Source organism: Convolutriloba macropyga, chromosome 2 (genome assembly GCF_964194025.1).
Source record: "Convolutriloba macropyga chromosome 2, txConMacr16.3, whole genome shotgun sequence".
In the NCBI taxonomy this organism is placed as follows: domain Eukaryota; kingdom Metazoa; phylum Xenacoelomorpha; order Acoela; family Convolutidae; genus Convolutriloba; species Convolutriloba macropyga.
Window position 1 is genome coordinate 76,787,831 of NC_134469.1, and position 72,089 is coordinate 76,859,919.

The 72,089-nt window shown below is 34.7% G+C and overlaps 3 protein-coding genes across 8 annotated transcripts in view; all 3 read left to right on the forward strand.

Moving 5' to 3' along the window:
• The window catches only part of LOC142334714 (uncharacterized), an 8,459-nt gene extending 7,917 nt beyond the window's left edge, over positions 1-542 (forward strand). Inside the window, exon 3 of the mRNA XM_075382958.1 lies at positions 1-542. This exon is cut by the window's left edge and continues 349 nt beyond it. Coding sequence (XP_075239073.1) covers positions 1-391 — 391 coding nt within the window. The 3' untranslated portion in view covers positions 392-542.
• LOC142334720 (uncharacterized) overlaps positions 1-4,258 on the forward strand; it is a 75,404-nt gene extending 71,146 nt beyond the window's left edge. The window contains exons 2-5 of the mRNA XM_075382970.1: positions 721-937; positions 1,294-1,489; positions 2,359-2,603; positions 3,220-4,258. Coding sequence (XP_075239085.1) covers positions 785-937; positions 1,294-1,489; positions 2,359-2,603; positions 3,220-4,215 — 1,590 coding nt within the window. The 5' untranslated portion in view covers positions 721-784 and the 3' untranslated portion in view covers positions 4,216-4,258. The remainder of the gene's footprint in view (positions 1-720; positions 938-1,293; positions 1,490-2,358; positions 2,604-3,219) is intronic.
• A 4,011-nt stretch (positions 4,259-8,269) lies between these two features.
• On the forward strand, positions 8,270-58,727 carry LOC142334715 (leishmanolysin-like peptidase). Of its 6 annotated transcripts, none has more exons than XM_075382963.1 (5): positions 17,378-18,483; positions 30,254-30,722; positions 47,403-48,169; positions 48,733-49,198; positions 57,567-58,727. In XM_075382963.1, the coding sequence occupies exons 3-5, from the start codon at positions 47,845-47,847 to the stop codon at positions 58,663-58,665; spliced, it is 1,890 nt and encodes a 629-aa protein (XP_075239078.1). In that variant the 5' UTR covers positions 17,378-18,483; positions 30,254-30,722; positions 47,403-47,844; the 3' UTR covers positions 58,666-58,727. The 6 variants fall into 6 exon arrangements, with proteins under 6 accessions (XP_075239077.1, XP_075239079.1, XP_075239078.1 ...); XM_075382961.1 differs by lacking the exons at positions 17,378-18,483; positions 30,254-30,722 and adding exons at positions 31,811-32,092; positions 32,507-32,647; XM_075382962.1 differs by lacking the exons at positions 17,378-18,483; positions 30,254-30,722 and adding an exon at positions 8,270-8,567.
• Positions 58,728-72,089: the final 13,362 nt, after the last annotated feature.

Consider the following 72,089-nt stretch of genomic DNA (forward strand, 5'->3'; position numbering starts at 1 on the left):
AGTCGGAGTTGCTTCTGGATTGCGTGACTGTGATATGATTGCCGAACTTGAATCTCAATTTGCGACTGTTCTCTCAAATCAGAATCTTCTCAGCGCTACTAACGTCAAATCAGAATTCAATTACAAAGACAAGCTTGCTGAGTTATCGGTAGTTTGTGCGAAAGGGGAAATGGATATAAATAACAGAATGAAGTTACTGGAGAGACGAAAAGACTCTGGTGTTAACGGTGATATCTTGAACCAGATTGAGCAGAGGTTGCTGGAAATGGAAGATGAGTGTGGCCAGTACCTGGTGCCCTGGGTTACAGTCGACGGGCTGTCTTTGAGGCAATATCGACAATTAGTTGAAGACAAGTTTAGTTACAACAACAATAGTAGTAGTACTCGTTAGAGGTGCTAAAATTGAACTGACGGTCAAACATTTGAAGCTGAAACCTTAGTTTGAAAAAAATTGCTTGTGGTTGTGAGAAAGCAGATGTGTATAAAATTTTATTGTGTGTTGTTCCTGATTGATCTTGTTTAAAGTTTTGATGTTTAATTTGTCCAGTTTTTTAGCTAGCCAGTAGGCAAAAGTTTGATTCTATTAGCAAGCGAAAGCTGGAACTAACGTCTTTCAATTGCACGATTTAATTCGGGAAAATTCGAAGCTTCCAAACAATAAGCTGATTTTTGATGTTTTCATTGACATAATGAACAACGATGTATAATTTATTGCCTTTCAGTTGAGTACTGAGCTGTAAGTGTCTTTGTGTTCAATTGCGTCCATTTTTGCCGTGTTATTGAGATGGGCCGTTTTGACATTTCCCTGCTGAAGTACATGACTTCTGAGCAGTTCCGAGTGTTGACTGCGGTGGAGTTGGGCATGCGAAACCACGATCTAGTTCCACACAGACTGGTGGCTGTCATTGCCAATCTCAGACACGGAGGAGCTCACAAGGTAAACCCCTCGAGTGTATTACGTCTATTATTCGGGTCTTTCCTATTTTAGCCCCCCCCCCCTCCATTACGGTATGTTTACCAAGATTTTTTTGGGTATACGTTTTATAACCACTAAGATGGGGGCAATAATTGGACAAACCCTAATATTATTCTTAAGACAGCGGTTGTGTTCACTGATCTATTTTTGTTAGATGTGTCCTTGCTTCAGGATGTTGAATGTTCAAATAGGTTTTATCTATTTTAGCTTTTTGTAGCGACTGGAAATTTTGGTCCTCGATTTTCAAAACCGTCCAATTTCAAGATTTGCATCTGCTATATTTGTTGATTAACTATACTATGTATAGTTGGTTTCAGGTGCTGAGAGAATTGGCCAAGAACAGATTGGTGGCTTATGAGACGTGGAGGAGTGTCCAGGGTTACAGACTCACTAATCTAGGCTACGACTTCCTGGCACTCAGATCCCTGGCGTCCAAAGGAAGCCTCACCTCTGTTGGAAACCAGATTGGAGTGGGAAAAGAATCCGATATCTACCTGGCCTTAGATGGCAATGGTAAGTTGGATGTATTATGGATGTATTCTTGTTCCTGGAGCTTGCGTTGGAAATCTTTTTGCTTCCCCGGTAGATTATTGTTACAACCCTATAAAGCTATATGTTTACACATGCATACATACACCTTGTAATGGCTAGTCATTACTCTTATGAGTATATAAACACCGTTTTCGTTGTTTAAACGGTCGCTATTTTGTTCATGCAGGCTTATGAAGACAAAAATTTTGTTCACGAAGGAGGAAACAGCCTTCTGTTTCGTTTCTGCTCATTGCAAACGTCGGATAGTTAGAGTGCCGAATAACTTTTGGATGAAGAATTTGTTCGAATCATCAAATTAGTGGCCAACTAACACTTAATGTCACACTTAATATTAGGCATCTTTATAATTTAGGCATCTATAATTAGCGGTTTCCGAATCAAATGTTAATGAACTTTCCAAATTTGTAATGGATAAAATCAATAAACAGCGCATGCAAGCGTTTTGTAATAATTCTTTGAACTGAAGACGTGTGACCGGAATACGAGAAAAAAATCTGTTATTTCGTTGCCTCAATCTGTATAGAACCTTGCCTCAAAACATTAATAGAAATGCGGGTAATCCGACTACGGTGTCAACATTCAGAGCTTGATAAGGCACCGAGAATCAAAATTACAGTGTTTTGTCATGAAATCTAATCTTGTATGTTTTTAAACGGGGAGCTTACGAAGTTTGCTTTCCAATTTTAAATAACTTCAATAATTCCTTTGAAATACATTTGAACAGATTCTGTGTTATTGTTGATGCTAAACTTGAGGCAATCAGGTCAATGTTTTTTCTAGTACAATAACCTGCGTAGTTAGAAATAGCTAAATAGCTTCTTTCCTTCAAGGTGAGGAGTGCGTTGTGAAGTTCCATCGGTTGGGTAGGACCTCATTCAGGAAGGTGAGGGAAAAACGGGACTACCAGAAACGCGGGCGAAAGGTCAACTGGATCTACCTCTCCAGACTGGCAGCTGTAAAAGAGTTCGCTTTCATGTCCGCTCTGTCCAAGAACGAGTTCCCTGTCCCCAAACCCATTGACACCTGTAGACATGTAGTGGTCATGGGGCTGTGCCCGGGATACGTCCTCAATCAGGTACTACTTTTAATCAAGAATCTTTCACTAGTTCAATGCGACTGCTGTCGATAAGCTCTTCCTACACATATCATTGGCACGGTGTTTGAAAACGTTTTTGAGCTTTCTAGAAATCGAACGGTTTAGAAGATCGCACACTTAGAAGATATCTGTAGATTTATGGAACTTTTTACTTTTTTCCTCTCAACTGTCTTGGCCATTTATAATTGATATTCATTTTTGCACCATGGTTATGTTTATAGAAATTGAAGTGACTAGTCCTCTAATGATGCTATGCAAGCCATTATCTGAGTAGAAAAACGCTTCAAATAACATTTTTAATGAAATTAAATAAATGCGATGGCCGTGTTCATTTATGTATACGTGCTCGAGCCAAACAAAAAAACTGAATGCTTTATATCTGCTATGATTGTGAACCCGTACTGTATTTGCTGGAAAATTTGCAATAGCCAATTTGCTGAGCGGAAAACTTTCATTGAGTAGTTCAATTCAAACTTCATTTTGAAATGGACCTGCCAACCAAGTAAACTAAATCCTGGCCTCAATTTCGGACTTCTGATACTTTCGACACAACGGCTTTTCAATCTTATGTGGTTGTAAATGTTTTATTTTTCAGGTGTATCAATTAGCTGATCCAGCCAGAGTGTTCACTGAATTGATGAACATCCTGATCAGACTGGCATCAGTCGGTCTTATTCACGGAGACTTCAACGAGTTCAATGTCATGCTCTCAGACGACTATCAAGTATCCGTGATTGACTTCCCTCAAATGATCTCCACTTCACATTTCAATGCAGACACCCTCTTTAACAGAGACAAAGATTGCGTGCTCACTTTTTTCAGCAGAAGATACGATTTCCAGCCAGATGACTCGTTGCCCAGTTTGAAAGACATTGAGAAGATGAACAGTTTGGACGAAGATGTGAAAGCGAGTGGATTCACGGCTGACGTTGAAGACGACTGTAACGAGTTTTTAATAGCCAATCAGAGGTCAGACAGTGAGTCGGATGAGGACCAATCGCACGATGAGGAGTCAGAAAAAGAGATTGATGAAAACGCAGAAAACAATCATGTTGAACCCTCGAACTCAGATGCACAGCAGGAGTTCCTGGACTGCAGGAGTTCACACACTGAAGTTAGCAATGTTTCCAAAGCTGTTGACACCGAAACTTCCAATAGAATTAGTGATAAATCGAGCACACGGAACACGGTTAAAACCTCAGAATTGAGCGCCATTCCTCAAACCAACGAGCAACAGGAGCTCGAAGCTGAATTGGAACAGAACTACGAGCGAATGTACCCAACAAGTACTGAAAAAGCGCGAGATCTGAACGAAGAAGTGGGAAGAGATCTGATGTCCAGATTGAGATTGGACAGTGACGTGGGCTCTGTTGGTCAACAGTCAAATCGGTCCAAAGCTAGCACCGCGTACGTATCAACCACAATACCTCCAAGTGTCATTAAACAGAGACTACAAAGGCAAAGTGCAAAACAAGCCAAAAGAGATCAGTGCAGAAAAGCAGTGAAGCATGGAGAGGCTAGTCTGAAAACTAAAAAGAGACAAGAGACTAGCGATGACATAAAAACCTCTATTTCTGCGGTTTGGTATTAATATTTATTTGGCTCTGCTCCGAATTCACGACGATGATGATAAAGATGATTTTTAAATTAAGTGCTGAGGAATGAAGTGAAATCTTTTGTTCTTTAGATTGTGTCTATAATGGTTGCAGGTTCTATGTGACTTGCATATTTTTGACGGTTTTCAATGTAAATTTCTCGCATAATCTGCAATCAAAGATTTGTCCTAAAATTGTCAAATTTTTGTGGCATTCTAAGCTCCTCGGTAATTTTTGCGTTGACTTTCTGAACTACGTTTGCTCTCTGGTTGGTTTCGTTTATTGCTGATATCCGTTCTTCTCTATCCATCTAGGCTATATTAAACGGATTCAACAAATTATTTTACAAAAAATTTGTAATAGTTTTACGGTAAAAAAGTGTTTTATTAATTGAAGGCCAATTATAAAAAATGCATTAAATACAACTTACGCCTTTTTGAGAGATCACAGGCAGATAACCTTTTAAGTCATGTAACCTTTATTGAGCAATTATATGAATTTTTGGAGTTTGTTGCTCAACGTATGCTAAATCGAAACTCAACAACAACGAATATATGGATTTTGCTAACGATTTTTCACGAGCAATCGCTCAGCCAGCAAAGAATACAGAAAAGTATATACAAGAAATTAACAACTGAGGGACATGGATTTTACTAACAAAACAAACAAAATGAAATTGAACGGCAATCCAAAACTCTAAACAAAACATATTTGAGCATTGCCGTCATAAATTATTTAACTCGATCAACCTATTACCTCGTGCAGCACATTTAACTTTCTTTTACAGGCAACCATTTTTTTGTACGTCCCAAGCTCATTCTATTTACAACCATCTTTTTTAAATAGCCGCACAGCGATAGCTGGGGCTATTATTGGCCTTCTCTTGGTTTTTTACGACTCGAAGAGGAATATTGAGATTCTACAGGTTTTTTTTAGCAGAAAGCAAGTTTTTTCATGACTTGAATTTTGACTTCTTTCTGTTCGAGCATTTACCTCCATTTTTGATTGCTGACTTCTGTTTTCGAATATTGCACTTTAACAGTAGCTTCGTTTGTAATGTATAGTAATTAGGAACTGCTGGTAATGTTCAAGGTGAAGAGGTCAATTTGAGATTTTTTGTTCCTATATAAGTCACCCCTAATTATCTACACCGCACAACCCCCCCCCCACCTATCTACCCCCTCAAACACCTACCTACCTACCCATGCCCCCAACACCTACCTACGTACCCCCCGCCCCCGCAACCCCCCTCCCCCCCAACTTACCCCCCACGTACTACCCCTACCCCCCGCAACTACCCCAGCCCTACCCACCTCCCCAACCTGTCTACCCACCTACCTACCCCCCCACGACCTACCTCCCTCCCCCGCCCCAACTTACCCTCCACCTACCCGTACCCCCCCCCCCCAAACTACCCCCTCGCTTCACCTAACTACCCCAGCACTACCGACCTCCCCAACCTATCTACCCACCCACCCCGCCTAGCTCCCCCCGCACCTAAAAAATTGTCGGCATTTTCAAAACACTTTAATGTGGTTTGTTGGGCTACTTTTGTTTTTTTCTCTTGTCTATTTTGATGTTCTGATTTGGGTACGGTTAGGTTGGAGATTATAATGCACGACGATTCGAGTCGTTTCCGGTATTCGACCGGCTATGTTTTTTTTATTGCGTCGTCACGATTTTTGTTACAACGATATGACGTCACAATCACTTCAAATCTGCTTTTTGTTCATTCGTTCATGCAATTCAACTGAAATGCGTGTGTGACGTCATTTTTCACTCTTATTGGAACGAGTTTTTTGTTGATTCGCGTGATTAAATTTTTGGTCACACTTGACTTACCTCACTCTCAAAAATGACTTCTTCACTTTGAAATTGATTTTTATTTACTTTAATTCAAAGAGATAAGGTCAAATAAGTGTGTGTCACTCTAAATGAAGGTTGTTTGAGAGCAGCTAATAGAGGCAGCAAAATCTTATACAGATTTTTAATCAAAATATAACATATCAGCCTTGAATGAAAAGAAGATTTTTTTGCTCTGTCTTTTTTACTGATTTTTTGAGACAGCAGATCTACGAAGCTTTTGCGGCTATTTTCTGGCAATCTTCCAGTTATGTTGTTAATTTTTTTCGTTTTCCCCACAGAAATTTACGGTAATGAGATTTCAATCAAGATTTCGATTTTGTACTTAAGCCCATTGTTGAGGTTCTTTGCACTGTTGTGAAGTTGAAAAGTCAGTTTGTACAGTTAAGGGTATATTTGATGCTGTTTTGCCTTTGTTCTGAAGTGCTTGTTTTCTTGAAATTATTTTAAAGTTTTGGTCGTAATTCAGGCTGGTTGTATTAATTTGCTTTATTAATAGCCGCACAGCGGTAGCTGGGGCTATTATTGGCCTTCTCTTGGTTTTTTTACTACTCGAAGAGGAGTATTGGTTTTCTTAAGGTTTTTTTTACCGGAAGTACTATTCATTCAGACGCTGTTTTGACATAAAAGCGAAAGTGTAAAATTGCCGTGTGAACCAATTTTTTTGATCGAAAGTTTTTTGATCATGCGCTGCGTTTCGTCTACGTGGCCCACTTCTTGCTTGTAATTTAGTGTATGTAGAAATAATTTTTATTCGATGCTATATTGAAATGTGAACATCGAAAATTTATACGACAGTGTGTTGAAAAGCCGGAAAATGCGTTTCAAGTTCAAATTTGGCACATATTTCGTGATTTTTTTTTATTTTTTGGCTTTTTTTACTTCATTTTTGGGATCTTTCAGCCGTCTCTTGTCAAAAATCAGTTACTATGGCAACTTCCCTTTGATAATTCATATACTCAACGCCTCTTTCTGCCTCGATGTAATTTTGTTTTATAAAATTGTACATATCCTAATCCGATTTTGTAATTTTCCAATTTTTGTCAGTTTTTTGTTTGTATTTTGGTTTTAATTACTAGAAAATCTTTTTGTGCAACATAAGAGACTTTTCGCTTCAATAAAAGTTCATTTTTTGGCGTTAAATTTTTGAAAAACAGTTAAATTTTTTTCTTTAATGCAATCTTAAAAATTTTTTGGCCATTTTTTGCAAGATGTTTCGTTTGTTTGAATTCTGCTTTTTCGTTTTTTTCTGTTCGGAAGGATGAATCTTTGTCTCCAATGACTCGTTGTCTTTTCTATCTACCGAGAATTTTCTTATTTTTTTAATTTGATTTTTGTTTGATTTTTTAATTTGATTTTTGTTTGATTTTTTAATTTGATTTTAATGTGGTGAAGTGATTCAGATTTGCAAATTGCTGTGTGGATATGTGAGCAATTCAATAATCTTCTGATTAAGACACTTAAAAAATTATCAAATTGAACCAATATTATTTTTTAATGACGGGAAAACTCGATCTTTTATGTAAGAAAAGAGCCGAAAAGCTTCAAAAACGATTCTTTGAACGGGGACGGACTTTCACCGTTTTACCTTAAGAGAAAAAGTTTCTTTCTAAGTGAAAAAATCTTTAACATGTGAACACTTCAAATCCATGTTTTCCAATTTTCATGCTCGGAAACATTCTTTTCTGTTTCTGCTTGAGTTTTTTCGTTTTTTAATCTTGTCAAACTTGTTAACAAAATTAAAATTTCGCAAAATACATTTTGCAATTATCTGATCGAGATCCTAGATTTTCTGTATTAGACACTGAATCTGTTAATTGGTGACCCATAATGACTCGGAATAAGTTGATGAAATTGACTACCCTGTGGATAACTTCTGAAGTGTGATTGTTTACAGAAGCTGTCAGGGTTCTGAAAGCTATCAGTTCTAAGGCTTAATTTGCTTAAGTATTAAGAAAAACAATTTTAATCCTGTGAAAGTCAATATCAAATTAAATCTTAAACCCGAAGAAATGTACTGGGAACAGAACGCCCATAGTATTTTGATTATGTAAGCTTCGATAAATAAGTGAAAATGACCCGAGGCCTCGTGACGTGAAAAGATTCATTGGTCTGTATCTATCAGAATGCTCACATTTACAAGTTCTTGCTGCTCTATCGGTTATATGTTCACACGCCAAAGTAACAATCGCTAAGCAAACAACTAATGCAGCTTGAAGTACAAGTTTGAAGCTGACCAGTTTAAACTTTCAAAGTTTACAATTCGCCAGTTCTCCTTTCATTTTATCTCAATCTGGTAATGTATACCTCAGTAGCATTTGAAGACTCGGTGGCACCCAAGTGTGAAATTGTTTGACAGACACTAAAATAACTTCAATCACAGTTCTGCCGGCTCGAGACCAGATCATGTACTCTAATCTTTTACTTCCGGGGAGAATCCCATCAGCGCTGGAGCTTATTTTTGACCGCTGAGGATATTTTCTGTGTAAGTACCTAATCGCATGTCGATGTGGAAATTGGTTGCAGTTTTAGCAATAATTCTGTAAGTTATAATTTTAATTTTTAGATCATGTAAAGATGGCTTAATGTCCCAAGATATCAAAATTGGATTTTGCAGAATTGATGAAAAAAAAACAGAAAAGCTTAAAGTTAATTGCAACAAAAAGTTAATAAATCTTTAAAAACTTTTGTTACCCGCGTATGTCTCAACTTTTAGGTTTTACTTTTATTTTACTTGGTTCTAAATGCTTCAATATTATCCAATTATATTCAACATGTTTGGAAGTAGTGCCATATAAACTATAAAACTCATCTGAGTTAAAAAAATATCGAAAAATTTTTGAAAAATAACTCAGCAGCAAGTTCTTTCCAAAGAATTGCAAATTTACATTTGGTACTAAAGTTACGTTGCATAAATTTTTAAATTCAGAAGACTACTTGAAAAATAATAGCAAAAGAGGTGCTAAATGCTTCAGGAAACACTGTGTGGTTGAACAGTTTCAACATTTTGAAAAACAAAACTTCCTAAAAATCAAAAGTTAGATTATAAAGCTGCCGCTTTCTTAAAAAATGGTAACCGATTGCAAAACAAAAAATGTCTGTTTTTGGGAAATAAGATATTCAAGTTGAAATGCTAAAGAGTTCAAAACTGGTCCACGTCATGAAAACATTCAAAAGCTTAAATTTTTTAAGCAGAATTTTTTGTTCCAATCCAATCCTTATATTCAAGACCGAAAAAATAAGGGTTTGAAAACTTCATAAATCAACAATTTGTGTCATTTTACTCTCAGATGTGACGCTACCACAAAAATTCAGTCGGCATAAACCAATCTTGCTAAGTTTACTTCAAACAGTTAACATTTTCCCTCCCTCGTTCTGTATACTCTGACATAAAAATTTCTCGCATCGTTTGCGCAAACACGGTACAACTGTAAAAACGAGTCGGTAAGAATCAAAACTAGGAAGCTAGCAAATGAGAATTTAAGAAACAGAACACTAGTGGTATCATCAATGAATATCAGAGGTGCGACAGCATAAGCCAACAGGCGTTCTTTCTAATTTCGTTCAGTCGGGTAATGTCAGGATGGAGTTTTATTTGAGCTAAACTGCAGTTTTCAATTGATTAAATAGTTAAAAATTGAGAATGGCTGGCCAATCGTATAAGGAAGGCTAAGTATGACAAGATTTTTGTCCAAATTTTTAATTGTTGGTGATAGCAACGTCTGTTATTGTTCAACATTCAATAATCCTCGGTGTTCGAAGAACTGTCATTTGATGGCGTTTTCAGTCTCAAGATTTAGGCGTTTTGCAGCTTCTGTTGAACAGTTTTCAATAGCAATAAGAATGTTTTTCAGGTGACTGACCGTAAAATTAGTTTTGCCAAACAATCTTTTTTGCAGAAAGCAACAAATTACGTACCGGGAGGTTTATTTTTGAAGACAAGGTTGATTTTGAGACAAGATGAAAATCATTTTCGAGACAATTATTTTTTGAGACAAGTCTGAAAACTCAATTGATTTTGAGCGCCATCCTATGCAATTATCTGCTGTATCAGTTGGAACCCTTTGCGTAGCAATATTTATTTTGAAAAAGAAAAATTAAAATATTTCAATTCTTCAAAGAGTTTTGTAGCTCAACTTTTAACCAATTTAAGGCACGCAATTAAAATAATATTTTGCGGAGATAAAATCTACAAGTTTGACAAGAAATTCAAAATGCTAGCAAAAAATTCTACAAACAAAATTACTTGGCGAAAGCAGCTTATATGGGATCAGTAGCTCAAATGTATGATCTAATTTTCTGAACTGAAAGAGAGGGCATTTTAAGGTGGTAACTCCTTAAAAACTATTTAAGATATAGGATATGCCCCGGAACTCGATTACTTCAATTTTGCTCTTGCTTAAAATTTATTAAATTCATTTTATTTGAATTTGTTTTAATGGCTTTGAAATAATGTGCAATTGAACATTTTAAATGCTCTTAGAATGCAAACTTTAATTCTACTTCTTAATTTTGCTGGTTTTTGTTTTTTTTGTTGCCGTTTGACGCACACTCGATAATTACAGGTCTCAATTGCTTCCTATGGAGATATAAATGAACATTTTGGCAATTTCAGTTAATATCTAATGATGTTAATCACTTTGAAATTATTTGTTTTCACAAATGGAAAAACTTTTTTGAACTTCGCAACTTTCTGCTTTTTTGTCGACCTGTCACCCAGTCGCATTGAGGACAGGTCAAATATCTTTTCTAATGAATTATAAGTTAATTTGTTTTGTTTGTTTTATCTGATGCAAGTTTGATTTTTTAATGATGTTTTTTAAATAGACATCGAGTTTTGGTCGTAATTAATGTTTGTTATTTGATTATATTATTATCTGTTCTAGTAGTCCTATTAACAGAAATTCCATCGGTCCTCTAGCATGGCATCATTGTATTCCATTTGTGGTTTATTGAACGATATGTATGTTTTTGAAAGTTTTCTATCTCTGTCATTTGGTAGCCGAATAAGTCAAGAATAAGGATGAAGCGGGGTCGGAACATTATGTGCGTACGCACATTACCGAGCATCCTTGTTGCTCTCAATTTTTATTTTAGATACTGTCGAACTACTGTTGAACCAGCTCCAAGTTATCGTCGACATGATCATAGCAAAAAATTTGATCAGGAATGCCGTTTGAATTAAGAATGCCGTTCAACAAGTTGAATTATGAATGCCGTTTATTATTCAACTTTGCATCAAACACTGAAAAATGTTGTTTTGTTTCCTGAAAAACTGAAATTTTTGCCAAAACTGACTTGAAAAGTTTGGAAATTTTTTAATGACGTCTTTTCAACAAAAGATAACAAACATTTAGGTCAGATATGATATTGTGTTTATTATTTTTGTCAGGACATGCATAAAAGAGTAAAAGCAATCCCAGATAAGTTCCCCTCTCATATGGAGTGGGCTATTAATGAAGCTGCGCATGGCTCCAGAAATGAACAACGCGTCAAAAACAAAACATAGCATTGAAATGGCTTACGGAATGCGGCGCCCGCTGAAGAGGAAACTCAATGATTTATGTGTCATATCCCTCTCAGAACAGTAATGGTGGAAATTGAAAATAAATTCCTGATTGTCTTGATCAATTATAACTCTACTAACTCTATAAATTTTCTACTGTAAGGATAGTCGAGGTTGTTATTTCATAGAATTATTATTACTCAGAGTACATTTTAAAAATCACTTCAGAGTAAATCCAACCTTTAAAGAAACGAAGCAAAACATTTATTGATTTCATAACATACTGATTTCATTTCACTCATCTATTAGCTGTGAATGCGGTGAACTTTTGTGAATTTTGTGGCTTTAGTGGTGCGATTTTGTAATAATTGCAGCTTTAACCCGGGCCGAGAAAAAATCGGAAAAATATGTAAGATAAACGGTGAAAAGTTGGTTTTTTCACCGCAAACTTCTTACCTAATTTTGCGGTGATGCGGTGAAATTATGTAAGTTCACCGCTAGAGTAAGCGGTGAACTTACAAAAATTCATAACATTTCACCACTTACTACAAGTTACCGTCCTTGAACGGATTCGAACCTCTCACCACCTGCATGTCAGCCACTTCTTCCACTGCGCCACTTCTCACCACCGCTTATCTTACATATATTGGACACTTTTTTCAAAGCAGTGAATTTATGTAATTTCAACGCTAAATTCAGCGGTGAAATTATGTAATTTCACCGCTACCAGGCTATAAAGGTTTTTTTTTCACCGCATTAAACCCCCATTTATGTAATTTTACCGCTTATCTTACAAAATTTTCCGCATTCACCTCTAATCTTACATAATTTTACGTTGAATGGTGGTGACACAACGACCCGGGAAATGGCAAAATTTTTTCACCGCATTACCTGTAACGAATGCTCTGCTACTTCTAACAAGCTTCACACCACCCAGTTTTTTGCAGCGGTTTCAAATCTGTCCGATTAAGAAATGTTTTTGAGATTGCCTTTTCTTAACTGTGTATCCGCTATGTAATAAATTGTCAATGCACTATTCCATGCTCGAATAGTCCCAATAACAAATTTTTCAGCTTTATGGACAATTTTTGTTGCCTTTCAAATGTCACATAAACCTACGCTACGATAAGATCACAAATTGATTGAGTTTTTGTTATTAACTCATACTAAACTTCGAAAAAGGAAAATAATTTCACTTAGCACTGTTATTCAGCTACGCCCCGTTACATTTTCAGGCTGATTCAAGTTTTATGAAAATTCAGATTAAAGCAATCCACTTTATTTAAAAAAATTAGTTTCTCTGGTGGTTTCGCATCAAAACCAGGTTAGGCTTCCTTAATGACTGACTGCAAGTAAACATGTTCTTGTACTTCCTGGAAAAAAATTTTACTGGGAACCTTGTTCCTCATTGGAAAGTTTGAGCAAAATAAAGCCAAATCAAAAAATTTGAAGACCGTAGCGCCTAACATGGACTAATTTCCAGTTAGTTATACATAGTTTTGAGGTACGTCGCTGAATTTGGTGCCTTCTTTTTGCTCTATTATTAGTTTAAATCACATGATTTTTTTGTCGATTTCTCATTGTAGATTAGATGCCGAAAACTTGTGAACACTTATCCATAAATGGAAATCTCACATAATAGTTGATGTTCGTGTATTTCATTCCTTCAGTATTCAAAAGCAACAAATGATGGCATTTAAAGAAATTCAGTTTGTGTTTTTGCATTTTACAAATTCTATTTTTTCTTAATTTCACTTTGGGATAAGTTATCTCTGATCCTAAAATAATTAGTTTTCACGATATATATTATAAATATAGTTTAGTTCAATCTTTCATGAAATAGCATACAATTTTGAACTGAATGCAAACCAGTAAGAATATTTTCCGCCACCAATGCCGCAAAAACAATGGACTTTTGTATAAATTGAGTGTGATTTAGCCGGGCAGTTTTGAAAGGGCTGTGAGCTATGGTTGGAATCTTTTCCACAGCATCACTTGTAGCGACTGTTTTTCCCACTTATGACAAGGAAAAATTGACACCGATAAGTTTTTTTAAACGGTTTAAGATTTGTCCAGCTAAAACGTTTTTTCGGGGTTAGTTCGTCTGAACTGTATATCCGCTATGTCTTCAAAAATTGTCATCAAATTATCCATCAAAAAACATTTGGTCTTGCTGATGAACAAATCTTTCACTTAAAATGTCAAATGATTCCAAGTTAATTTACTTATATTGCCCTTGGTTTTTTGTTGATAACTCAATCTAAAATTTGACAAAACAAGTTGGACAAGTCGCACAAGTTGACAAATTTTGGTTTTATAGTGTTTTGGCAATATTATTTAGCTATGTTCTCTCAATTTGTTGTTTTGCTCGATTTCTCCGTTATTTTTCCATGACAGAGGTCAGATTTGAATTCAACTAGAATTTGAAACACATAATTAATTAATAAGTACTTGATTTCGCATTGGTTTCAATAACGCCAAAAATGATTCTAGACTAAGATTTTTTGGAGACAGCAAAAAATTTTCTATTTAAAATTTAAGAACACTTAAGCATACTATACTCACTGATATATCGATTATTTTCATGCGTTATTGTTAATGCCAAATAATACCTTTCGAACAAGTTCCTTATTCAAATATTTTTGTTTTGTTTTCCTTAAAGAAACTCATCTTAAACATTCTATGCGAATTGATGGAGAAAAATTAATTCATTTCCAGGGCTCGCACCTCTGCCATTTTGTCAGCAATTATACCGCACCTCAATTCAGTTACTAAAGTAAGAATAATTTTTATTCTCTAATCAGAATGACTCCACTTTATTGTAAACAAAGTGAGATAAATTTTTGTAAAAAAAACAATTTTTAGCCGCGGATTTTTTAATAAACGGTTGAGCTAAATGTTCCTTCTGTAAAAGCCGCATGACATCACAAATCCACTTCCACAAGATTTGCTCTGTTATTTTAACAGTAAATTTTCACCATTTTGATTACACTCAGCGCTAAAGTTTGCAATGTTTGCAGTTTTCCTTTATTAACCTGAATCCTGGCTAAACTTTTTTACAATTTTCAAACTTGAATACTGGTCCCGGATTCTTTTAAATACTTTTGACAGCATTTGAGAATAATTATTAGGCCTACATAACTGCAAAATTTGGTCTGTCTGAGGAAGTTGAAGCAATCGAAAGTTTGAAAATCGAAATAGTCATTTCAATCCGAACAAATTTCTCTATTCAGCTCCATTTCATCACTTTGTCCACAATTTCTCCTAATTTGAAGTTTTGTCTGCTGGTTTAGGAAACTTGTCTGATTTTGAACTTGGTCTAATTGTTCAAAAAACGGTCGTTCATTTAAAATTTATGTGACATGTTTAACTTGTTGACGCATTTATTTTGATATCATATTGTTGCGGTATAATTAGTGCTCCATATTTCTGTTCGAATTCATTCTTTATTCAATTAAATCCATTTTGGTTTACTTTACTATTAAAAAAAATTACCAGGGCTAGAACCTCTGCCCTTATTTCAATAGTCAGAGTGCCGCAAATAATTACTAAAATCAAATTGAATCCACTTCAGTTTAATGTATATATGTGCGTTGAAATTTTGTAAAATTATTTGAAATGGGGAACCTAATTTGTTCAGCGTTTAAAAGGCAAATTATCCCAGCTCAGACAAAAACGGCTATGTTAAACTTTGCTTTTAAAAAACGAATGACTTCAAAAACTCATTTCCGAAGTAAGCGTGATGCTTTTAGCCATATAGTTTTCAGAATTTTTACAGCATTCAACGCTAAATTTTTAGAGTGTTAAATGTTTTTTATTAACCTTATTTTTGGCAAAATTTAAGGGTTTACATAGTTGTTAACCTCGAATGCTCGACCGGGATTGTTGCATAATGTTTTCACAGCACTTGAAAACAAACATTAAAACCTTCAACAATGAAATCGTTAAAGTAACCGCAGATTTTTGTTCTGCCTAATGAAGTTAAATAACGGAAGTTTGAGAATTTTAGAATGATGTAGCTGAGCACCAATCTGACTGTTTGAATCTGAACAATTTTTCCACTAAGCTCCACTGTATCTTTTTTCTACTTTTTTTGAAGTTTGATTTTGAATCTTGTCTAATGGTTTTGGAAACGGTTGTTTATATCAACTTTTTTGAACGCATTAGAGTTGTTGGTGCTTTCCTATGAGAACTGTTTCTGATGTAAATTTTTCTTACCATTTAATAAAATGGTTAATAAAAATGCGAGGTATATCAAATCTGCTATTCATTTTTCCCTATCTTTTTGAGTTTACCGCACTTTTGTAGGAGCTGTCATGGCCTTACCTGCTCTCTCACTTATGACAAGTAGAAATTTACACCGGCACTTTCTTTTCAGCGGTTTTTGATGCTAGCGTTCGAAACTATGTATCTGCTATGGCTTAATTTACCGGGTCCTTTTGTGTAATAACTTAGTGCCAATAATAAATCATTCAGCTTTGCCGGTAAACAAATCTGTTTCGCTTTAAATGAGAAATGATTCTAAGTTACTCGACCTCAGTCTGCCTTAGTTTTTGTTGATAAATCAAATTTCATTTTGATTTCATGAAATGTGACTGATTAGAAATTTAGCCCTATGTTTTAGCTACGCTCGCTCCCGTTTTCTTGCTACTTTAATTTCTTTTGGACAAAAGGGAGATTAGAGTACAATTAAGATTCTAAACATCTAATTTCCCAATTTTGTTTGTTTTGAATTGAGTATTAGTTTTTGTATTGCTCCAATATTGAATCTAGACCAGATTTTTTTAAAGACATCAAAAATCAAGTCTAATTGAATCTAATAAAGGTTCTCCTTGTGTATCTTGGAATTATTTACTTGAGAATCTGAAGATATCAATGACTTGCTAGTTTTATAGCTTATTATGATATTACCAAAAAATATTTCCCCTGAGGATACATTAAACATTAAAAAATGCTCAAACGGAGAATGCGTTCAGATAAATCCAAATGTTATTTCCAGCTGATTTGAAGAGCTACTCTTTGAAGTAAGATGGAGTTTCGTTTTAATGCAGCATCTTACATTCCAGTGTATAAATTGCTGCTGATAAATTTTTTTAACATATACTTTTTTATTGCTTTACCGGCTGGGTTAGTTGCAGTGCGTTACAAAAGCAGCAATATATTGGAAAACAATCAATTCGAGCAGTTTATAAATAGTGTTCGCCTTCAAGTTATGCTTTTCTAAAAACTGTTAGCGATAAAGTTACTGCATGCTGAACCTTGAATTTATTTTTTTTTCAAAAAGATAGAATATGACTCAATTAACAATTTTCTTAACCCTTTTTATCACCATTTTCTTAGCAGTTATTTTTGCCGGTCATTAAAACGGTAATACAGGTATTTGAAGGTCCTTTAAAGGTACCAGACATTTCTGGTTGTTCATTTCCTGGATTAAATATTGTCAATTGTATGATGTTCTCTGATTTTCCATAAAACAAATATTTTCAGTCATTTATTCTTGTAACACCGCCACCAATATCCGATATGTGATCGGACGAAGGTGATTCGTAATTTGCGCTTTGTCAACATTTGATAGTTGTTATTGTTTGTTTATTGGCTCCACAGGCACTCTCAAGCTTCAAAACTACAAAAAATAAACAAAATTATAAAATATAAATTCTTTTTGAATTCAGAAATTTTTAGTTTGTCCCAAATATTTATTGCTTTCGATTCAAATTTATTATTTTCTGCTCAAATAGTGTGCGTTACTTAGAGCAATGCTATGTACGTCTCTCCCCCCCCCCCCCCCCTCCGCTTTATTTATACCTCTTCAATTTGTATGTATTAGAATTACCATATCTATCTAGTTTAAGTGTCCGCAAATGGCTACTTATGGCGAATAATTCTGGCGCTCCAAGTCTTTCCTCTTTTCCCTGTTAACCAAAAATCATATGGATTAAATTGTGAGTATAATAAAAAGTTCCCCAGGCGTTGAATACTACAAAGAAATAGGTTTTATTTATCAAACAGTGCCGTTGATGTAACATGTATCCTGCGGTCAGTAGGATAGAATACGAATATGCGCTTTTTATGTTACGATCAAAGCATCCGTTTTAACAGAGGACCGTCTTAGTCGAGTTATAGCCTCCCTGTTTATGACTGCCAACTAGGCGGATATAACTAGTCCAATTTATTCACATCCGTTTATGCTCTCCATTTTGTAAAGGGAAGTGCTCCCGTTTTGTTAAAAATCCTAACCCCCCCGCCCCCATATCCCCCTTTCTTGTTGCTTGTTATTCCGTGCTTGTTTCTACAGTTATACGGCAAATTCCCACTTTTGCACTTTTATCATACTTTATCGCGATGATTTCATGCAAACAATTGTAATGATCGAACTTAAAAATTTTTATGTGTTATCACTAACCTTTATCTTGTTTAACATCTGTCAGTTTTCCGCATAACTTAAAAACAACGAGAAACGGCAAATGAATATTCCGATTATAACAGCATATTTTACTCCACACAGCCGTGATTTGACTACAAAATAATCACACTCTTTTGTCGTCTCTGTTTTTATAGTAACACTGGTGATAAAAGAGTGTGATAAAATCATAGTCTAATGACGAATTAGATTTCGTAGTGTTAACTTGTCGCTATAGAATTGCTTCACCGGTTAAAAATGCAACAGTTGTTATGCAACAGTTGTTATCGAGTTGATTAATTTGCCCATTTACATAATGTTCCATACCATCTTATCCCGAAAATTTCACCAAACCTTTAAGAAGATAAGATCTGTTTAACTTATGCATATTTATTTGTAGACACAAAACGTCCTTTGCAAGAGCTATTTTATCAGTCCTTATATAACCATTTCATGCTTTTCTCGCGATCCTATTTATCTTTTTTAAGAAAACAGGTTATAACGGACAGACTATCAAGGAATGAGTTATCTCCCAGAAATTGAGACAGTTTCTTTTATCTTGATCATAAAGTAACTGGACAAGTAACAATTTGAAGTTACAATTGCTTCTTATAGAAATTACTCACTTTAAAACTAAATATCTAAGGGTTACGAACAACTAGTTGTAACTAAAAACGTAGTTTCCAATTAAATTAAGAAAAGCAACACAATAAAAACGACAATGCAGTACAAGTCTTGAATTGCAATCTGAAGAACTAAACGAACTAAGGACCCAGCAACTGGCACTCTTGCCACAACATCGCCTCGACCTTGACAACAGTCGCCCAGTGTAACGGCTGCTCTCCTTGCGTTTCACAAAGAAAGTTTTACACCGCCCACTTCGTTCTGAGTGGTTACAAAATCTGTCCGGATACTTCGTTGATGCAGTTTGCTTTTGTAACTGTATATCCGCTCTGCTGTACTTGCCGTTGCATTAACTAATTTGACTAAATTAGTTTTGGATTTTTTCTCAATTGAACTGGGTCCACAGGTCACACAATACGGGATCTCTTTATGTTTACCAGTTCAATAGTTTTGATAAAACAAATCAAAGGCAAAAATATATGCCTAAGAAGTGTTATGAAAAATTGGTTTCTAACGTAATCCTGGGTGTGTGTGTGTGTTGCGATTTTCGCAGAGTACTCACGAGTTGAAGACTGAAAATCAGGACACAGAAAATTGAATTCACTGCTCGAGACGTTTTCGATACAAGACACAATATTTGATAGAATATTGCTCAAGGCAAATTTTTGTTATCAAGACACAGTATAAATTTAACAAATATACTGCTCAAGGGTTTGGTTTTAGCAAGACACAGTAACAAATATACTGCTCAAGACTATATTATTTCAACAATTTTATTGCTGAGATTATTTGCTAGCTCGAGTTGCTAAGCTGACAAGATATTGAGATTGTAAGTTCTTATTTTAGTTCAGTTTGTTAACAATTTTTGTGCTGACGTGGCATACGTGGCTGTTTCTGATTTGCTATACACAGTTTCCTCGCTAAAGAAATGGATAATTGGGATAAAAATAGAAGACAGTAATAGTTTTCGTCCTACGCAATTTTGTTTTCCTTAAGCTCAGCTCCAACATCGCCGGCCCTGTTTTCCGTCGTGAAAATATCATCGTCAGTTGGTAGTACCGGAGCGAGCTTCACTACGGGCCTCTTGTAATATCCATCCTTTTTTCGGATTTTCGCTGATCGAATCACTCCGTCGAACCCTTCAAAGGTTTCGGTTATTCGACCCAGATTGTAATATCCACGTTTGTCACTGTCTTCCACTAACCACACAAGATCACCCTGCTGAAGACTTCGGTCCGTTGTGGTCTGCCATTTCTTTCGACTATTCAACGTTGGCAAGTCCTCTTTACGGAATCTGTCCCAGATGAGGTCTGCGTAAGCTTGTGTTTGTCGGAAGAGCATTCTATGATCAACAAATTGCAGTGCACCTGATAGATACGGTAAACAAAGGTTCTTGTTGCCAAGTAGGAAATGGTTTGGAGTAATAGCTTCTCAATCGGTAGCATCAGAACTGACTTGTCTGTTCGCGTCTGTTCAACAAGACACATCGTGGTTGACATAACATCCTCCGTGACTGATCGATTGCCCAGCACTGCGAACATTGCCTTCTTGCAACTCCTAACCAGTCTTTCCCACACTCCTCAAAAATGTGGTGCTGCAGGTGGGTTGAGCTTCCATCTGATACCTTGTTGAATCAGATGTTCTTCAATTCGCACCTTGTTCCATGCTGCTATATACTCTGCCAGTTCTTTTTCAGCTCCAACGAAGTTTGTCCCGTTATCGCTAATCATTTTGACCGGTTTGCCTCTTCGTGCAATGAATCGCATAATTGCGTTCAGACAACAATCAGTGTCTAGTTTTGGTACAATCTCTATATGTACCGCACGTACAGTAAGGCATGTGAATAGACAGCTCCAACGCTTTTCGTTTCTTCGACCAATCTTTACTGTGAATGGTCCGAAATAGTCTACGCCCACATTCGAAAATACTGTTGATGCGACTAATCGTTCTTCAGGTAGATCTGCCATTACTGGTGCCTTTGTTTGGGCTCTTCCCCTTCGACACCTAATGCATTTGTTTTTGATCGATCTCAAAGCATTTCGTATGCCTAGGATCCAGAATTTCTGCTGAACTATGTTTCTGACATGTTCAGTACCTTCGTGATGATTATTCTTACTTTCATTTTGCAAGAATAATTCAACTACATGGTGCTTCCAATGTAACAGTATTGGATGCTTGGTTTCAAAGTTCAATTGACATTTACCTATTCTGCCCTGGGCACGATTAAGTCCTGGCTGGTCAATGAATGGTGAAAACTGGCGGATTTTGCTGTTTTTTGGAATTTCCTTTTCAGCCTTGAGAGATTCCATCTCTTCAGCAAACTGTTCTCGCTGCAGTAGTCTGAAAATGCTTGCTTATGCACCCTCTTTTTCTTTAACACTTAATGTTTCTGTTGCCGGTTGGTGTTTTATAAATACGCGCTGTACGTATGCCATTGTATTTACTAGTCGATTGAAACTACTAAATCGTTCCCGCTGATTCATCGGCTTCTTCTCTTCAACCTTTGCTGAGAAGACCATTTCGTCGTTTTGTTCGTCTCAAGCAAATGTTAAATTCAACTGTTCAGGCCATTCGTACTCTCGTTGCTTCAACCAGGCCGGCCCAGTGAGCCATTCGCTTCTCTTAAGTTCGTCAACATTGATCGCTTGTGTCCCGATGTCAGCTGGATTGTTAATACCACTCACATGATTCCGCTGTGAAACATTAGTTGTATCCAAAATCGCAGCCACTCTGTTTGCAACAAACATCTGTTGCTTACGGTGGGAGCTATGAATCCATTGCAGAACAGTAGTGGAGTCTGTCCAAAAGTTACAACTGTGAATCTTCGATTCGTGTTCCTTCACTATCTGTTCTTTAAGTCTCACCGCCATCACTGCTGCTTGTAGTTCCAAGCGTGGTATAGAAAGGTGTCGCATCGGTGCTACTCGGCACTTTCCGATTACAAATGCTAAATCTGCTGAGTATTCTTTGGGCTTTGAACGTAGGTATGCCACAGCGCTTATTGTGTCTTCAGATGCGTCGGCAAACACATGAAGTTCCCATTTGTCCTTGGCTTTGCTGAAGTATCTTCTATCAATGCTGGTTTCTGCTACTTCTGGAAGCTGCGCCTTCCATTTCAGAAACTCTTCTTCTTCGTTAGGTTCTACTGAGTTGTCCCAATGTTGTCCATTTTTGGTCCAGATGCTCTTCAGGAGTCGTCTCATACGGACACTGAATGATGCAAACAGTCCAAGAGGATCAAACACCGAAGAAACTAGAGATAAGATCTTCCTTTGGGTGATTGGGGTCTCAACTTTTTTGCCTGTACCTCTACAAACCTGTAGGCTATCATCGATAATCGTCCACTGAAGCCCAAGCACCGATGACCCTTCCTGGCTGGGTTCTAATTCAACCTGCTTTGTTTTGCTGATTGATCTTAAGTCCTCTGGGATTGCGTTGGTTACCATGTCGCTGTTGGTGATCCACTTCTTCAGTTCAAATCCATGTTTTGAGAGAAGAGGTTACAGTTGTTTGAAAACTTTGATTGCTTCTTCAGGTGTTTCGGCTGAATTGATGAAATCGTCCATGTAGAAGTTGTTTTGGATTGCTTTTGCTGCAATTGGGAACTCGTCCTCGTTATCGATCGCTACTCGCTTCAGAGCGTAGTTGGCACATGTTGGTTAACTCTTTGCTCCGAAAACATGACGCTGATACTCGTAAATTTGCACAGGTTCTTTCATTGTTGGTCGCCACAAGAATCTCAAGCAGCTTTTATCCCGATCAGGAACTTGCACTTGAAGAAACATTGATTCATTATCTGCGGTTAAGGCAATTGGTCCCTCTCGAAATCTGAATATCGTTCCGATCAACCCGTGCAGCAGATCGGGTCCGGCTAACAACTTGTCATTTAGGCATACAACCTTGTATTTTGCTGCAGCGTTGCAAACACAGCGAACTTTACCTGGTTTTTTGTGGTTTAGTACTAGATGGTGTGGCAAATACCATTCATTTCCGAAAGTGCCTTTGACTTCCGATTTGCCAAGGATCTTCACAAATCCCTTTTCAACATCTGTATCAATTGACTGTTGATACAAGTCTTTTAAATTTGGGTCTCGTTGGAATCTTCGTTCCAGTGAGTAGAGCTGACCAATGGCTGAGCCGTAGTTGTTTGGGAGATTGGGTTCTAGTTCACTCCATAGCATGCCCACTTCGTACCGCTCGCCTGTAAACTTTGTCGTGCTCTCTAGAAACTTCTGAGCTCGCTGCTCTTTCTTTGATTGACTTACAACATTTATTTTGGAAGCATAGGTTTTTATGTCCCACCATGTTTGGATATTTTTTACTTTTCTTGCCTGTCATGGGACCACTGACTACCCATCTTAATTCTGTTAAGACGGCAAAAGGCTCACATCGTGTTCCAATCTTATAGTCCAATGGACGATGAATTTTGTAGGCATCCTGTCCAAGTATGATGCCTACTTCCATCAGGTTGAATGCTCTGTTAGTGTGAACATTCAGGTGTCTGAATTTGTTCTTCAGTTCCTTGTAATCATATGTTGTGTTTCCCAACGAGATTGATGGGTGTGCAAACGCTTCAATCGAACGCACCTTTGAATGTAGTCCCTTTATTGTGATAGGAACCTTCTCTGTCCTCAAATCTTGCGTCCCATGTATGCCAGCTATGTTCAAGGTAAAGTCCGTGCCTTTGGCTTGTAGTTGATCCTTAACGCTTTGATCGATGAACGATACTGTTGAACCACTATCGAGGAAAACGTAGGTAGTCAACCTGTTACCACCACTCTGAACCGATACCGGAACTATTTGAAGAAAACTATTAACTTGGTTACTCTGGTTGATTGTTGCTGCGCTTACGTTAACTGCGTGACTGCCCTCGTCCATTTGGTTTTCTGAGTGTAGCAGTCTGTTGTGCTTTTTGGTACATCCATTTATACCGCACGGGTGGACTTTACAATCTTTGATTGCATGCCCTTTCCCCAGACATCCATAACATAAGCGTTCTTTTTTCACTGCTGCATAGCAATTGGTGACATTCATATTCTTAAATATTGGACAGTTCCATATTTTATTAGTGCCATCCGCTAGTGGACAGTGGTTCTTTTGCGTCTGCTTGGTTTCTTGCGGGTTTGAACTTGCACTGAAGTTCGATGTCTTCGAGAATCGTTTTTCTCTATTTGTGTTGCGTCGGTCTTCTTCTTGCTGTTCCCCTTTAAACGATGAAAACCCTTCATGCACGAATGCCATTCGTGATAGCCATTTTTCAAACATGATTAGATCAGGCCAGTCCTCGTCTTTGTTATCGACGTAGAACCACCATTTTTCTTTAAGAACTTGAGGTAGCTTATCAACTGCCATGTACAATGTCGAACTTGATTGCAAATCACCAATACGTTTGTACTCTTTGAGCACGTTCACGAAGTTAGATACAATAACAGAAAAATTAATCAGGCTGGTAGAATCATGAGGTTTCACTTGATTAGCTTTTCGTAGGCTCTCGAGCTGCGCTTCCATAATTACATGCGGTCTTCCAAATTTTCTTTCTAAAATGTTCCAGGCAGCACTATAAAACTGTCCAGAATAGCCCATTCCCGAGATTGCAGATTTTGTTTTGCCTGTTAGCAGAGTCTTCTAATGGCTCATTTTCTCTGAGTCGGGAATCATGCGTTTATCTACTGTTGCTATGAACATGCTAAACCACTCAGGCCACTCCAACGGGTTTCCGTCAAAATTTTTCACCCTCAATTTTGGTAAACTACTGCTTGAATGTCCAGTGTTGTAGTGCCTTCGAGCTATCGGCGATATATCCCGCTCTTCAGCACTTACTGAAGCGTTCACGAGAGTTTGGGTACCATGGGTAATGCCTATGCTTATTTCGTTCAGGGCTGACGTCGAAGCGAGCTCTTGGTCGAATTGGTGTTTGCGTGTCGTTCATCGAATTCGCCCACTCCGAGACATATCTCCCTTTTGGGGTCCAATTGAAAGGTGGCTTGTCACGCGCCTTAGTCGATTGAGAACGTAAGTCATCTTTCTCAAATGCTGTTCTTTGCAATTGGCGTTCTAGGTTTCGCTCCTTTTGCCGAAGCTGATGTTGCATCTCTAGTTCTTTCATTTGCATTTCTAGCTCCAACCTCTATCGATCAAATTGGGCTCGTTCGATTTGCAACTTTTTTCGAATTCAATTTCAAATTCCTTTATTCGTTCTTCAACCCGACGTTTCACTGAAGATGTTTCCGAAACGTTTTCTGTATCCTGGTTGATTGTCTGCACGATTCGTGTAACCGTATTCGTCGTTGCATAGCTTGTGCTATCATGGTTTTGGTTAAACTCCGGAATTCCAACGTTTGGTTCTAACTGATGTTCATTATTCGCAGGCGGTTGCTCTTCATTGGCATGATGAGTTGACTGGCTTTGCTGGCTTGACATGTTTGTCTCTCCGTGGATATACGGTAACCATTCTGCGTTCAAATTTTGAAAGTATTTTTCTGTCTCAAGTTTGCGTTTTAAGAAATATCTGGGTCTCGGAGAGTCTCGGCTTTCTTATTCACGAGTTTTGAACGCTGTCGTCCAATTGCAGTATCTGCTGATAAAGAGTCTTGAGCTTGCTTGGTCGATCTCGATTCTTAATGAGCTCAAAACCTTCTTCCTGCTTCTCAATCCAGTTGTTTCGCAAGTTGTTGATCTGTCGATCCAAAACGCTTTGACTCTGTGACGGAGTCACTTCTTGTGTACTTCGGGACTGCAGCTTGAATCTCTACAGCTCCTTTGTTTGCTTTAATTGAGTTATGCCTTTCAACGTCCTTATCTGCTTTGCCTAATTGGCTTTGCGTTGTTGAATTGCTCATTGAGTTTTGTTCTCGTTCTTTGATGACTTCGCATTAACTTGTTTTACTAACTTAGTTTTGGATTTTTTCTCAATTGAACTGGGTCCACAGATCACACAATACGGGATCTCTTTAAGTTTACCAGTTCAATAGTTTTGATAAAACAAATCAAAGGCAAAAATATATGCCTAAGAAGTGTTATGAAAAATTGGTTTCTAACTTAATCCTGGGTGTGTGTGTGTGTGTGTGTTGCGATTTTCGCAGAGTACTCACGAGTTGAAGACTGGAAATCAGGACACAGAAAATTCAATTCACTGCTCGAGACGTTTTCAATACAAGACACAATATTTGATAGAATATTGCTCAAGGCAAATTTTTGTTATCAAGACACAGTATAAATTTAACAAATATACTGCTCAAGGGTTTGGTTTTAGCAAGACACAGTAAGAAATATACTGCTCAAGACTATATTATTTCAACAATTTTATTGCTGAGTTTATTTGCTAGCTCGAGTTGCTAGGCTGACAAGATATTGAGATTGTGAGTTCTTATTTTTGTTCAGTTTGTTAACAATTTTTGTGCTGACGTGGAATACGTGGCTGTTTCTGATTTGCTATACACAGTTTCCTCGCTAAGGGGATGGATAATTGGGATAAAAATAGAACACAGTAGTAGTTTTTGTCCTACGCAATTTTGTTATTCCTTAAGCTCAACTCCAACACCCAGAACTTGACCCTATATGCTCAAAAAAGCAACAAAAAAAACAAATAAAAAGATTTTTTTCCAGGATCCAATGTTTTCTAGAATCACATTCACCAATAAAAATAGTGTTTCAAATAAAATTGGTTTTACGCATTGTTAGAATGAGTACACAATGCATCAACCACATGAGTGATAGAGACAGCATAAAGGGCCAAAACTTTAAATAGAAAAGACAAAATCGAATCCATTTTGAAAATCAGTGCCGTCAAAAAAAGAAAACCACATATCTACATGCCCTTGTAGTCAACCACTGCATAAATTAAGAAATCGGAAGTCATAATTTAACTTTACCAGTTCTAATGGCTGAAATGAGAACAAAAAAACTAATTTAAACTTAGAAATAAATTAGACATTTCAAAAAATAATTTATTCAGACGTTTCAAAAAGAAGCATTAACTCAGTGAAAAAAAGTGTGACCAAATTTGGAACCAATAAGTAGACGAAAGCGCACCGTACTAGAAGGCTAGTGAGAATTGTGATCACAGAGACTATGCAATCAGGCCGCAAGTTGGCAAAAAGCAAAAAAAGAATGCAGGAGATGATGATCAACTAATTATTTTATTAAAAGCGTCAAATTCATCACAAGGGGTTAATGAACTAACGCAACTATATAGATGCACCTGTTTTTCCTAAACAAACCAATAATTTGTCATTAATGATTCTAAGTGATACAAAGACCAAAACGTTAACCAATACAGACAAAAACTCATATATTAGCAAAATTTTATGAAACGAATAGTTCGAAAGTTACAGAAACTGTTGGCTACTAACTCAAATATTTTCTCGATCAACTAAATCATTATTAGCAATCGAAACAACCTGTCTTGAAAACAGTTATTTTCAAATTCAAAAAGAAAACTTTTACTTTGAACTGAATTAGTTGAGTAGATTCATTTGTCGATATTAACAAACTATGAGACCCGTTCCTAATGAAAAATGGAATCATATGACAACAATTAGTACAACAAATACTCGCAAAACTCAAATATTCTCTAAACATTTTTGAGAACAAATAGATTAAATGTCAAGCAAACCAGTTTTTTTATCGAACTTGAACTATTAAATATTTCCATTATGCCCCATTAGCAACCAAAGAGACCTGTCACTAGTGATACCAAAAGATAAGACAACATAATTAATAAGAAAGAGGCAAAAAAATCCTTACTTTACTTTTTATACAACAAATAGCGTCAACTTTAAGAACTGGTTAATCAACGGTAATCATTCGTAGCCAGCTGATGTTTTTAGACAGTTGCGGATAGGTGCACTTAGAACAAAATTATATCATAATAATAGCATTCAAGAGAAGAAACACTTAAACTCAAGTCAATTTCACGCACGTGAAAAAAATCCCTTTCAAAAAACAGAAATTTTCGTTCTTCAGCAATAATTTTTAACTGCGCTTTCAAAATAGCCAAACAAAAATTTATGCTCCAAACTTACTTTTTTCCCGCTGCTTTTACTACTTAAACGTGACTAAAGTGCTTACGCTTACTTGACTTCTCAATAGCTATTTTCAGCCAAGAAAAACATGACTGGACAAAAAATAAAGCAGCACAAATTCCAAAATACAATCAAAAGTGTTCTTTCTAAAACTGAAATCCACTTTAACTGACCGGCAGACCAGTTGAATAATTCCAAGCAAACAGACAGACATAGTTTCCCCAATTTAGAGAAAAACAAAAAGTCGTAGTGTATATTTTTAGAATCAGCATGTTCAATAGCGAGGAGTTCGTTCCAAAACGCAAATAAAGAGCAGAAAATTTAGCAAACAAGAAAAGTTTCGTTTGAAAAATCGAAGGCAGTCAGGGGCAGGCCAAACACCATGTAGTATTAAAAAAATTGAAGAGAGAGAAAAACAAAAATTCGCGAGTTATTTGATGTTGATATTTTTATTAAATATGCAATACAACTACGATCTACGCTAGGGAGGCTTAAAAAGAGCAGGCTGTACCTATAAGACTAACACTATCAAAAACTGGAAAACCTAATTAAATTTGAGAGAAAAACAGCTGAAATTAAAAACAGCTGCTCATTTTTGGACAATATGTCATCAAAAACCAACTTTTGCCCCTAAAAATTAATCATCATTTTTGAAAAAGTATTGATGGAGCGTATTAGAGATTGAGAAAATTGAAATTTGACCGAACAAAATCCATTACATAACTTCATAACAACTCGATTTTTATAAAAAAAATTGCCAAAGGTTTTTTGACAATAATTATATTAAGGACCATTAAAATAATCTAATAGCCAACCAGTATTCATCGTTAAATCTCGAAAAATTTAATAGACCCGTAAGGATAAAGCGTTTGATATATGAAAATAATTTTCAAAAAATGAGAACAATTTGCAACTTTATTGAAATGGCGCTAAAGATTGTGATTTTGAAGTCTTGACAAAAATTTCATTGCTATTGATGACTTTGCATTATAAACCCCAGAGAAAAATCATTGGCCACTTAAGGTCAGAAAAAGACAAAAGTTTTCAATAAATGTGGAAAACATTCGCTTTTATCGAAACGCCGCCCTTTTTGGTTTTAATAATTCCTTGAAAACCGAATCCTTTGCAGTAGAAACCATTGAAGAGACCATTTTCAGATCTAAACAACTTCATTGGACACTAAAAAATTAATTGATGCCTATCATTTCAGAATTTTTTTTCAGAAACGGCAAATATCACCATGAATTTTTGTGTTTAGGTATGATTTATTAAAAGATATAGCTCAACAGACGAACAATTTAAGTTTCGACAAATGTCAATTTAGGACTAATCCTACAAAGAAAACAAAAATGACGAAAACTGCGGGAGTTGCACATTTTAGTAATCAAAAACTCGCTGAAATGACCTTTTCACCTTGAATTTAGGCTTTCCCAACGTGTACAGCACACTTAACGTTTGCAAGACTACTAATGTCAGCTAAGTTCTTTTAATAATTTTTAATGCACACTTAGAGTTAAATGGTTATACCGTTCGAAGTAAAAGAAATGTATGTGAAAGAATTTTATTACAAAAAAATAGACAGAGCACCAATATAATCCAATTTTCGGATTTTTTAGATACGGTGCACCCTTACAATGCACCCTTACAAGTATTTTGCATCGTTATAAACAAAAAAAATAAAAGCATAATTATTTGCGTCTAGAAATTGAATGAAGAGTAGATTTTGAGGATTTAAGCTTTTTATATCATTGTCCAACGTTATTTTTTCCAAGTATGCGCACCATAAACTCGAAAACATTTTATTTCTTCCAAAATTGTGGGTCAGCGATTTGCTTGCCATGATAGTCAAGAATGGTTATCATAACGTCGGGAACTTTTAATTCGGAATCAATTGCAATTTCACGTATGGACAGTTTGTCGGAAAGCGTTGCTTCTCTGTCAACTTCCATTCTCGCAGCAAGTAAGCGGCGTAGTTTGCTTGACTTCGTATATGGGCAATAACCATGTTAAAAAACAGAACTCGATCTATGTAATTTCTTAATGACGGTGGAATTGACTTGGACTGGACAAAATAGCGTATGACTTCGGTTGTTGGTTATCACGATAACAGGTTTACTTGAACACCATATATAGTGCGCAGGCTGTTCAAGAGAGAAACACAATGCAAGAAGATGTTGGTTATTATGCCTTTATTTTGAAACATCTTGGTATAAAACGTTCATCTGTCAGTGAAAAAAAGGAGCTTAAATCGAAAATAGACAACAGAAAATTTGCTAACTAAGAAAAAACCAGCTTGATTTATAAGAGGCAATCAGAAAGAGATAAAACAAATAGTATTAAAAAAAATTAACTAAAAAACATCAGAAGAATTATTCCAAAAAAACTGCCAGATTAGGTAAGATAAATGGAGTGCTTTCATCCAGCGGATTTTAAGGTAATTTTGGGTACTATTGATGAAACATGAAAATAGTTATGAGCAGTTCAATATGTTGATTGGAAAAAAATCCTGGGCTAACTTTCAGGAAAGAAAAATAGAACAAAATTGCTAGAAAACTTCGGTACATTGCCTTTGAGAAAATTGAAACTACTGTATGTAGTTAATTATACCATCAATTTAGCTGTCCATATTTTGATGTGTTGGTTTCAATGAATTATAAACTGAAATCGGTTATTTTGTTCATTCGTGCCATGAATATATGAGGATTAGTGGCCTTTAAATCTGTCAGGCTCAGCTAGCTAGCTTACCCCAAACAAGTTCCATGTGTTACCGCCTACCTGATATAACCGTGTCGAATTTATTCGCCTGATTAGTTTACAAACACCATTTCGTGTTTTCTTGACAGTTCAATGACTTCATTAAAAAGTTCTTTCCTAAATCAACCGAATAATTATTGAGATATCGCTTGATATGGCTTTTAACTCATCTCTTATTTGATGGAGCAATTATTTTTAAGTCTATTCTAAATTTCTCATTCCGTTTCATTGTTGAAGAAATTGAGAATCGCCCGAACTGAGAATATTTCTTTCCATTTTTGAGATTGCGAGTTTCTCTTCTTCTGTTTTCGCTAATTATTCTCATCTCTCCAGGTGAGTTCTAGCTTTGGTCTTTATTTAAAAAATTTGACTGCTTAATATAGCCCTTAACACTTTTGCAAACACTATGATGATTATTTCATGCCTTTACTCATATGATTTATGAAACTTTTGAGAGAGTCATTGTGATCTAAATTCCGGCGTCATCTTAAAACTTTTATATGTTTGAAAACGTAAAATTTGCGTTTCAATTATCCTACTTGTTTTAGTTCTAATTTTCGCCATCTTTTTTTCTATGGCATTTTTTGGTTATCCTCTGTGCTGAGATGTTATATGCTCTTTAGGAGTAGTTCATTTTCATTTCTTCATATTTTGCTGAAAAATGATAATGAACTCAAGGTTATCAATTTCTATTTTTTCAGGAGGTGCCTTCTATAATTCTGTGATATTTTTAACCCTCCCTATTCAAACAGCTATGGGGGTATTGAAAATTTGGGGGCTTTCAAGGAAAAATTAATCGATATTCGGACAAAGGTCTTTAAACATAACAGATTTTTGCCTGCAATTTCTGTTTTCCTTTTTCCTTTCTGTTTTAGGTTAAATTTATGTTTTAGGTGAAACTTTTTCCTTATTCGTTATTCATTAATTTTTATTACAACCTTATGTATTTTTTTTCAATTATAATCTTTAGGTATATTTTATCTCATATTGAGCGCTTTTGCAAACTGCTAGCACTGGTCACGTGATCTGATCAGCTCATACATGATTTTAACAAGGAAGGAAGAATCAACAAATAATGCAACCATCAATCGTAGATTTAGTTTACTTTTGCAGGCTTGTATTTTAACTAATTGTGTTCATAAACTTAATTTTTCAAGGTTGGTGTCGACTATTTTACTACAATTCTCTAAATCCGTTTTTCAATATTGATTTTCAGCATTTTCAGTAGGGCGTACTTTTGACTGCAATCTTTTAAAGCGAAGCCGAGATTCTCCTTTTATATATTTTTTGTGTTTGTTGATATTAAAGAATACGTTCTTAGTGTGCTATCAAAATCAACAACATTAGTCATAATCGTCCACGCCAGTGTATCATAAAAACTGAATTATATGGCTATTAAGGCTGATAAATAATTCAACTTGAAGTCTCTTCTTTCGTCTTTTTCATACACTGCTTGTTTCTCACCAACAAGATTGTGTGTTCTTTTTTTGCGATCTACTTTTTAATAAAGCACTATTCAATTAGGTGTAACAATCTTTTTGATCACGCGGGCGGTGAGGTGAAAGCAGCTTGAACTTATTGATTTATTTTTTTCTCGTTACTCGTGAAACAAACTTGACGCAGTCTTAATAATACATGGGCAATTTTAAATTGTATGTTTGTGTTTTAAATTCTTTTAAACGTTCGTTGAAAGGATTAAGAGCGTCAGAAAAAAAAACAATTCTAGTTTCATCCGCCAGCTTAACATTCTTCTAAGAATCATTTTCAAAAGTTCTTTTTCAAATTACAAAATATTTTAAATACTTTTAGAATATTTAAAATACTCTTAAGCGTTGAAAGCGTTAGTGTTAAAAACAAAGAAAATTTTCAATTTATGCAATTCTCGATTTATCGGCCAGATTGTCATTCTGCCAAGAATAATTTTCAACCTTTCATCATCAGCAGCATCATCATTGATTGTTATCCCACCTTATCTTTGTAAAACATGCTGTGTAAATATCACTCTTTTCCGCATCAAGAGGAATTATGAATAGACGGTAATACAAAAACAGTATATTGGGATAATTTTTCCCAAAATTTTTGATGCTGAAATGGATGAAACAGCTACCTCCCTATAGTTTTCTATACACGCATTTTGAGAGAGAACATTTCACATGGCGCCTTCACTTGATTGGAAATAGGGAAATTTTATTTACCGCTTGGTAAAATTTATCCAGCTCTAAACAATCCCGAAGGAGTTGTTTACGTACGGCGCTCAGGTAAGTTCATCGCTTTATAAGGTTATATTGTTATTTTTGTTTATATTCAGACCTACTAACGGTAGAGTAATTTTTTACTACTCATAGAATATTCCAGATTTGAAAATTTGTTCCCAGATCAACTCCTTAGGGTGTTGATACATATAGACTTTTATACCGGTTCGTCAATTTATATGGCTACGAATTTTCTATTAGAAAAATCTATTGAAATATTTGCAATATTATTTGCGATTTCAATCTATAGGTACAGGAACGATAATTCTGGCTTTTTCAAAAATAACACGGAGTTAAATTATTCATTCTCTGGAACATAACCCGTCCGGTCGAACATTTTTGTTATCCTGACATCATTATTGTTTCCAAAATTTTGTCGCCAACTTTTCAGCCTAGTCTGATTCAAAATTTTGTACGGAGGTAACTTAAAAACTTTTTTGAATATTTGGAGTTTAATTTTAAAATGATTATATAAAATTAGTTAGTTAGTTAGTTACGATTAAAACAACGGATTTTGGTTTTCAAGTCATGAGAAGTGAGGTGTAACCTGACTCATTTCGTAATTTGCTCCTTTTAATGGGCTCTAATGAGCTCATGGTAATCATTCAATCTCTGGCACAAAACTACTTCTTTCAAAATAATTACACAATTAAAAACTACCGGCGTCTCGCGAATTAACATTTGATTAACAATTCACCACAATTTTTCGATATCGGCTGTTGATTGCATTTAATGATGTTTTTCGGAGAGCAAATGATTAGCGTCAGTTTTTATGGGGAAAAACACAAATTGCTCTCAATGTTTCTCTGAGAATAGCTTGCACACAACTTGGTCGAGTTATAAATGAGTTAAAAACATTAACGTTAAGTATAAAACCTCTATGTATTAATGACAAACATCGCATACTTTCTAGAAAAGATTTTGGTATTTTAAATATAGCTAAAAAATCATATTTAAATACTAGATAGTTTCAATCAAGAAATTTTTTTCACCTCTTGTACGGCGTGCGTGGAACATATAATGATCATTCTTTAAAGCTCCTAAGCTTTGAAATATACGACTTTAATCATACAAAATTTTTGAAATTTTTAAATATGTTAAATGGTTCTAAATCGAAAAATAAAATTGTATTTTTGTTTGTTGATAGATCATGCCGCGAGGGGAGTGGGGGGTGGTTGTGATTTCCGAACGTACCAACAACAAAAAATTGTAATTGAGATCACTAAATAGTTATTTCAACAATCTGTAACAATCTATTTTCAAGGATGCGCTGCCGTTTTAGTATTTTGAGAAAAATTAGTGTTTTGTCCTCCGGGAATGTTCTAATCTTATGGTATCTGATTGTCCTCTTCAATCAACAATATTTTGACTTCAGTAAAATAAAAATGTTTAAAACTGTTTCATTTGACATGGGCAACGAGCAGAATCAAACAAATTTTTAATAGTGATGGATGAAGATATAAGTTTTTTGCTGTTATGGTCGAGCGAGGTTAGAAACAGAAAGGCCATATTTTCTAATACTTTTTCTTATACTTTTTATAAATTAATGCAAAAATGTTAATTATTGCAACAAATTTATAAACTTTTATTTATTTTATGACTGGGGTTTTAGCTCCTTTTTTTGCAATTTGCTGCTCGGTTATAGTTCAATGTCTATATACCTCAGTGGAGGTAATATTGGTCGACGAAGCTTCAGCCGACTAAGCAAAAATGAAACGTTTAGCTGATTATTTACGGAGAATGAGCAGCTATATTAGGTATTGAGCTGTGATTGGCTAAATTTAAGCGCTATTTTGCGAGACGAGAAATTGAGGCACAGTTTTTAACAAAGTTTTTTGCATTGTTGCATTGGAAGTTGAAAGAAATGAAAAAATAAAGGAAAAGTTACATGCATCAACTGTATTTTTTCAATAGTTTTTGCAATTTTATTTATTATTCGCAATTTTGAAAACTGCCGCTGATTTTTCCAGTCTTATGTAGTAAAACTGCGCAAACAAATATTTGCATTATTTATCATTTCTTCAAAAAAAAGTTGTTTCGCATTTCAAAGTATATTTTTTTTACCCGTGCATGACCTCGTGCATGATGATACCTGCTTTCCGTCTCCCATTTATTAAATTCATTCGAGAATCGATAAATTTTAACAAAATTCGATCCAGGGTACCTTTACTCCGCATACTTCCAACCTGAGCACAGCATTAGATAGTCTACACTTAATTTGACGGTTCACTTCGACTAATAAGAAGTGAAAGCTACTGAGAAATTCACACAGCACACCTTGTCAATGTGCCGCCTGTAATTTATTTATATCAAATCAGAAACTGGATTTTGAATGTAAGTGATTGCCGTAGACTAGAATTTAGACCAGTAAGCAGCATCGCTAATATATCACTTTAGTTGAGGGTACTGATGCATGTCTGGCTATATTGGACTATTTTGCTACCGAGACATGCTCCCATTGTTCTTATCAGTGGAATCTGTCTAGACTCAAATGATGAAGGCATTTGAGCAATAAAAAATTCATTATGTTGATTTGAGGACTGAGCAAAAGAAAAACATTGAATGGTACGCACGTTGGCTGTTTTTCTGATTCTAATCAGCATTATTTTTTAGTGTAAGATAAAGTTTGCTCATTTTTGCTGCTTCAAATGTTTTTAAGTACAGTTTACTTCATTAGACATCGGGTTGGTAATAACCCTCGGATATATTAGATTTTTATGTATACCAGAAAAGACGAAGCCAGAGGAGAAACAAATATTTGCGCGTTTGAAAGTCAATTAAATCTAACTACACAGATAAAACTCATCGCCATCTTTTAAAAAATCACCATGTTCGATAAGAGCTTAAATTTTATTTTTGTTACGTTTTGTTACATTTGAGACAAACGAAAAAGTTACAAACAATTTGTCGTTTTTACTAAAACTTTGCACTTTTTCACTGTCGCACTCCATCAAAAAATTAAATAGAGCCCCACCCTTCTGATGACAAGATTAGAATACAGTACCAGAACTTCATTGAAAATATCTCATTAAATTAGAATATGCGATCAGTTTATCACTTTAATTGCATTGAAACAATTGAAAAACTAAAACACTCACGCACAGTTCTTAAAGGACAAAGAACTGTAATTAATCTGCTTGAATGCTATTGTAATTGGTCGATTACGTAAGATGTAACTTGTTCAAAAATTGACATTCTTACTGGTGTTCACAGAACAGAAAATGGATGCTGCGAATTTTAGAACGGCCTTCATCCAAAAAAAATTTGCGTAATTCCTGATACCAAAAAAAAACACGAAAGTTCGCGGAGCGTCAAACAAACGGTCACTTTTCAGATTTTTCTTCTTCCAGAAAACGTACTTGAAACAGAAAAATAAAATATGGATCACAACAGAAGCAAACTACACCAAAAAACGCATGTCGAATAGAGCAAATATTAAAAAAATAAGTGCGACCCAAACTCGTGTCTTAGAATTTTAGTATTGAATTTTTTTTATACAAAAAAGGAAATCAAAGATTCGACATTCCTTCATATAGACTCTAAAGCACCGTGGTCATGCATTATGTTCAAATCAAATTGAGCAACTTTTTTGTCTGTAAACATACCGCCGCACATTCAGTTGTTAATTATGTTCGCAATGTTGATATGTTGAATATTCCTCTGATTTGGTTGAGATTTGGTGTTCTGTTAATTTAGTGCGCAGTTTCAGTTGCGGGGCGTTTTTGTTTTGTGTGCGAGAAGTGTGTGAGAGAGAAGAGAAGGAGAAGAAAGAGGAGAAAGAATGAGAGATAAAGAGAAGGAAAGAAGCACCCTCAGTTATCCTTCTGAAGCCAGACCCCTTTCAGAGGAAAAGCAGCAGTTGTGTGTTTTGAGATAACAATAAGAGAGAGAGAGAGAAACGGGGAGAGAGAGAGAGAGAGAGAGACTGAGAAAACAGAGAGAGAGAGAGGGAGAGAGAGAATGAGAAAAAGTGAGTGAGTGGGAGAGAGAGAGATAGAGATAAAGAGAGAGAGAGAGAGAGAGAGAGAGAGAGAGAGAGAGTGAGTGAGAAAGAGAGAGACCACACACATACACAAACAGAGAAAGAGAGAGAGAGAAAGTGTGAGTAAGAGAGAGAGAGAGAGAGAGAGAGAGAGAGAGAGAGAGAGAGAGAGAGAGAGCGAGAGAGAGAGAGAGAGAGAGAGAGAGAGGGAGAGGGAGAGGCACCACTGTCAGCAGACAACCCTTTCAGAGGAAAAGCAGCCGACTTGCACAATAAGAGTACCGTAAATTGCCAATTGGGTTCAAAGAGTCGGTGTGTAATCGACTTGGTGCTTCGGCCTCTTAATGTAGCTGTTAGCTAATTTCACGATTACGGGGTTGAGCAGTTGTTCCCAGGCGCGAACAGACTGTAGGGCCACTATCAGTTCCCAGGACCGTGCTGCCCTCACTTCGAGGATAATATTAATTGGTATGTTATTTGATTTTAGATTTCATAGCATGTTGATTTTTTGTTGCAATTTTATCCATATTTTGTTGACTTGATTTGAAGTTATAATTCAGATCAAGTCGGAATATTTTTACCTCTATGCTGACGTTAATGTCCTCTAATCATATTCGTAGCTTCAGAATTGTATTCAGTATTTGTGTCTAATGAAGATAGTGTTCATGGTTTTTCCTGCGTTGAGGAAAACTTTCCATTCAGCACACCGTTTTTCTATTTTATTGATCCAATTTTTTAGATGTTTAATAGCGCTTTCTTGTTTTTCATATGCGTAGATGAGAGCAATGTCATCTTCATTCAGTGAAATTGATGTGTCTTTAAATTTTAGCTGGATTACATACATATTAAATAAGATTGGTCTATCAAGCTCCCTTGGCGCATCCCTGCATCGGATTTAAAGGTATCAGATAGTACTTAGTTTTACCTTACTATATTTTTCCTGTTATTTGGGAAGCTTCTAGCCCATTTTTATATCCACCGAAGTGTCTTAAATTTAATTTGTTTTTATAATATCTCTCCGTGCGAGAAAGAGTCAAAGGTTTGCTCTACATCTTAGAAGGCAGCAGCTTTGGCACCTTTTTATTTGAAACTTGTTGTTAATTTTCCTGTTAGGGCTAGAAAATTTTCTGTTGCGCATCTGCCAGTTGTGTAGGCACTCTGTTGGCCTCCGAACAGATTTCTTATTCACAGGGATTACCAAGTGTTCTTTTACAATGCTCTTGCATAGTTTTCCGAGGCATGATGTCAATGACAATGGTCTGTACTTTTTGAAAGTTTTGCAATCTTTTCCTGTTTTGGTATCATCGTAACGGTGGTAATTCCCCGTTGGTCTGGTATCTCTTCTAATTGTATCGATGATTAGATTGATTGTGGTGAGTTTTCTATAGTTTCTGATTGGAATTGTTTTCTCATTTGATAGCTCACTTTGTCATGTTCTAGTGCAGTGTTTTTAAGATTAATTTGCTTAAAATGTTTGTTATGCTCAGATAAAGATTATCTGAATTGTGCAGGATTTTTTATTTGACTTTTTATTGCATCGGTTTACCTATGTTACAGATGCTCACGGTTGGTTAGTGATCGCGAGTGTTTTCGTTGAAGACATTATTATTTTCAATAGTTTTTATAGTTAAGAATTTGTTAACTGCACATCTAGTGTTCCACAGTCTCCATCTATGTGGGTGGGTTCTTAATTGTTTAGGATCATATAGTGTTCTTCGCCAAGCCTCCGCTTATTTATTCTTCCGGCTTTATTGGTGAACTGGTCCTTTGGGTGTATTACATTGATGCCACCAATAATTAGGTATGAATCTTTGTTTGATGAATTACATTGATGAAACCAGTAATAAGATGTGCATCTTTGTTTGACAGCTTTATGATTAGGTCCTTTATTATTTCTAGTTGTGTTGATACTTTGATGCTTTTTATGAGGAGTCTGAGTGTTTCTGTAGTAATGATTTTTTTCTTTTTTTGATTTCTGTCTCAAGTGTTGTCCTTTCTATGAGATCGTATTGTAATCGTTGTTTCATCTGAGTTGTAGATCCTAAGGACTGTAGTTAATGTTCCCTGCTTAGGTTTAACTTTCTAATTTTGAGCAGTTTTTCATACCTATTTTGGTTTTGCTGAGGCAATCTATGTCAGCTTGTGTTTTTTCTCGCTAAATCCATTTTTTTGTTCATTTTGTTTTTGTTTAGTCCTTGCCATTCAAGTTGCGTTACTATTACTGATTTTGCAAAATTTGCTTTTGACGCATTTTGTTTCTGTTTTTAAAAGTGTTTTTTTAGAGTTATTTTAAGTTTTGTACTTTGTTTCATTGCTATGCGTTCCGCTTTTAACTATGTTCTGTTTTTTTCATAATTTTATGGAATTTTGTAAGTTGGTAAAGGTTTGGCATTGAAGTTCAATTCATAGTTCATTACTTGCGTTTTTTGTTTTAAGCGCTACTTTACTTTCAAGTTTGTTAAAACGGTTCGTAATTATGCTTTCCAGGTTTTTGTCAATTTAAGCTGGTTGTTGATTGCGACGCAGAACGCGTTTGCTGTTTTGCATATTTGTATTTTTGACAAACTTTGTATGCAGTGCTGTGCTTCTCATTGCATTTTGCATAGCAAGGTTCATTTGATTACCGTTACACTGATGTGACGATGTCCTCCAAATCCCCGAATCTTTTTGCATTGTCGCAGTAGGCTGCAACGTGGCCATGAGATTGTCATTTAAATCATTGCACTATTTTTGCTTGCTGTTTTCGGGCCTCCTTTTTTCGGTTTGACTCCTTCTTCTTTGATTGTGCCTAAGCTGACTTCTACCGACACTTTCGTTATTACGAAACATGGGTTTACTTTTTCTTGGTTTTTGTTGTTGTTGGAAGGCACTCTTACTTTATGGTTTTGGGATACTGGTTTTACTTTGGGAATACTTTGCGGGGCTAGCTTTTTTGACGCTTGTTTGTTTTTAGGTTTTATATAAAAGCCAATTCTCAATGGCATTTCTCTAGCACTGCCCAGGTTTTTTCGTAGGCGAGTTTGACCATGGCGTTTGCAATTAATCGAGGTCGCTTTCCCTCAGAGTTTACGTAGACGATGCGTTTGTCAGATTTGTCATTTTTTTCGTTTCGCTCTGTTTTAGCTCGTTTATTTGTGGCTTCGGCTTTTCGGCTTGTGTCAATGTCCCCCTTTTGAGTTTTAGTGAACGTAGTTTCGTTTCCGGCTGGTTCATCCGGGTTATTTTAAATTCTAAATCTAGGCTCTCGTCAGAGAGGTTCGTTTCATATGGGTGGCGTTCCAAAGGTGTGCTTGTTTGCCACTGTGAAATTATTTTTGTCCGAGGGGAGCTGCATCTAAGATGTTTAATACGAGTTAAGGGAGTAAATTTCTCGAACTTTTAATTCGTATTACCCGGCGTCCCGGTAGTCTGATTATAGTAATGTTTACAAAGATTATCATTGGAGTATGATGTTTATTGAGTTACACTTAGCGTTTCCTGTCTTAAAAAATCAAGTAACTACAACACATCCTATATATCGAAAGCTGCAAAAACGCTTTTTCTATAAAAGATGTTAAAAATTTTAATATTATTAAAAGTTGCAATATCGCTCATCCTATTTGCTGAAAAAGATATTATTTAAGTTTGTTCTAGCTTCTATGGAGCAAGCACAATATCAAAACAACAGGAATGGATCAAATTGTTCAAAAAAATTAAACGTTCCTTTTAACTATTTTCATTTTAATTAGCCATAACTTTGACTAGTTACTATTTACAGAACAACATAATTGATAAAATAAAATGAGGCTTTTTTACTCGTTATTAATGTTTTTTTTTTTGAATTTTCTTGCTAATGCCCTTTTTTTCTTATGTGGACCATCTTCAGTGCAACAGCATGTATTTAGGTTGTTCATATATGCATTTAAAAACAAAAAAACTCTTTCAATGGCAAAGAGGAAGCAGCTGTAAAGGTTGGAATTTTCAGATTGTTGTTTTCAAGAAAAAAAAACGTTGCAAAAATAGTCTTTTGCTTGAATTCATAGAATCTGAAAGCACCGATTCTAGTCTATTAATTTATGCAGCTTCTACCATCAAATTGTTCCCAAACCTGTTTTCAGCTCTCACTGTTTTATGTTCTGAGGTCATTTGTGTGGTTAGTTTACAAATCGCTTTGTTTATTTAGGCCAACATAGCCACCAGCTCTTTGTCTGCTGCTCCAAGGTTCAATGCTGTTTCTGAAAACAGTGGAACATGCTGTTCTTCCTTCCTTCATTATACGAACAACTTTATTATTAGTGTTTTTTGGCAGTTATGTCTCACTAAACCAGAAGCTATTATTTTCTATTGCCCGTCTTGTGAAAGTCCCTTGCCAGTTTCAAGGTTTTGAGCCCAATTGGAAATTGAAATGGGTCTATTTTCTTGATTAACTTTCTTTGGGCTGAGAGAAACACTAAATTTGTCTGTGAAATGAAATGAAACAAAACTTAAGCACACGAAAAGAACAACTTTTTGACGTAATTATCCCATTTTCGGATGATACGTCTGATCTTTGAACGTTTTTGAAGTTAAAAGCAAATCGGGAAGCATAGTTGTTCACGGTATTTGATATGTGGCTTTTGGCTTGGTGTTAATTATGTAATTTTGATGGAATGGTTAAGATTAACAGGCTATAAGGCAAATGGCAAAAGCTAATCAAATTTTTATTGACTGCTTTGTTTTGATTCAAATGGCTATTCAGTCTATAATAAGTCACGAAACATTTTCTTTAGAGTGCGTGATGACTTCATTATAATTCACTCCAGACATTTTTGTTTCACCTGGAGGTAATTATAAACGGTAACTTATTACTAGCTATTCGTCAAATTCTAATACGTTTTCATCCCTTTTTTTGTCAACCGTTCCTACAGACTTCTGTGAAATCATTCACAAATTTTGTGAGCTCATTGATATATTGAAAATTGAAAATTGTGAACTCCTAAAGGTCTTGCATTTTTTAACAGCACATTTAGAGTTTTGAGTTTTTCCAAGGAATCTTTGACGAAAAAAGTTAACATTAATTATTGTAGCGCTGATAGAATCTATTTATATGTTTCATTTCAATTAGCTAAAAACTATAGCATGCTGTGCAATGAAGAAACTTCATCACTTTCAAAGTTCTGATTAGCAAATGAGAAACTTATGATACAGGATAAGGTTGTAAGAGAAACAAAAAAAACTATCACACCAAATTTTTTTGTCAAGTTTTTGAGAAATCAACTAAATAAATTATTTCCCCTCTGCAATTGTTTTAAAACCTAACAATCAGACAAGATAAAAATTAAAACCAAGTTTTTTTAAAAATGCAGGGTTCATAATCTGATCGACTACAATTTTCGCTGGTTGATTGAATTGAAATACAAACCCGCCTGCTTTAAGATCAAACATTTGACTGTAATGTGCAATATAAAAAATCGTAGGTTTTTCTGCTCTTCTACAGATTTCAGCTTTTTTTGCAAAACTCACTTCGAAGCATTTTTGGTTTCAGTTTGAATTTGTTTTTAGGTATAACACGGCCTGGCTAAAAAGATTGCAATGGCTGTATTAATGTAATGTTCCATTGAAAAAATCGTACGTAGTCTACAGAAAGCATTGCTGCTAATAAAAGAACAGAGATCGTTTCCTTTTGTGCCCCCCAGTACGATTTTTGCCCCCAGTAACAGCGAACGTGCTATTACATAGTAAATCATTATGTATAAAGATGGCGCGGGCGTATGGGGGTGCAAATAATATGTACTTACTGAACAGGGTCACAAACAGAAAAGATCCAAAAACAGTGTGAAATGTAGGGTAGAATAGGAAACGAAAGACGAGAACAGGCAATCAGGCAATGTCTTTCCACTTCCACTGAATAGAAACAGCAATAACCACCATTAAAATTTCAAAACATAGCATTTGCTGTTTATTAACAAACCAGAATTATTTTAGAATCTTTGATTAGAAAAAAATTAACGGATTTGCTACTCGACATCTTGTATTTAACGAATCAAGAGGATTGCTCACCATCTAATTTTATTCAGATCTTTTTCAAAGTTTTCTGAAGTTTCATCTAATGAAAAGTTGCATAGACAACACAAAAGAAAACAATCAGAGAACGTCTTTCCGTCATTTTTCTACCAAATTTTAAATCATTTTTGAGTGGTACCCAATTTTCTTTTTTAAAGAACTTGGTTATGAGTTTTTGTAGCTGATTTAATTTTCTAGCAAAAGAACGCTAACAAATATGTCCGAATGATACCAATTGAAAAAAATGTTTGCGATCTGCAATTTTTTCTTGATTGAGAATATTTTAGCAATAATGGTTGGATTTCTTTATTATTTCATTGAAAATAGCATGAAGATTTCTTTAGTTTGAAAATTGGCAGCGTGCTTTAATGAATTATACCAGGCTATTGTTATCAACTAGAAAATATAAAATTCCGAGGCAAAGCCGATTAGTGGAATAACTCCGATAGGGCAATGGGTGTAAGATTAGATGCGCAGAATTTTCTATTTAGCCTTATATCACAGTCATTGTTTTTTTTTATTTTTTTTAAGAAACAGTTGTTGCCATTTGCAAACAACAGAATAGATATTTACAACTGATCAACATAAAAAATACCTCATAACGTTATGAGCAAACTTTATGCAACATTGCTTTTTCATTACAAATATAATTTTTCTCCGTAATGTGAAATATTTAAAAATTGTTAGGTATAAACAAAATCATATTTTCAGAAATAAATACTGCAGAATAAATAGGGGCACAATAAAAATGAGCCCCTTAGCTATACAATGAAGTGTTCTCGGCTTCAACTTTTTCAAAAATTATAATTTTCAGTTAAACGATTTTTTTCCTAAACAAAATGCAGTCTATCAACAAAAACGTTCTATAACAAAAAACGTTCTGTCATTTGCCAAAAACGATTCAAAAAGGAGACATTCAATTCTTAGATTAAAATAGAAGTAATTTTCTATTGCTTTATTAAGAGTTTGAAGCAGATTTTTATGAAGCATTTTGACAAAATTGTTGGCTATGCTGGAACATGAGCGACGCACAATTTTCCATGTATAGAAAGTTTGCAATGTTTGTTTTGTTTTTCGACGAAAACTAATGTTTTATTACAGTTTATCAATTCTCTGTTTGACGGTTTCAGAGAAAGCATTCTTTACTTTTGGCTCAATCTCGATTTATCTCTTGAGGTGGGGGGGGGGTGTTGCGGCGTCTTTTCTAATTTATTTTAGTTTTGTTTGTTTTCACCGATGCCATTCGAGTTTCGATTTTTTTAATTCGTTGTATTTTTCGTGCTCATATATATTTTCTAGTAAATAATGTCCCTTCATTTCTGCACATAAGGAAACACTAGCTTAATTGTTCCGACCCTCTTGAGGGGGGAGGAACTATATACTCAACTGGGTTTTTTTTTTTTTTGTTCAGTGAATTTTCGCCGCTCGATATATTCATCGTAGAGAGTTGAGACTGGTATCATTAGAAAGCTCGTCCAGCGTAGAATATGGAATTAAAAAGATTTTTTTAATTTTCGTTTTCTACAGGGAGTTATCGAGGCTTAAACTTCTGAGAAAAGAAGAGTGAATTCAAGTTGTTTTTATTCACATTTTCCGGAATTTTTGCCTAAATTTTCGCCAATTTTGCTAAAATTTGTTATAATTTTTAAGAACAGTGTCGTTGATTTTATTTTTGAAGACAAACAAGCAATGTTGATTGTTTTGCTTTAATTTTTCTGGTCAAAAAATCTGGATACACATTTCAAAATTTAGCCTTTTTCATCAACAACAGCACGAAATAAGCTACTTTAGTCCACTTTGATTAAATTTGCCTACAGTACACCCCCAAACAACACTCATACAATCTTTGTAGACTCAGAGGGGGGCTATTTTTACTTCAGAGTCCGCAGAGAGTGCCTTGTAGTTAAAACTTTGCCGTTTTTTGCTAACTTTACTCGTTGATTATCAAAAATGCAAAATTTATTTTGAGTTTCAACTCAGAATTTATATATATCTACAACATTCGAAAAATCAATTGTTCTTAACGGACAATAAGTATTAACAGGGTAGTTTTGGGCCATTCTTGGACTGTTACAATCCAAAAAAATCGGGTTGTAATCAGTCGGTCTTTTTTTTTAAAAAAAAAAGACTTTTTTTTAATAATAAAGAACAGAACATATCAAATCAAAGCTCAGGAGTGATAGGTCCAACCAATTTGCTTGCTAAACAACTCCAGGCTAATGCATTTAGTTTTTTAATTGAAAGTTTATGGTCGTTTCTTTTTTCAAAATAATTGACTTTTCAATAAATAATGGCTTAATTAACTTTTCCTCTATTTTTTTCTTAATTTGTTCAACTTCCAAATTAGTGTCAGCAAAAAAAGACTGCTTTTTCTTTCTACTGAGTTAACATTTTTTCTCGGTTGCAGTTTTAAGCCTGAAATTATTGTTTTCTGGCTTTGATACTACAAGATTTTAGATTTTTGTTTGTTTTGATATTTGCCAGTTTTTCACGTTTTCTAATTTTGTCACATTATCACATTATTGACAGTTCTCATGTCACCTTATTAGCATTCAAATTAAAGCACAATTGAACATATTAAAATCCTGAAAGATATAAATCATCGTTTTAATGGCCTCGACGCCTCTTTCTTGAAGAAATCAATTGTATTTTTTAATTTTGTCTTAACTGTCATTTATACTTTGTCGTTTCGGTCGTATGAAATTTCCTGTATAGTGATAGCTTTCATTTGCTTTTCATGGAAAAATAGAAAAACCGATATTCTGATATTAGCAGATAGCTGATGGCTTTTATGACTTTCAAACCCATCGTTTTCCAAAATTAAAAAAAAAACTTTTTACTTTCGCAATTTTGTTCTTTTTATGTTTCTTTTTGTTACCTAATCTCGTTAGTTGATTACAGGTCAAATATGACATTATGGGTGTCAAGGAAACAAAAGGGATTGGTGTCCCAAAATCTTTTTTTTAAAGATTTTGTTATGACCTTACTGGCTTCGACACCGCTTTTTCACAAAAAAAAATTAAATTAATTTGATTTTTGTCATATTTGACGTTCCTTTTGTAGATGCAAGAAATATTCTGGATAATTACAGGTCTCGAGGGTTTCCTTTTCATGAAAAAACGACGATATTTAAATAGCTCTTTTTGTAATGAATGCCTTTCATGACATTGAATGTAATTTTGTTTCGAAAAAAAAATTAAAAGTATTACATACTTTAGCACTTCGCTTTTTTGTCTACTTGTTACCTAGTCTTACTAATGAATGGCCACGTACTACATTATAGCTGTTTGAAGAAGGCGCAATCAAATATATTTTGAGTGCCAAAATTTGGCTTGACGGTTTTGACAGCGTTTTCTGGCAAGTTTCAATTGAAATTTTGTTTGTTCTTTGTTGTTCTTTTTAGCCGCTCTAAAAAATGAATAAGGTCAGGTCCTAATGCCCTTCTATAGAAGCAGTGGTAATCGCAAATTTGTGGTAATATTAATTTATTCCTAATGGTATTTATTACTTTGAAAATAATTGTTTCAAAAAAAATAAGTTAATTTTTTTTACTTTTCTGTTTTTGTTCTTTTTTGTATATTTGTTACCAAACCTTTTTATGGACTGGTCGCATATGTTTTCTGGTGATTTATAAGTTATTTTTGTTTAGTTTCAGGTTTATCTGACAGTATGTTGACTTTGTTATTAAATTTAGTTTTTAAGAGGGACATAAATTTTTCTATGTAATTAATGTTTGTTGTTGTTGTTGTTTGATTTTGCTGTTCGTTTTGACTCGCTTTCTTAATATTGACATATTACAGCAATCTAATGCATCAATTTTTACTCCACTGAGTTATTTGTTTTGGAGGTTATCTTATCGTTCATACAGAATTTTTTGAAAAAGACTTGGGCTTTTTTGGGATTCGCAAAAAATAATTTTTGGGTTTTTCTATCTGTTCCTCATTTGGTAGACAATTATGCCAAAATTGTGGATGGGCGGGGTCGGAACCTTATGTGCCATTGCACATTACCGAGCCGCCTTGTTAAAATAAGACGCAAATAGGGTAACGCAAAATTGTTTCCGCGCCTCTTATTTGTTAGTTTCCTTCTTCTTTCGTTTCATTTTACATTTGATTTTTGTACTCCTAAATGCTATGTTCTAAACAACATTTTCCCTTTAAAAAATCTGATTTATTGATCAGATATAGGGCACCTTTCCTGGTTTAATCTGATTTTGAAGAATTCCTTTCGTTGTATCGATTACCAATTTCCCCAAACAACCTCTGTGTTTGTTCACATTTAAGTTGCTAAAACTAATACTGGCGCGGATTGTTTTATGACGCTATAAAAACCGTATTTTTCAACATAAAATTACCCAGGTTGACCATATAGCGAAGTTTTCCAAACCTAGAAAACTATATGTAGGTTATGTATTGTCTATATTGCAAAATGGCAGCATATACACTTATAGGGTTCTTTTGATAAGGCTCCGTGATCAGATTTTGTAGAACTGTTTCTACTCCAATTTCTTTCTAAATAAACCTGTTTTTTTTCTATCAAAAATGTTTCTGAACAGACGGTTTGATTTCATTAGCCTGAGTCAAAAAACTACTTTCCAATTTTTTGTACTGATAAGGGTTTTGTAGAGTTTTATATTTACTGGGCTCAATTATCGACAGCTGTATAGGTTCTGTTAAAAATTATCATTTTTTTAATCATTTTTTGTTATAATTTTTTTCTGACTAAAAATAGGTAAACTTATGCAATTGATCATTTCAGGCACCAGAGGTTCTTGGCTTTCAATTTTACACCTGGCTTCATTTACACATACTTCTATCAATCACACATTTCAATCAAAATCTTGAGCGAGTTGCGTGAACAGTTATACAAATTTGTTCTTTTAATTGCTTTTCTTTTTACCTTTTCTTGACTAGTTTGCTTATACAAATCAATGGGGTGACGCAATACTCAAACGTTATTCGCAGCTGAAAACAGTATTGAAATTACTAACTTTACCATAACTGGACTGAGAGTCAATCTTTAATCAGTGCTGAATCGGTCAAATTTCAGGTCTTAAATCAGTACTGAATCAGTGAACCAGCACTGTAGCAGAGCTCTGATTCTCTTATCAAGTCACTGTTCAGACTGGGCAAGTCTTGAATCATTTCTTCAATCTCGATAATTTTTTCGCCACGGCCAAATAGTCAATTTGTTTTTGAAAATGACGTTATACTTAAAACTTGTGTTCTGGTTATTTATCTTATTACAACATGCAGATTGTGATTCCACACTTTTCCTTAACATTTCGGTCATGCCAAGATCTGACACATTATCGCGAGGACAGGACGCGAACGCAGGTTCTCGCGGCTTCAAAATAGATCCGCAATACATGCTGGACAACTCGGCCGAACTGACGAAAGAGAGTGATGAGTTGATTCACAAGCTGATTGGAGATGCTATCGAATTCTTTAAGATAGCACTCAAACTGAAACAGCCGGTTAAGAAGTCTGGTATGTTGTTGTCAAGGACATGCGAGTACACGACAGGTAAGTGTAGCTTTAAGCTCTTTCAACTCATCTTTCAATCCCTATTTTACACAGAAGTAAATCAGCTTTTTTCCTGCGTCTTTTTATTTGTTTCAAAAAAACAAAAAAGTTTCAAAGTTTTAAAGATGCATGAAAAAAAAAATGCGCTCAATTTTTGGCTGAATCGTTGAATTTCACTTCTTTTCTGTGCATTATTATTGAAGATAATTAAGTTAAATTTTCCTCGACCATGGAAGAGTTCATTGATAATTATTTTTAACTTGAGATGCAAATAATTGTTTTCCATAGCTTTCAAGAAATTCTTGACATTCTACTATATTTCTATCATGTTATTTTTAAAATTAACTGTTTTTTCGGACTAACCCTGGTCGAAATCGATTGGTTATCTTGCAAGATTCTCGAAAGGTTGCGACATAATCCTGCAAACGATACATTTGTGCCAGAGTCTTGCAAGATTATGCAGCATAACATTTTTGCAAGATTCTAGCAGAATTTTGCACGATAACCGTTTGATCTTGAATAAGAAAGGTACCATAAAAGGTATTTGATAGACCAGTTTTTAGGACGTGGAGTAATTTACGCTGGAAATGATCCAGTTTTATCGGCGTGTCCAGAAAGATGTGGTGCCAAGACATTCTGTGGACCCCGAATTGAGGTCCCCTCTCGCATGCTGGCCGACTGCGTTGAACAGTACTACAGTAACCAAATTCTCTCCCTACTTCCATACGATGCCAATCCGGACGAGGAACCGGAACCAACTGACGCTGATTTTATCCTTTTTGTCGATGCCCAGAAAGATCCGACCACTCAACTTTTGGTCTCTGAGAATGCCTTTTGTCAACTGGATCTGACAACGTATAGACCAATTGCTGGGTTTGTGACTTTTAATACGTTGGTGCTGGCGGAAGAGAGACCTCTCAATTACGAGATGATGCTTGCTCAAGTGAAGCACAGTTTGTGTCATCTGTTTGGGTTTTCCATGAACATTCTGGGCTTGAGTCCGAGTTTGAACGATTTTTCCTACACTGGGTTAGTTCCAATTCCAGTTTTCCAACATTAATTACAAGTTCATGAGAACTTTTTGGTCACTATTTGTTGTAATTCTTAGAGGATCAGAAAATATGCTAATGAAGCGGCCCCCTTTTAACTACGCAGGTTGAGATTCCAGACCGAACTTACCTCTGATCAGACAGTCCCAGACTGAAGTGAACTTTGATCCAACTTTCGTGTGTTCAAAATCTAATGTGCGCTTTAGGTGCACTTTAATTTATCTCTGATCAGACCATCACAGACCAAAAGCCAGCTTTGATTAGACTCAACCCAGACCATTGTGGGGAATTTTGTGCAGCCATGGTCCAGAGTCAATACAGACCACTATCCAGCCATTTATGCGCTAGAAAATGCCTCTAATCATACTCAATCCAGCAGATCATTGTCTAGACTTCATAGGGCTCCAAATTGCTCATGATCAGACTTTCGTGCGGTAAAAAATAATCCTTGATTTAGCCAAAAAAAATTCTGAAGCAAAAATTGAAGACTAATTGCCAGACATTTTTTTACGAAAAACAGTTTTGATTTTCAGAGGGAGTCCAAATTCAATTTGTTTTTTTTTGTCATATTAAAGCTTGCCTTTGATAATTGTATTTTCCAAACATATTTGACACAACGTATGGCCAATTTGCATCAATCAAGAAACCCACTTCGGTATCTGCAACAAAAAAATCGATAAGAAAACTGGAATTCAAATTTTCTGACCAATTTGAGAGCAAATTAAAACAATTTTGCCTTTCTGGCATTTTTTTTGCATTTGCAGTCAACTAATTGATATTGAATCAATGATTTCAAATTGTCAGTTTTTTTAATCTACTGGCCATTTTATATCGTTTCTGCTATTGGCATCTACACGGTTTAATTTTTAGAGAACTGTTTTGGTCCTTTTTCAGTTTGTTGTTGAGTAGTTGCTCAAAGCAGTTTTCAACTTTGACGAAAAAACATGTTTGTTCATTTTGATAGTGTGGAATTGCATGAATTTGGATCTAGAGTTCTGAATTAAATCTCCTCAAATTTTTGACGCACAAATAAAGTTTATGTTTTCGCACTTGATCAAGTTGAAAAACATCATTTCAAAATCTAGAACAATTTTACTCTGCAGTGTTCTATTCGAGAATGTAGACCGACTGCAAAACATAGAGTGAAGACCTCGAAAAAAAACGTTCATAAGAACATAACGAAACCGTGCTTATTTGAAAACCAATCTTTATAACTTATTAGCGCAAATTGCCATTATTAGCAAAACATCTATTATACTAGGCTTAAAAATTGGATCAGTCCGTTAAAAATTACAATGAATGACTTGGATAATTTTAACTCTTGTTAGAGAACACATGGTACAATTTCATCGCTGACTAAGACTTCGAGGACGAAAGTTTAAAATTGAACTTAGAGTTAAGGAAGTGAAAGACAAAAAACAGACTCTCAACGAAGAGGCTTGGTAAGGTGCGTTCGCACATAAAGTTTTGACCCCCGCTCAACTACATTTTTCACTTAATTGTCTACCAAATGAGAAAGACATAAAAAAGATTACATATGAAAATATCGTTTAACAAACTACTAACTAAATAAATCTACCTAAGAGGGCCGATGAGACCTGTGACTGCCATAAAATGACCACTAGAACAAAAGGCGATAGAAATCAAATAATTACAATTATTAATTACGACCAAAATTCGTTGTCCCTTTTTTGAAAACCATTAATAACCAAATCAAAACGGCATCCGAAAAAACTTATACTAAAGAAGATTAACCTGCACCTTCTTACAAAATTTATGGGACTTTTCCTCAATTTTAACAAGTTGACAAAAAAAGAGCAAAAGTGCGAAGTTTAATAAATAAATGAAAGTTTAATGTCAAACTGACTAGAAACATTATGCATCAAATGAAATCATTTAGAGATTTTTTGTGCCCTCATAGAGACCGATTGAGACCTGTCATTATTCATAATATGTCATACGACTACAACAAAGAACGACAACTGCAGGCAAAAAAGAAAAAAATTGAACGAAAAAATGTGCACGAAAAAACTTGCACAAAAACGATATCCAGCCATTTAAACATTAAGCTGTTCGCTAAAATCTAAATAATTTCGCTTTTTTTCGCTTTTTTTTTCAAATGACCAGAGGACCGCCCACTATTGGGATACTGTGAAAATCAAACGAAAATCCAGAAAAAATGGGCAAAAATGCAAAAATATTTTATGACAACTGGTTGTACCATGAACGAAGACCAGTTGAAGACAATAAAACCGTTATAAAGAACAAATTTCATCTCAATAGATAACAGATTTGATTTGTCTAAAGGGATGCTAAGCTACAAGTTAACAAATGAGATTGACGAATCTCAGAAAACCATTTTTTTTGCTAAAAAACAAATGATTTTAAAAGTCATAGCCAACATGAACTTTTTACCAAAGAGTAGACGTTTTATTTTGCAACTTCTCCGAAAACTAATTTTCCTGTTATCAGTGAGACTAAGTCATAAGACTATAAAACAGCATCAATACAAGAAGAATTAAAAAAACTTCAGATACAACTTTACGAAACCACAGTGTTGAAACCATTAAAATTATAAAATATTAATCAAGAGAAAATTAAAACAAAATTCGAAAAAATCTTGTTTGATTCCATATTCTAGACTGTGCGTTCTTTTTAAAGATACCACTCACAACTCGTTACGATGAGTATATCGATCAGCCAAAATTGACTGAACAAAAAACCCATCTGAGTATATATATTCCTCCTTCCACACTTAAGTGGAATCGTAACAAAAAAGTGTTTTTATATTCCAGTTTACTATGGCATACGAGAGTAGGGTATCAATTTCAACCTAACTTAATTAATAAACAAGTTTTAGCAAAATTGAAGAAAATTTGGTCAAAAATTACGGAAAATGTGAATAAAGCAACGGAATGCTCTCTACTTTTCTAAAAAATGTCAGCCTCGATAACTCCCTGTAAAAAACGAAAATCAAAGTAATCTTTTTAATTCCATATTCTACGCTGGACGAACTTTCTAATGATGCCAGTGTCAACTTTCAACAGTGAATTTATCGATCGGCCAAAACTGTCTGAACGAAAAAAAAACTCATTTGAGTATATAGTTCCTCCCCCAAAAGTGGGTCGGAACAATTATTTAAATCTAAGTTCAGTCTTTCAAAATAAGAAATCTAACTTTTGACATCAAACCGCTATAATTATTCGGCTGGTTCGCTATCGGAGACGGAGACGTTTGGTTCATTTCAACTCTTGTATATTTTTAAGAAGAAAATTTTCGTTCACTGATCTGCAAAATTGTACTCTTAACTTCAATTCCGAATGAAATTCTACACTTTGTACTCTTTGGTTCTCTAAAAACGTTAGAACAAAATGTTAATCCCCCGCGGGCCTCGTTCCCAGCACTCGGGTGCAAGCGCTTTTATGTCAGGGCACTAAGTCCCTCGGGCGTCTAAGATTTTGCTCTAACATATACTTAGGAGTCATGAATCATAATTGTGCAAAAAATTCTTGCATTTTGCGCTAAAAAGATGGCCCAATGTTACAAGTTGATTGTTTGTTCTTAAGAACAGGGTTCGTGTTCTAACATGAAACAACATCACATTTAATTCGAACCTTACTCATTTGAATACACCTTTGACAAGCATGAAGTTGGGGAGGGTGGGGGGTATCCTCCGCCTCAAGAGAGTGAAAACTTACTTGAACTATATTTAGAAAGATCTGTTTGAGTAAAATAAAAGCAAAGATCTGTTAAGTCTAACTTGAGGCTGTTAGTTTGATGAAAAATACTTGTTTAGTTCATTCGGTTTGTTGATTCATGTTAAATTCTTACGATTAAATTTGATCACAGCCTATTGTGAAATATACACTTTGTTAGTTTTCCCTTGGTGCTAAAATTAGATCTTAAAACTAATTATTATTCACGGAAATGGCAATGATAAAGATAACCAATTAATTATTTGATGATGCTAACTTGCAAGAATTTTGTGACAGTTGTGATTTATGACTGGTAACAAGAGCTAAAATTAGCCAAATTTTCATTGAAATGTTTCAACGAACAGGACCTCTTTTCAAGCATAATCCACTACCATTTTCGCCTAGCAATTTGCAATAATAAGATATTTTTCAGATCAGGTTTTCAGATCACCACAGTTTCAGCATAATCTCCCAAAACCTTAATTTCCTAAGCTTTATTGTCTGCATAAAACCCCATGGTACCCCAACACCAATGAGCATAAAAAACTAGGGCAATATATTAATTAAGAAGCAGTTAAAATAGTTCATTTTAGTCGATTAATTTCTCCCTTTAAAAGAAAAAGGTGACAAAGTATGTAGAATTTATGCATCAAATTATTTTTGGATCTATTCTGTCCCCCCCCAGCTTAGTGAACATAAATCTTTTATGACCCCCAGGCGCACGTGCTATTTTCTTACATAGTAAAGTGCTATACAACATCATATAACTTGTAACTGGGGGTCATAAAAAACACTGGGGGCCCGAAACAAAATAGATCCCTATTTTTTGCTAGCATTAATAGCCTGGATTCATTGTATGTCCAGGGTTGACGTTTCACAGAGTTTGCCGAATGATCAGACCATTTTGGGTTGCATGATGGGTAAAATGTGTCCCAGTTTAAACATCCCGGCAAAATATATTTGAATAGAATTCCAGACCACAACATCAGACTCTACCCAGTGAAGTGAAACTTGATGCAACTTGATAAGTCACGCCTGACCTTGACATCTCTTGCAAAGATTATAACATATTGCCAAGAACTTGAAACACCAAGAGTTCTTGGTAAATTTTGTGATGATCTCGGTAAGTTCTTATCGATTTAAAGCAAAAATTTCTCTATAGCGCTTGAAAAATCTTGATAGCTTTTATTAGCTGTTGTTTGTTGCCTTATAACTTTTATTTTAAGAATTTACGTATTAGATGTTTCGCAAATTTTGCCATATTTTTTTCTGGCTGTCCTGTGTAAGGTGCGTACTATGTAAGTACCGAGCCTGCATCCAGTTTAAGACTTTTTTTATTTTGTGATCTCAAATGAAGAATAAAGATCAGTTGTTATTGTTTACCTTGTTTACCTTATTCCCCTAAAATCTACTAATTGATTTAAATTGACAAACAACATATACCTGAATGCATCCACCAGAGTTATACACAAACAAAAAATGTTGGCTTGTTTTGTCAATGTCATTTGTTTCAACTAAACCGTGTCTCGTTTTTATCGATTGAAGAAATCACTTAAGTGAAAATTGTGCTGTGATCTGTTAAAGTCTGTAGTTAGAAGAGCTTCTCTTTTCTTGGGCCTGTTAGTTGATGTTATTTAGTGAAACAGCGTCAAATCACAGGGCTATGATGCTTTATGTCAAAAAATGCTCTTTCTTGTTATAGCCCCCCATGTCAATTTGCACCCCCACGTAGTCAATCAAACACAAACGCACAAACGAAATTTAAAATATAATGATATAGCGAAGTGTTGAAAAATATAAAATTAAGGCGTATGTAAGATATTACATTTTTTTAATAATGTAAGCGGCAGTTAAATAGCGGATTTTTATCAATTTGGTATTTATATTGTCCAAGAAAAGTTTTATCAATCTGTTTTTTAAGTATTCGAGAGCAAAAATAACTTCAATTTAGCTCTGATGACGACATATTACCGTGTTATCAAAACAAATATCGATAAGAAACAAAATATGAATTCGGGGGGGGGGGGGTGCAAACAGATATGCTATATAAGACTGGGGGTTATAACAGAAAAGAGACTCAGTAACTTTATCAGTTTCATGGGCTATCTTCATCATACAGGAAAAGTTGGGCTCAACTGTTGGATAATAAACTATTACTAGCTGAGTTTTCCGAGAGTTTTTTTTCATAATTCCGAAAAAATCTTCATAAGTTTTGCTTAATCTTATATACACTAAAGAAAGTTGAGATGAATTTACCTTAACGGAGCTAAGATTAACCGTTGATAAATTTTCCCTTACTTTACCCTAACTTACCTTAGTTGTTCACCCTTACTTACCCTAATATAAGGATAAATTTCTGGCTTGGTTAAGGTAAAGTTAAAGGAAATTTTCAGGTAATGTTCAGGTAAATAATTAAGGTAATTTTAAGGCAAGTTAAATTAAAATTTTTTAAAAAGGTTTTTTAAAAATAGTGAGGCCTAACTTTTTATGTAAAGTTCAGTTAAAGTTAGGGTTAGTTAATGTGAGTTAAGAAAAAACAAATCTACCTTAACAGTTAATGTGAGTTGGGATGTTTTTTAAGGTATTATTACCTTAACTTTATTTTCTGTCTATTTTTGTGCTAGAACTTGGTTAAAGTAATTGTTTTTTTTATAAATTTCACAATGAGGTTTTTTTTCAAACTAAAAGTGAAAAGATATGTTTAAAGATTTTTCCAAAGCGTTTTTTGGGCAGATACCTCCGGAAGTTTTTTTCACAGATAATTTTTTGTGTTTGTCTTGCCAATATCTTTTTTTCTGATACCCTTGCAAAGATCTTGCAGGTTTTTACACATCTTGATGTTTTCGTAGCAAATGCCAAGGCAAGGGCTTTATTATGTTTTAATATGTTTCTTATAAGGGTGTATGAATTCGGGCATTACTGGGTAATCATGGTGGTGGAGTGAAGTGTGTAAGTAATAGTTAAATAACAAGGCAAAGGCTGATTGCTCTAGTTTACCTAATAGCCGAACAAAAGTCTATCAGAGTCTAAATTTAGCAAATTTTGTGCCCTAGTCTGTTCTCTGCCTTGGTCTAGTCAGATGATTCCTGGCATCAGAATTGGCTTTGCAATTGGATTAAAAAAGAATATTAGCTTAAGATTATGAACAACAGTCACAACAAGGTCTGGTCAGAAGAAAATTCGAGAAAAAATGTATCTGACCAAACGAATGATCTACATTATCGCTTCCAAGGTAACTTTTTAAAGCAACACGTTCTATCAAATTAAACTGAAATTGTTGAAAAGCAACTCAAGAGATGGTAGAAAGCAGTATTCAAATTTTTCACATTTCAAGTAAAACTTTTCTTTCAAATATTTTCAATGAGCTAAAATTGTGAAATAAGTCTTTGTTCTCCTTGGAAAAATTTTTAAGCACTCATAAATAGACACTATGGAATCTGTGTTTAAACTCATGGCAACTATGAGTTTTGAAACCTAATTTACTAAAACGAAATTGTGGGGGAGACTTCGTGAGACAATTTCTTCGATACTTGTGAGCATGTTTCACGTTAATTATAATCACAGCTCTTGGGTCCGAAAGCAGTATTCAAATTTTCGTATTCGAAAGCAGTATCGGATCCTCTCTAGTCATTGTTTGCTACTCCCCAACTGGTGCTGAAATGTATATAATTAAATTGGATTTGCGGTGTAAACCGGAGAAACAAATAAATAAATAAAGTTGAAAGAAAAGTTTCATCTGGCAGTCATTCAGAGCAAAACTGTTGGGAAAAATCCTTCTTTTACAAACTAGTAAAACTGTCAGCAGTTCTTTTTGAGAAAATGCTCTACAAGAGTTGCTTTCAAAAACCTTGCTTCATTTTAAGTGAAATTAATGATTTTCATTTGTTCTTGTTTCAATCAAATCAGCTGATTAAGTTTGAAACAAATATTTAAAGTGATATAAAGAGCTGAGTGCAATCAAAGCTAATCAGATTGATTGAAGATTACTGTGAAAATTATCAGTTTCGAGATTTCATCACATTAACTATAGGTGGGTTCCTCTTTCCTTAACTCTTAGCGATTTGTTCCTCTATTTTACGAGCGCTGAAATTTGCGAACTGTAAAACCACGGGTGATAAATAGCCGAAAATTTTTCGGTTCATTGTTTTTCAATGACAATAATGTATGTATGTGTTACTTAATGTCGTTCTAAATATTGCTTTCATTTTTATCATGTCTAAAAACAGTTCAGATTTTGCAATAGTTTTCAGTTAACGCCTAACCATCTAATAACCAATCTATAAACCAACGATCTAGAAAATATCAATAGCAAATTTTTTCTTTTTTTGGAAGAAAAATTACTGCCATAAACAAATATCTCTTACTCAATTTTGAGTCAGCCTAATTGATTTTTTCCCTAGATTTTTCACTAATAAAATATTTCTCTAGTTAGTGTCAATTAAATATTTTGGCGTCCGATGGGACTAAATTTAATATCGATCGGTAACATTCTAACTTTTGATAGAGAATTAGGTGGCCGAGTTTGTTGAAAAAATGTGACAGCTTTTTCAATTCCTCGTTCCGCATTTTTTAAATGAAAAGGGCAGTTAGCATTTCTTAAATTCTCTTCTCAAAAAAGTTCAACGTTTTGGCCATACATCTGTCTTGCTTCAGATACCGAGACACAAATGAAGAACGACTTCCATGGGATCGCCTCCAGCTCAGCCCCTTTTACCTCTTCAACCCAATTGACAAAGTGCTCAAAACTCAACCAACCAACTCCGGCAGCACCCGCTACCAACTCTCAACCCCAAAAGTTCTTGAAACAGCCAGGAGCTACTTCAACTGTCTCACTTTGGGATCAATAGACCTGGAAGATCAGAACCCAGATATCACAATCTCCGGCAAGAGATCAAACATCGCCGGGAGTCACTGGGAGCAAAGGGTGCTTCCGGAAGAAATCATGTCAATGTCTTCTTTTGACAGTTCTCTACCGAAACATTTCAAACCCAAATTTTCAAATTTTACCCTCGCGTACTTTGAGGACTTAGGGTGGTATGAACCGAATTACGCAATAGCCGAGGAAATGTCATTCGGCAAAAATGCGGGGTGTGATTTTGTTAACGAGAGACAATGCTCTACACTAACTGAAGAATATCCCAATAGTTTCTGTTCACCATCATATTTCGAATTTCGCAAAAACTACGAAAGGTGTCACCCGAACATGAAATCAGTCACGCGATGCAGTATTAGCTCTTACGAAAACAACATAGACCACGAGTTTACATATTTTGGCAATTCAAAGGTTTCGGGTAGCTTTTATTCAAACCTTTGTCCAATTTTGGGTCCTCAGAAACGAAGTTGTTCCGAAATTGACAAAACATACCTGGGAAATTTAGAAATCCCGCCTCTTGAAACCACCACAAGATGTGTTGAAATTGCCCAAAAATCTTGTGACGACAGCAAAGACACCACAAAGCATGACAAAATAGAGACATCGTGTGAAAGCGTTTTGTGTTTCGATGATTACTACCAAATCCCAAATTTCCAAATCACCTGTCGAGGAAACGGTCAACAAGTTTCGACAATACCTGAAGGTGTTAGGAGTTGCCCGGGAGATTTCACATGTCCGCCTTGTGAACTAATGTGCTCAAATTGCTCCATTTTTAATGCTCGAAGCTTACTACAAATATCGGGAGCTCCTTTGTTGTTCAAACTCTTTTCTTTTCTTCTTATCAGCACATTGAAAATCTTTTTTATACAATTCTTGTGAATTGCAATCAAAGGTTTATTTGTTTATACTGAAATTATTGATCTGTGAACTTAGAATGTTTAATAATAAAATTTTACAATAAAATTTACTCAAAGATTTTTTGGTAGTTTTAGCAGCAGACACGTTCTGAAATCCAAGCAACAATTTGTTTGCTTCTATTGAAAACATTGACCAGTGCAAGCTAACTCGTTTTTTATAGCCTAATTGTGGTGATAAACTGATAAAATAGTATCTGCCTTTCTTTTTGTTTTTCAATAATGCACATTCCGTTGATTCGTTAAATATAAATAGATGATCAACATGATTGAAGTAAGTTGTTTGACAAAAATGATCAGCAAATTACGAGCCAGTCTCCGCAATACGTGGACTAAGTTGAAGTTCAGGTTTTCCATGAACTAACCAGAGGAAATCGTAGCAACAGTTCAGATCTACTCATTTGGCCCAACAGTGTCTCAAACAGTACAACGCCTCAAGTTTCGAATAATCATAAGCCTCTTCAGAAGCAAGAGCTTTTTTAATATGCTAGCTGCATAAAAGCAAAATTTCAAAGCATCGGTCACGCGCAGATTATTTGAAAGATACATTTCATCTTTGAAAAGTCTAATCTGCTTGAAAAATTCTTAAGCTAAGGTCAGTTGAATTTGCTTTAAAAACGATCTGAAACTGAGAAGCGCGTACTCATCCATTTGATTAAGTCAACAATTTTAGTTTGTTTCCGTCTTGAAAGTGCCTTTACCCCGCAATGGCGGACATCAGTGGCAAATATTCCCTATTTTGAGTAAATTTGCAATGATTTACCTCACTGTCACTGTTGTCCGCGAAAGCCTGTAACGCCTAACAAGGCGGCTCGGTAATGTGCAATGGCACATAAGGTTCCGACCCCGCCCATCCACAATTTTGGCATAATTGTCTACCAAATGAGGAACAGATAGAAAAAACCAAAAATTATTTTTTGCGAATCCCAAAAAAGCCCAAGTCTTTTTCAAAAAATTCTGTATGAACGATAAGATAACCTCCAAAACAAATAACTCAGTGGAATAAAAATTGATGCATTAGATTGCTGTAATATGTCAATATTAAGAAAGCGAGTCAAAACGAACAGCAAAATCAAACAACAACAACAACAAACATTAATAATATCAAAAAATTTATGTCCCTCTTAAAAACTAAATTTAATAACAAAGTCAAAATACCGTCAGATAAACCTGAAACTAAACAAAAATAACTTATAAATCACCAGAAAACATATGTGACCAGTCCATAAAAAGGTTTGGTAACAATTATACAAAAAAGAACAAAAACAGAAAAGTAAAAAAAATTAACTTATTTTTTTGAAACAATTAACTTCAAAGTAATAAATACCATTAGGAATAAATTAATATTAACACGAATTTGCGATTACCGCTGCTTCTATAGAAGGGCATTAGGGCCTGACCTTATTCATTTTTTAGAGCGGCTAAAAAGAACAACAAAGAACAAACAAAATTTCAATTGAAACTTGCCAGAAAACGCTGTCAAAACCGTCAAGCCAAATTTTGGCACTCAAAATATATTTGATTGCGCCTTTTTCAAACAGCTATAATGTAGTACGTGGCCATTCATTAGTAAGACTAGGTAACAAGTAGACAAAAAAGCGAAGTGCTAAAGTATGAAATACTTTTAACTTTTTTTCGAAACAAAATTAAATTCAATGTCATGAAAGGCACTAATTACAAAAAGAGCTATTTAAATATCGTCTTTTTTTCATGAGAAGGAAACCCTCGAGACCTGTAATTATCCAGAATATTTCTTGCATCTACAAAAATAACGTCAAATATGACAAAAATCAAATTAATTTAATTTTTTTTTGTGAAAAAGCGGTGTCGAAGCCAGTAAGGTCATAACAAAATCTTTAAAAAAAAGATTTTGGGACACCATTCCCTTTTATTGCCTTGACACTCATAATGTCATATTTGACTTGTAATCATCTAACGAGATTAGGTAACAAAAAGAAACATAAAAAGAACAAAATTGCAAACTTAAAAAAGTTTTTTTTTAATTTTGGAAAACGATGGGTTTGAAAGTCATAAAAGCCATCAGCTATCTGCTAATATCAAAATATCGGTTTTTCTATTCTTCCATGGAAAGGCCAATGAAAGCTATCACTATACAGGAAATTTCATACGACCGAAACGACAAAGTATAAATGACAGTTAAGACAAAATTAAAAAATTCAATTGATTTCTTCAAGAAAGAGGCGTCGAGGCCATTAAAACGATGATTTATATCTTTCAGGCTTTTAATATGTTCAAATGTGCTTTAATTTGAATGCTAATAAGGTGACATGAGAACTGTCAATAATGTGATAATGTGACAAAATTAGAAAACGTGAAAAACTGGCAAATATCAAAACAAACAAAAATCTAAAATCTTGTAGTATCAAAGCCAGAAAACAATAATTTCAGGCTTAAAACTGCAACCGAGAATAAATGTTAACTCAGTAGAAAGAAGAAGCAGTCTTTTTTTGCTGACACTAAGCTGGAAGTTGAACAAATTAAGAAGAAAATAGAGGAAAAGTTAATTAAGCCATTATTTATTGAAAAGTCAATTATTTTTAAAAAAGAAACGACCATAAACTTTCAATTAAAAAACTAAATGCATTAGCCTGGAGCTGTTTCGCAAGCGAATTGGTTGGACCTATCACTCCTGAGCTTTGATTTGATATGTTCTGTTCTTTATTATTAAAAAAAAGTCTTTTTTTTTTTAAAAAAAAGACCTACTGATTACAACCCGATTTTTTTTGGATTGTAACAGTCCAAGAAATGCCCAAAACCACCACTGTTAATACTTATTGTCCGTTAAGAACAACTGATTTTTCGAATGTTGTAGATATAGATAATTTCTGAGTTGAAACTCAAAATAAATTTTGCATTTTTGATAATCAACGAGTAAAGTTAGCAAAAAATGTCAAAGTTTTAACTACAAGGCACTCTCTGCGGACTCTGAAGCAGAAATAGCCCCCCTCTGAGTCTACAAAGATTGTATGAGTGTTGTTTGGGGGTGTACTGTAGGCAAATTTAATCAAAGTGGACTAAAGTAGCTTATTTCGTGCTGTTGTTGATGAAAAAGGCTAAATTTTGAAATGTTTATCCAGATTTTTTGACAAAAAAATTAAATCAAGACAATCAAAAATGCTTGTTCGTCTTTCAAAATAAAATCAACGACACTATTCTTAAAAATTATAACAATTTTTAGCAAAATTGACGAAAATTTAGGCAAAAATTCCGGAAAATGTGAATAAAAACAACGTGAATTCACTCTTCTTTTCTCAGAAGTTTAAGCCTCGATAACTCCCTGTAGAAAACGAAAATTAAAAAAATCTTTTTAATTCCATATTCTACGCTGGACGAGCTTTCTAATGATACCAGTCTCAACTCTCTACGATGAATATATCGAGCGGCGAAAACTCACGGAACAAAAAAAACCCAGTTGAGTATATAGTTCCTCCCCCCTCAAGAGGGTCGGAACAATAATGAAACATTGGGGAGCGGACAATGCTGACATTAGCAAGAAAATTTGTTTGCTCAAAATGTAGGATTGGCGACGTAATGACAAACCATTCAAAACTTTGTCATCTAAACGGAAATTGACTTAGAGGCGCCTTACACAAGACAGTTCAGATAAAGGCTTACCTTCAGAATTAAAATCTGTACAACAGGGACCTACTCAATCTGTAAAAATTAGCATAGAGATATTTTAGAAGATCACGAAATTTCTTCAGAATTTATAGTAATAACTCACAGCAAGCGCACAAATTACTTATTGATCTCAGCAGGAAATCAAACTTTTCACAACATGTCCCGTTATTAAATTTTACAATCAGATGGAATGACCGTTCTGACCATACATTTTTGTTTGATACCTATTTATCTCATTTTTGCATATGAAGATAGCAAACACCCAATAAGGGACAAAAACTCAGATTTTCCAAAAAGCGTTTATTTGTTATGGAAAGGGAGGGTAACGGAGAAAGAAATAAAAAAAATTCATTCAAAATTGAGACTAAAACGTCAACAGGAGTGGACAATGTAGCCAGGCAACGATTTTATAAAAGCTACCGCAAAAAAATCAGTCAATATTTAACTTTCCAAATAAACATTCATTTCATGAAGGTGATTTCCCGTCTAATTTTACAGAATCAAAATTAACTCCGGTACACATGAGAAAAATTAATTTGAAAATTTCGTTCAATTTCGATTTTTTTGGAGCGATGATAACCAAAAGGCAATGTTTAACTAAATACAAGAACTATTTTATAGTTCTTACATTGCTTACGGTTTTTTTTTCGAAATCAAAAGTTGGATTTAGAAATAAACATAGAAGAAAAGACGCATTAGTTGAATTCACTGAGACGATACGGAATAAATTTGAGTAAAAATGCTACAAATACATTTTTTCTGATTTCGAAAAATTTATATCTAATCAATATTTTAAATCATCATGCTGACTAACTGGTAAGGATACGAATAAAGTCGAAAAGGTCTAAATTTGTTTTTATCAGTACTTGGGCTGCAGAACACGAGCAGTTGAAAATAATGGTAATTACTCAACTTGGGAAGAAGTCAAATGTGGGGTACCTCATGGATCTATAATCTGCACAACAACAAGCTGGTTATCGATATTTAAAAAAAAATCCACCTGAAAAGGAAGCCAAAAAAAGAAAAAGAATTCAAATGGTCACATTTTTTTGACAAAAAACCATCAAAAAGGAGCCAAATTTAAAATTAAATTATTTATGAGTTAGTATAGACTCAAATTTGAGTTTCGAGGACCAGATTGATTATGGTAGGTAACATGTGACTAGACATTTTTGTGTAGACGCTGAAATGAGGCATTATGTCCATCGATAACCGTTAAACCAGTACTTTACGAATGTTGAACGAATTATTCTGCATGGCGTTTTTGCTTACGGTTGTTGCACGGGTTGAACAGTTGTTTACGATTGCCGTTTTAAATCAGTTCTAATCAGTTTCAGATTCTTTTTAAAAAAATGATGAAAAATCTTCATTTTAGATTGAAAAAATCATTAGAATCATTATTTCTCAAATGCTGTATATTCTTAGTTCATGCGCTTCATTTGTATGGGCTGTGTGAGTTAAAATTTGTGCTGCGATCAGTAAATAAGCTGAAAAAACAAAAAATTTTTGCTCAATTTTGTTCGAAGTTGAATTTGCTTTCTATAACAACTTAAGTCAGACACTCAGGCACATGATGATACAAATTTGATGTGATCCTCATGAGTCAGAAATTTAAAAACGCACATGAAGGACCTTTGCAAAAGAAACGCTTTACTGAAAATCTTTTAAAATATCTGTAAAAAGCTTTACATGATTTTGTATGAGCAGTTGTCTTATAGAACCTAAAATAAGGGGATATATACGAGTTTCACTTCATACTGACACATATCTACAAAAAATCTACACATTTTTAAGAAAGCTTTTTACACTTTTAGTCAAACTTTCTGGCAAGTTTCTGAATTAGTCTGATCATGGCTGCTCTCCATCCGGTTGAGTCTGACCTCTGGCTCTGCTTAGTTGTTCGTCGCTCTCTTATTGTTTTGTGCTTTCGATTTTGTTACTCAGATCAAAAATGACTTCATTTTACAACCAACTGCTAATAATTCATCATCAAATATTGATAAGCGTCAATTTTAGATATGAACCTGTAGTTTCGTTTCCATATGCCATCGAATTGCGACAATAAAACAAGTATTCCGGTGTAGTTACTTTGATGGTACACTTAAACGCGATTCGATAAGTGCTTCATTTTATATCGCAAGCTTTTTCGTAGACATTTTTCCACATCTAATTAAGTTCTTTTGAGTTTGATCTCGCATTGGAATCTGTGATAAAGTTCGGCTCCATCCGAATCAGCCAATATCGAGTTTTGTTGCAGTAATGTTGCTTCACAGCAAAAGCTTGACATGTGTATAAATTAGATGATACCAAAATACGGAACGGAGAACAAGCAACATCCAGGATTAGGTGCGCGATCCAAGCCAGCGCTGATCAGACCATCCAGACCAATATCGGCTCTGATCAGACAGACTTGAGTTGCGCACTGGGGGTGCCAGACCAACTTGAATAGCACAATGTGGGTGCCAGACCCACTTCGATCGCGCACTGGGGGTACCCAGAATGATACTCTTAACCGTTTAAATGCCAGTAATCATTGGTATAATTTACTATTTTTTTGGAAAATTAGACGTCATTTTATTTATGTAGTTTTTGGGTAAAAAATATATTAGTTCTAAAGAAAAAAATTTTTAGCTCAACGACAATTACCAGAACTTAGTCTTTATCGTAGTCTTTGATGTTCATCAAGTGACATTGGGAAGTGCTCTTCAAAAACAGTCCCCTCGGGGGTTAAATCACTCTTCTTCTTTTCAGGGGACTGACCGTTTTGGGTTGGACCTCTTGCTCCTGATCAGACTTTCCAGACTCTAGAAAGAGCTCTGTTCAGACTCTCCAGATCATACCACAAAACTCTCCAGACCCTAGACCACGCTATAATCAGACTATCCAGGCTCTGGGCGGGGCTCTGATCAGACTCTCCAGACCGTAGGTAGTGCCCTGATCAGATTTTTCAGACATTGGATGGGGCCCTGATCAGACTATGCAGACCGTAGATAGTGCTGCCAGACTCTGTGGAGCGGTCGCGGTTTACCCCCGTGCGCAACCCAAGTCGGTTTGATCAGGACCAGTTTGGGTCGCGCACCTCATCCCGTGTACCCCAGATGCTGATCGTATTGGAGAGAGCAAGCAAATTTACGATATTAAAAACTAAATCAAAGCTGTTCCTATAAAGTCATCTGGCTCATTTTGATGATGCAACGCTCGGCATTGATCCGGTAGCTTTATGACTCTCTTTCTGTTCTTTGGTAACCTCGTAATCTAATAGGCCTCAGATTTAGAGGTTTCAAAAACTTTTTGAGGCTTATAAAAGACTATGTTTTCAACAATTTTTTATTCCATATCTCTACCAGAGCATCAAACAAAATGGGATAATTGTTATAACCCAATTATTGCATACATCATTGCGAATTAGGGATGCATATAACCAAAATTGAAATTTTTTTTGTCAATTTGAAGAATTTTTGCGAAACTCTTTAACCAAGTGTTTGAAGTTGTCCAATTTGCTTGGAATAAAAATTTGTAATTGAAACAATTGATTTTCCCTTTAAAACGAACTGAGATCCTACAAGTATAAGAACCCGTTGGATTGCATTTCAAATTAATTTTTGAGATCGTCAATTCATTTGCTCTATTAAAAACTTTTCACCATCCGATTGTTTTCATTTTGGAATTATTGAAACCGGTCGATGACAGATGTTTTTCTCACTAAATGAAAATTTTTGTTGTGACCCCCCTTTTAGTGGGGAGGGAGAAACAATATAGTCAAATGGGTTTTTTGTTCAGTCGATTTTGGCCTACATATTTATTGTAGAGAGTTGTGAGTGGTATCATTAGAAAACACGTACCCCCTAGAAAACGGAATTGGAAAATTTTTTACCTTCCTTTTTTTCTGAGAATTCTCGAGGTTTAAACTTTTGTGAATATTTGATGGTTTTTATTCACATTTTCCATAATTTTTGCTAAAATTTGGCTCAATTTTACCCACATAATTCAAACTAAAATGAAATGTTTAACGGTAGAGTGTTATTGTTACAGTTAGAGATAGAAGAGCGTATCTGAAATGTTTGATGGGAATTTTTTACTGAAAATTTTGATAACATTTTTTTGAGAAATCAGATTTTATTCATCAAAACTTTCACAAAATTTTGCTTTTTTGATCCACTTTGCCGAAAATAGAGACCTAAAAACCACTGACACAGTCTCCGAAAACTTCAAAAGAGAGCTAGTTGAAATTCGGCGCGCTGAAATTAAAGTTTTGCCGTTTTTAATTTCAGATTAAAGTTTTGCCGGCAAAACTTTAATTTCAGATTAAAGTTTTGCCGGCAAAACTTTAATCTGAAATTAAAAACGGCAAAACTTTAATTTCAGCGCGCCGAATTTCAACTAGCTCTCTTTTGAAGTTTTCGGAGACTGTGTCAGTGGTTTTTAGGTCTCTATTTTCGGCAAAGTGGATCAAAAAAGCAAAATTTTGTGAAAGTTTTGATGAAAAAAATCGCTGAAATTAAAGTTTTGCCTTTTTTAATTTCAGATTAAAGTTTTGCCGGCAAAACTTTAATCTGAAATTAAAGTTTTGCCGTTTTTTGCAAATTTTAATTGATAATTATACAAAATGTATCATTATTGTTTTATTTATTATTTATTCTAAACAACACTTGAATGGTCTTTAGGTTGCATGACAAAATTTGGGATAGGTTTGATATCATCACGGATTTTTACAATCAGAATTTTTGAGCTTTTCATTTGCTTCAAAATGTTCTGCTCTTATTGTTCTTTCAATGAAGATTACTGGCCAAATTTTCAATTCACGGCTTCATTATTGACTGTTCTGATTTGAATGATAAAGAAGCCGAATAAAAAGATGGTTTGTCTTCAGAGAACTTAATGGTTTTTATTGCTTTGAAGAAGTGTTTTATTGAACTTCAACAGAATTCTTGTGTTCTGCCTTCAATTGTTTTTCTTTTTGCATTTTGATTACAAAGCGGATTCAAATGGTTCCATCAAAAGTTGTAAGTGGACAAGTATCTTGCATTTGTTTGTTTTTTGTTTTTTTTTTGACCTTGAAGATTTGTTTCAAGAAAATTTCAAGTGACTTTTTTAACTTGCCAAATTTTTATCCTATTGCTGTCAGTTTTCAGTTTATTCTCAGTATCAGCACGTAATTTTTTTCAAATGAGATACAAACTGGTCTTTTTTATTTTTATGTTAAGATAATGGCTGCTCAATTTTGGTAGTACGAGTTCACATACCAAATTTTGTGATTTTTGAGCTTAATTGACCATTTCTGCTGTTCTTTTTGTTTCTATGGGAAATTGTTACAAAACATTGTTACTTAGCAGTCTAACCTAAAAGAACGTTACAAAACTGGTAATTGAACATTTTTATTGTTTCCAAAAGGTATTCTTTTAAGCGCTGCAACACGGTTTTCTTGCAGAATTTGGTAGGGGTTTTTTGCCCAATACTTGTTAACTTTTGTCACATTATGCCAAATTGTATGGTAATAAAATGTCCCAATAGCTAACAGTCGATTTATAAATTAACTTAATAAATGATATCAGCTTATGGTTTTATCGACATTCAAATTACTTTTTTCAAAAACAAGCAAAATTATTCTTCAACTTATCCATTTTTGTTCTGGTTTTCATACTTTTTCCACATTTAAAATTTGTGTCGTTTTTTTATTCAGCCTCTTTGTCGAGAGCCTCGCTAATTTTGTTGTGGAACCAAACATTAGTTTCTCTTTTGGTTAACCGTTTTGTCTGATGTCTTAAGGGCTTAGACAATTTGTTGCAGAAAAATTTTGTCAATTTTAGCTACTTTTCAATTTTCGTGGTTCGTTTTGTTGTCATTTTGAGATAGTCGTTTTACAAACAGGTTTTTTGATGTCGAAAGGAGATAAAAATGAAATCTCGATTTTCTTGCAGTTAATATTTTGATATTTAAGTGCCTCATAACTCTGGTTTCGTAAATTTGTCTGTGATTTTGTTCAGTTCTGCTTGTATTTTATGTTATTTTATAGTCTTAAGCCTTCTTCTCAATTAATCTTCTCATTTAATTGGCACAATTAGTTTCCCAGGAAGTTGCAAGATAGACTGCCTGCTCTTTTGGTCGAAAGATTATGTTGGCTATGGTTTTTGAAAAAGACAATGGGTTTCTGAGCTTTACCAATCTTATTTCTGTTTACTTGTAGCCTGGTATCTCTATCGACAAGTTACATCCTTTATCTGTTGAACTAAAATTTGATCTTAATAACGATTTTGTTTTCCTCAAAAGATCTCTTCTCTTCGCACAGTGAATTTTTGTAGAATGTTCGTGATTTTTCCATTTTCGTCAGTTTTTGTAAGTCTCTGTTTTCTTTTCAGCGTATCACAATGAAGGGCGGTTCCCTGGCCCATTGAAAAAAGCACAATCAATAATTTTAATGTGTATAAAACATTAACAGTTTAATGTTTAAGGTTTAGTTGGCTGGGACAAAAGTTTATTGTTTAGTTGGCTGGGACACCGTTTTCGGTCCTTAAAACAGCTCAACGATTAATTGGCTGGGACGCCGTATTTGTCCAAATTTCATTTTTTTTGCCTGTGTTTGCTTTTCTTCTTGGAGTAGTATGAGGCATCCTGAATATTGATAGGTCTTAATCTTTTTCTATGGATGTGTAAAGGAAATTCTTAATAAGTTCAGTTGAGACATAATGTTTTTGATTCAATTTGACATTAGTTCTTTTCATAGAAAAACAGCGTTTCATTGAATTTTATCATTTTATTCATTTCTTGTCGACTTGTTTCTAAATCGCATTGAAAAAAGCCCCATTTTTTTCTAATGAAGTAAAAACTATTTTTTTTATTTTAATTTTTATGTTTCGCCATTTTGAGTTGGATATTAATGGTTTAAAAAAAATGGACATCTAGTTTTGATCGTAATTATTATTTTTTGTTTGATTTTTATTGCCGTTTTTTCTGGTAGACATATTAATGACAGGTCTTTTCGGCCCTTTTAAGTATATCGTTTTTTTTATTTAGTAGTTTGTTTGAACAAGAGGTTTATTTTTTCTCTTCCTCATTTGGTACACAATTAAGTGATAAATGTAGATGAGCTGGGCTGGACCATTATGTGCAAACGCACATTACCGAGCCTCCTTGTTGAAAATGAAATTATTGTTTTTTTATATTGCTGACTTCAATTTGCCTTCAAGCTATTTTTTTACCTAATTCATTTTTAAGTGCAATTAGAATAGTTCAATAATTTTAAGTTTCTTGATCTAAATTTATTTTGTAATACGTTCCCAGTCTAATTAAACAGAAATTGAACAGAATGAGTCTTGTGTGGATGTCGAAGCGCACATTAACGAAGTTCAATGTATAATTTTATAAAAAGTGAAGCCTCTATGCCTTGATACAATGTAAATTGTCAACCGTGCAAATGGTAAAATTTCAAAAATTTGGATGCCAAATTTGCAAAAACAAATCAGATAAAACAATTTTTTTATACAAATTCATTTCAATTTGATGGCACGATTTGGATGAGAAAATTGAATTACGATTTCTTCTACCTATGTTCAGGCCTCGACTTTAGAAAAGACTGTGCCCAATTGAAAACCGGTATGAAAAAATAATAATGCCCGATCCGAACTGAAAATGAAAAGACTTCAGGTCGAACTTATCGTCATCTTGACACTAACTTGACCCAATTTTTTGCCGCTGGAAATTACCATTCCCTAAATTTTTGTCGTCTACAACTCCACCCAAAATTGATGCTCGGTTTTGGTTTGACTTTAACTATGAGTCGAGGAAAAGTCTTGTCGTGGGTTTATTTTTGGCCTCAAGAAGTTTTACATGCGTATCAACTTATCACTCTTGCTTGTAACGTAGTCAGCAAGTATCCTCTTCATCTGTTGTAGTTCGGAAGATATTTATTTATTGACCAAAGTTATGTATTTTTGATTCAAAAATGGTTCTTAAGAATTTTGCGAGGAAAACTACTGACAAATGCCAAAAAATTAATTTGGCCAATGGAAAGCTATAATTTCATTCAATCATTTATGACAACATAGTCCAACTGATTTATCTTAATCCTGTGGCTTTTTTCCAGCTGTGTGATAAATTTGATCGGTCTGGTGCATTGCTGTTCAGTCTTGCCGGGTTGCTGCTTCCATGTGTACAGCGGCAACAAAAATGCAGAATTGCCGAAAAGCAGATTTATGAAAAGACATTTACTCAACCGATAAATTGACCTAATCTGGTCTATTGATAAGCTGATTCTGGACCCATGAGAAGACTATTCTCGACCCATAAAAAATTTTTCCTCGGCTTTAAGTAGGAAAACTGACTGTGTAAATTCAAAGCACAAAAGCCTTCGTCTAAAATTTTTGAGTCTTTTCATGAGTCAAGGTTTAAATCTTGGTAATATTTGTGAGTGAACAAATTCTGCTGCTGTTTGTTTTTGTTTACATTTTTGGCCGGCAAAAACCAGCTGTGAAGCATACATGTATTTCTGTCCTGATATTCAATTAGCCAAATAATTATTTGTCCTTTTTCAGAGTTTATGCTGAGTAAGGGCTGCTTCAAGAAATCACCAATGGTGGTGCCGAAAGTTATGGCAAAAATTATATAAAGACATAAGATTGGCTTTGGGTGCCGCTGTTTTTGGAAAGTTTCAATAAATGGCGAATGAAAAACGCCTTTGCAATTCTGTTCTATTAATTTTCTTCAAAAAAATTCTTTTCCGCAGATACGATTATTTATTTTGCCGCAGAAGGTATCCTTTACGAATACCCAAAAGGTTGGGAAAATTTAGATGGTGAATTTATGTTTTGCTTTAATAGTTCAATCAATTATGAAAATATAGCTACAGTTCAAAAAACAATTTCTTTATAGTTTTATAACTGTGGGCACCGACTTTGAACTCAGGAAAGTTCAATTGGTAGAAATTAATTCGAAATAGAATGGGATCTGGTGAAATCAATATTTAGCATTAGATCCACAAAAAATCTCTACAGGTTTTTTTAAAGCCTATTATTGAAAGCAGCACATTTGAAAGCACAAAATTTAAAGTTTAAATTAAACTTACAGTTCTGCATTAAGCTTATATAAAGATCTAGAACAATATGTAATATAACTTGTAGAGTAATCGCCACTATATGAAAGTATCTTTTCGTTAAGTGTACATTTCTACTCTAGGTCACTATTTCACTATAGATCATCCAAAAAGTCATCACTTTCCTTTACCTTGAAAGAAGTCAACTTGGACCAACTTCAAGGGGGTGTTAGAGCTCAAAACTATTAACTATTCTGACGCATTTGTTTTCATTGAAGCCTGAATTACTCTGAACTAAGGGCAGATGAAGAATTTAAGAATTTACTGGTGACGCCTCAACAATTAGACGTACCAAAACAAAAGAGTTTTCACCGAATCTTATTGGTTGAGAAAATTAAAACACTATTTTTATGCGTTCAATTAACTTAAATCTGGGTTTTGATAGCGACAACAAAATAGTTTTGAAAATACCAATATCAGCATCTTTAGTGCGTTTTCATTCCAAAAATTTGTTTTTTCAGCTTTTTGTAAAAACAAATTTGTCCTTTTTTGAATTTCTGGATAATTAAGAATCAATGATTTTTTAGGGCTCAAAGATGTGTTAGTTACATTTAGAGACAAATAAACAGTTTAAAAGACAATATTTTCAGGAATGATATCATTTTTCTAATTAAAAATTGATCTTCTTTTCAATTCTCATTTATCTTTTTTCATGACTTTTT

Excerpts from the sequence above, each read along its gene's own strand:
- LOC142334715 (XM_075382962.1), top strand. The coding sequence starts at position 47,845 with ATGACGTTATACTTAAAACTTGTGTTCTGGTTATTTATCTTATTACAA. Across the intron at positions 48,170-48,732 it reads GACATGCGAGTACACGACAG|GACGTGGAGTAATTTACGCT; the intron begins GTAAGTGTAGCT and ends ACCAGTTTTTAG. Across the intron at positions 49,199-57,566 it reads AACGATTTTTCCTACACTGG|ATACCGAGACACAAATGAAG; the intron begins GTTAGTTCCAAT and ends GTCTTGCTTCAG.